The following is a 72,089-nucleotide window of genomic DNA, read 5'->3' as shown; positions in this document are numbered from 1 at the left end:
ACTTTGACTATTTGATTAAAGATTCAGCCTTTATCGTTTTGGTTTGATTCCTATGGCATTATTTGATGTTTTTGAGTTGTTTTTGTTTTGATTCGAGTCGTTCGGAGGTCGATTCGTATGGGATGGAATTTTAGAGTATTGTTTTGGCTTGCCTGAGGTAAGTATCTGTAAGGCCCCGTGAAAGTTTTCCTAAACACCAGGGTTCCGTGATGTCGGGTAGACGTAGAGGTTAAAGGAAACTATTTGGCAGAAATAGGCATTTCTGTGGCCTATTATGCGGCCGCATAATAACTCTGCGGGCCGCAGAATGACCGCAGAGTGAAGCAATTGTTTGGGCTATTTTTGATGTCAATTTCGCGGCCAGTTATGCGATCGCACAACCATTTCGCGGGCCACACTTTGATCGCATAATCAACATTAAAATTTTTGTGGAGGGAGGTTATGCGGCGCATTATGCGACCGCAGAACAGGTCTGCGTGCCGCATAACGGTCGCAGACCCAGACATATTTTTTCCAGTTTTTGGCACCAAATTGTGGGGCCGATTTGCAGACCGCATATCCATTCTACGATCGCATATGCGACCGCAGATCCTGTCTCGGGTCTTCATTTTTGGGGTTTTTAAAGCCGACCCTATTTCGTTAAAACATATGCCATAGTCCATTTTGAGCAAAATTTCTGATACTTTTAGAGTGAGAAAGAGTGCTTAGAGTGGGGGAGTAACCTTCAACCTATTATCCATCAATTCTTGCTCAATCATTGAAGATTAACAAGGAAAGTGTTTTTCCTAAAGGTAGGAGTCTATGCCCTAGCTCTTAATTTCGAAAATCTACTAAAAGGGGAGTAATTAGCAAGGAAATTTTTGGGTGTGGGAGTTGTTATCTTTCAAGAATGTATTCTTGAAGTATGTGGGAAGGTTGTGAGCTAAAGATGGTAGAGAATGGGTTGGGGGAAATGATGGAATCTTTCGTAAAAAGGGCCTTAAAAACCTTGATGCGCACCTAGTGCTTGATAATATGCTCAAATGAGCTATAATCCTTATCATCTTCCTAATTTTGGTTCAACTTGTTATATTTCTAAAATAGAATGAAGTTGCTAAGAATTCCGGAATGTTTTAAAATTTTAAGGATGCTCAATTGAGGTATGTTGGCTAAACCCCTTCTTCTTAGAATCGAATCCCACGGCATTCATATAATTGGTGTAAGTCCCAAATTAATCATTATAGAATTGGCTATTCCTAATGTGTTTGTGCTGAAGGATGTACGTTCAATATTTATTCTAAATGCTTCATCATTTCATCTTTCCATTTGAGGATGTGTTCAAAATGTGGAATATGTGTTAGAAATGTTAAGACTTCATGTCAAGATCGAATAAAGGTTGTTATGCCAACTTGTATGAAAAGCCTCTATGTGCCTAAGATTCCCAAATTGCTCGTATGTGAATTTAATATCTTTAATGGAAAGCCTTATTGTGTTGATAATGATAATGATGTTTGAATATGGAAAAAGGGAACCGGAATTATGAAATACGGCCAAGTGCCAAGAATGACTTTATAATTGGGCCACTAGTGCAAATAAATCGAAAGGATATGAAAGAAGTATGATGTGAGATGATTGACTGAAAAAGGTAATGTCATGGGTGAGATGGCCTAGCCGATCATCTCAGGGCAGTTTTGCAGACTCTTCATCAGCACCAATTGTACGTGAAATTTTCAAACTGTGAATTTTGGCTCGTTGTCTCCAGAGAAGGAATTAAGGTTGACCCTCAAAAGATTGCAGCGGTGAAGAATTGGCCTAGACCAACAACACCAACCGAGATTCATAGTTTCTTGGGTTTAGCAGGGTATTACAGTAAGTTTGTGGAGGGGTTCTCTACTCTTGCCTCTCCATCGACTAAATTGACTCAGAAAGCGGTTAAGTTCCAATGGTCCGATGCTTGTGAAAGGAGCTTCCAGGAGTTGAAATCAAGATTGATTACGGTGCCTGTGTTTACCCTGCCAAGGGGTACAGATGAGTTTGTGGTATATTGCTATGCTTCAAGGATCGAGCTTGCGTGTGCATTAATGCAACATGTCAAGGTTATAGCTTATGCTTCTAGGCAACTCAAGAATCATGAAAAAAACTACCCAACCTATGACTTAGAACTTGCGGGGTGGTTTTTGCATTAACGATTTGGCGTCATTATTTGTATGCGGTCCATGTAGATGTATTCACAGACCACAAGAGTCTTCAATATATTTTCAAACAAAAGGAGCTGAATCTGAGGCAGAAAAGATGGCTTGAATTACTCAAGGATTACGATATCGATATTCTGTATCACCGGGGGAAAGCTAATGTGGTGGCGGATGCTCTTAGCTGGAAATCTATGGGTAGTTTGGCTCACTTAGAGGTATGTCAGAGGCTGTTGGCCAGGGAGGTTCACCAGTTATCTAGCTTGGGAGTTCGTCTTGCGAACTCCATTGAAGGAAGGTAATTGTGCAAAATAGGGTTGAATCATTGCTTGTCGTGGAAGTCAATGAGAAGTAGTACGACGATCCATTGTTGGTACAACTGAAGGAGGGGATTCATAAAAATAAAATTATGGCTTTTACTCTTGGCATGGATGATGGTACACTAAGGTACCAAGGGCGGCTATGTGTTCCAAATGTAGATGGTCTCCGGGAAAGTATCATGCCCGAGGCTCACACTTCTAGGTATTCCGTGCACCCAGGTTCTACGAAAATGTATCATGATCTCAAGGAAGTCTATTGGTGGAATGACATGAAAAGGAATGTGGCGGACTTTGTGGCAAGGTGTCCGAATTGTCAACAAGTGAACGCTAAACACCAATGGCCCGGTGGGTTGGCACAGAACATAGAAATTCTAATGTGGAAGTGGGAAATGATTAATATGGATTTTGTGGTAGGATTACCACGCATTTCGCGCAAGTTTGACTCAATTTGGGTGATTGTGGATCGACTCACAAAATCAGCACATTTGTTGCCAGTTAAATCTACCGACACAGTGGAACAGTATGCTCAGTTTTATATCAAGGAAATAGTAAGGCTGCATTGCACTGCAGTTTCTATCATTTCTGATCGAGGGTCTCAGTTCACGGTAAACTTTTGGAAGAAATTTCAACAAAGTTTGGGTACTCAAGTGAATCTTAGTACATCCTTTCATCCACAGACCGACGGGCAGGTAGAGCGGACTATTCAAACACTTAAGGATATGTTGCATGCTTGTGTTCTTGACTTCAAGGGCAGATGGGATGATCATTTGCCACTCATAGAGTTTGCTTATAACAACAGCTTTCATGCTAGTATTCAATGGCACCATTTGAGGCATTGTATGGTAGGAGATGTAGATCTCCAATTGGGTGGTTCGAAATTGGGGAGGCTGAGTTGATAGGACCAGACCTCGTGTATCGGGCTATGGAAAAAGTTATGATCATTAAGGAGCGGTTGAAGACTGTTCAGAGTAATCAGAAGTCCTATTTGGATGTTCGTCATAGGGATTTGGAGTTCAAAAAAGATGATTGGGTTTTTAAAGCCGACCCTATTTCGTTAAAACATATGCCATAGTCCATTTTGAGCAAAATTTCTGATACTTTTAGAGTGAGAAAGAGTGCTTAGAGTGGGGGAGTAACCTTCAACCTATTATCCATCAATTCTTGCTCAATCATTGAAGATTAACAAGGAAAGTCTTTTTCCTAAAAGTAGGAGTCTATGCCCTAGCTCTTAATTTCGAAAATCTACTAAAAGGGGAGTAATTAGCAAGGAAATTTTTGGGTGTGGGAGTTGTTATGTTGCAAGCATGTATTCTTGAAGTATGTGGGAATGTTATGAGCTAAAGATGGTAGAGAATGGGTTGGGGGAAATGATGGAATCTTTCGTAAAAAGGGCCTTAAAAACCTTGATGCGCACCTAGTGGTTGATAATATGCTCAAATGAGCTATAATCCTTATCATCTTCCTAATTTTGGTTCAACTTGTTATATTTCTAAAATAGAATGAAGTTGCTAAGAATTCTGGAATGTTTTAAAATTTTAAGGAAGCTCAATTGAGGTATGTTGGCTAAACCCCTTCTTCTTAGAATCGAATCCCACGGCATTCATATAATTGGTGTAAGTCCCAAATTGATCATTATAGAATTGGCTATTCCTAATGTGTTTGTGCTGAAGGATGTATGTTCAATATTTATTCTAAATGCTTCATCATTTCATCTTTCCATTTGAGGATGTGTTCAAAATGTAGAATATGTGTTAGAAATGTTAAGACTTCATGTCAAGATCGAATAAAGGTTGTTATGTCAACTTGTATGAAAAGCCTCTATGTGCCTAAGATTTCCAAATTGCTCGTATGTGAATTTAATATCTTGAATGGAAAGCCTTATTGTGTTGATAATGATAATGATGTTTGAATATAGAAAAAGGGAACCGAAATTATGAAATACGGCCAAGTGTCAAGAATGACTTTATAATTGGGCTACTAGTGCAAATGAATCGAAAGGATATGAAAGAAGTATGATGTGAGATGATTGACTGAAAAAGGTAATGTCCTGGGTGAGACGGCCTAGCCGATCATCTTAGGGCAGTTTTGCAGACTCTTCATCAGCACCAATTGTACGTGAAATTTTCAAAATGTGAATTTTGGCTCGTTGTCTCCAGAGAAGGAATTAAGGTTGACCCTCAAAAGATTGCAGCGGTGAAGAATTGGCCTAGACCAACAACACCAACCGAGATTCACAATTTCTTGGGTTTAGCAGGGTATTACAGTAAGTTTGTGGAGGGGTTCTCTACTCTTGCCTCTCCATCGACTAAATTGACTCAGAAAGCGGTTAAGTTCCAATGGTCCGATGCTTGTGAAAGGAGCTTCCAGGAGTTGAAATCAAGATTGATTACGGTGCCTGTGTTGAACCTTCCAAGGGGTACTGATGAGTTTGTGGTATATTACGATGCTTCAAGGATCGGGCTTGGGTGTGTATTAATGCAACACGTCAAGGTTATAGCTTATGCTTCTAGGCAACTCAAGAATCGTGAAATGAAATACCCAACCTATGACTTAGAACTTGCGGGGTGGTTTTTGCATTAACGATTTGGCATCATTATTTGTATGCGGTCCATGTAGATGTATTCACGGACCACAAGAGTCTTCAATATATTTTCAAACAAAAGGAGCTGAATCTGAGGCAGAGAAGATGGCTTGAATTACTCAAGGATTACGATATAGATATTCTGTATCACCCGGGGAAAGCCAATGTGGTGGCGGATGCTCTAAGCTGGATATCTATGGGTAGTTTGGCTCACTTAGAGGTATGTCAGAGGCCGTTGGCCAGGGAGGTTCACCAGTTAGCTAGCTTGGGAGGTCGTCTTGCGAACTCCATTGAAGGAGGGTAATTGTGCAAAATAGGGTTGAATCATTGCTTGTCGTGGAAGTCAATGAGAAGTAGTACGACGATCCATTGTTGGTACAACTGAAGGAGGGGATTCATAAAAATAAAAGTATGGCTTTTACTCTTGGCATGGATGATGGTGCACTAAGGTACCAAGGGCGGCTATGTGTTCCAAATGTAGATGGTCTCCGGGAAAGTATCATGCCCGAGGCTCACACTTCTAGGTATTCCGTGCACCCAGGTTCTACGAAAATGTATCATGATCTCAAGGAAGTCTATTGGTGGAATGACATGAAAAGGAATGTGGCGGACTTTGTGGCAAGGTGTCCGAATTGTCAACAAGTGAACGCTAAACACCAATGGCCCGGTGGGTTGGCACAGAACATAGAAATTCTAATGTGGAAGTGGGAAATGATTAATATGGATTTTGTGGTAGGATTACCACGCATTTCGCGCAAGTTTGACTCAATTTGGGTGATTGTGGATCGACTCACAAAATCAGCGCATTTGTTGCCAGTTAAATCTACCGACACAGTGGAACAGTATGCTCAGTTTTATATCAAGGAAATAGTAAGGATGCATTGCACTCCAGTTTCTATCATTTCCGATCGAGGGGCTCAGTTCACGGTAAATTTTTGGAAGAAATTTCAACAAAGTTTGGGTACTCAAGTGAATCTTAGTACATCATTTCATCCACAGATCGACGGGCAGGTAGAGCGGACTATTCAAACACTTAAGGATATGTTGCGTGCTTGTGTTCTTGACTTCAAGGGTAGCTGGGATGATCATTTGCCACTCATAGAGTTTGCTTATAACAACAGCTTTCATGCTAGTATTCAATGGCACAATTTGAGGCATTGTATGGTAGGAGATGTAGATCTCCAATTGGGTGGTTCAAAATTGGGGAGGCTGAGTTGATAGGACCAGACCTCGTGTATCCGGGTATGGAAAAAGTTAAGATCATTAAGGAGCGGTTAAAGACTGTTCAGAGTCATTAGAAGTCCTATTTGGATGTTCGTCATAGGGATTTGGAGTTCAAAAAAGATGATTGGGTATTCTTGAAATTTTCCCCCATGAAAGGTGTAATGCGATTTGGTAAGAAAGGGAAATTGAGTCTGAGGTATGTCGGACCCTACAGAATCATTCAGGGGACCGGTGAGGTAGCGTACAAGCTTGATCTACCACTTGAGATGTCATTAGTGCACCAGGTGTTTCACGTGTCTATGTTGAAGAAAGTAGTTGGAGATCGGACACTCATTGTTCCGGTTGAGGCTAATGAGGCTAATGAGGAATTGACGTATAAAGAGATTCCAGTTTCTATTATTGATCGACAAGTCCGAAAATTGAGAAATAAAGAAATTGCATCCGTGAAAGTGCTATGGCGAAACCAACAGGTTGAAGAGGCTACTTGGGAAGCCGGGGAAGAAATGAAGAAAAAGTATCCTTATTTGTTTGAATAGCCATGTATTTTTAAAGTTGTGTTCTATGAAAATTCTAAGAGTTACTTTCTATGAATTATGTATCATTTGTACAGTTGATCTTAAGGGTGTTCCTTTTCTGGTAATATATTGCTTGTGAGGCCACAACTGGTATTGTTATGAGTTATGTTAAGTCATTGGTTTATGTATATGTTTAAAGGATGTGTTTCTAGGTCTCTTTGACAGGTGGATTTTCCTAGTTATAGGGGAAACTCTGGCAAAATTTTTGGGAATTTAGGGAGTTAGTCAAATTTGGGGCTGATGGTGTGTGGTATGAAAATTGAGTTGCATAAGATGCTAATAGTGAACCTTGACCCTCATTCGAAGACGAATATTCTTAAGTGGGGGAGGATGTAAGGCCCCGTGAAATCTTTCCTAAAAACCAGGGTTTCGTGACGTCGGCAGGCGTAAAGGTTAATAATAGTAGAAACTTGCAGCAGTTCAGACTTTTGGATTGAACAGTGCGCTGGGGAGTTGAAGGAAAATATTTGGCAGAAATAGGCATCTCTACAGCCCAACCTTGGGAAGCGCGACCGGCGCTCAACCGAGTGAACCCGGTCGAGCAAGCCAGATAAATACTTTCTACCCAACTCACCCATAATCAAGAAAAGTAGACATGATTTCATTAATTAGATAGTGGGAAGTTCATACATACAATACTAAACCGTTTCATTAGCTATTTCGCCTTTAAGTCTCAAAATACACATATTCTTATAGTCTAAGTGGAACAAGTGATCAAATACAACATAACTTGTTTAACATTCCCAACACCCATATACAACCCATATAGTGTCTACGGAGCCTCTAAAAGATACAAAAGAGTCTATGATAGTGTCGGCGACAAGGCCCCGGCTATACCTTGAAATGTGATAATAATATAATCAAAAGATACAATACTTGACCCCGGGATGAAGTGGGTCTCACCAAGTCTGCTGGGAAGAGGATGTGCCACTAATGCTGATCAACACTGCCTGCTATGTAACCACCTGCATCAATTTAAAGATACAGTGCCCCCGGCAAAAGGGACGTTAGTACCATCGAATAGCACTAGTATGTATAGCTAAACACCATCTCAATAGAATGAATAATAATACAAGGGAAACAGTCAACGATTCAATACGAGCTTCAAATAACATTAAAACATCAAGTTAAAGATCACATATGTTTTCAAGTCAATTTCCATATTATTAGGTTGGGTGATATTTAGTGCCGATATTCCACAATTCACAATACCTCTGTATTCTCACACGGAGTCCATCTCGACCCGATCGACTAGGTAGTCTCATTTGAGACATCAGCCATAACCATAATTTCATTATAATTTCCAGCATAGTTACCACCATATGTGCGGCATGGCGTCCGATCACGACCAGATCGGCTAGGCCGTCTCACCCGAGACATTACCTTTTTCAGTCAATCATCTCACATCATACTTCTTTCATATACTTTCGATTCATTGACACTAGTGATCACAATTACAAAGTCCTTCTTGGCACTTGGCCATATTTCATAGTTCCAGACCCCTTTTTCACATTCAAATATCATTATCATTATCAACACAATAAGGCTTTCCATTCAAGACATTAAATTCACATACGAGCAATTTGGGAATCTTAGGCACATAGAGTCTTTTCATACAAGTTGGCATAACAACCTTTATTCGATCTTGACATGAAGTCTTAACACATTCCACATTTTGAACACATCCTCAAATGGAAAGATGACATGATGAAGCACTTAGAATAAATATTGAACATACATCCTTCAACACAAACACATTAGGAATAGCCAATTGTATAATGATCAGTTTGGGACTTACACCAATTACATGAATGCTGTGGGATTCAATTCTAAGGAAAAAAGGGTTTAGCCAACATACCTCAATTGAGCTTCTCAAACTCTAAAATGATCCATAATTCTTAGCAACTTCAATCTATTTTAGAAATATAACAAGTTGAACCAGAATTAGGAAGATGATCATGGTTTTAGCTCATTTGAGCATATTATCAAACACTAGGTGTGCATCAATGTTTTAAGGCCCTTTTTGAGCAGTATTCCACCTTTCCCCAACCAATTCTCTACCATTTTTATCTCACAACTTTCCCACATACTTCAAGGATACATGCATGCAAGACAACAACCCTCACACCCAATATCTGTCTCTCTAATTAACCCATTTTTGTAAAATTTTGAAATTGAGAGCTAGGACATAGATTCTAACCTTTAGGGTGAAGACTTCCTTTGTTCATCCTCAATGGTTGAGCAAGATTTTATGGATAATAGGTTGAAGGTTTCTCCCTCACTCTAAGAACTCTCTCTCTCTCACTCTAGAATATCATAAATGTGCTCAAAATGAGCTATGGTACATGTTTTAACGAAGAAGGGTCGGGTTTAAAAACCCCAAAAATGAAGATCCGGAATAGGATATGCGGTCGCATATGCGACTGCAGAATGGTTATACGGTCCGTATATCGGCCGCATAATCTAGGTTCCAAAAAATGGAAGGGAACTGACTGGGTCTGTGGTCACTATGCAGCCCGCAGAACTGTTCTGCGGTCGCATAGTGCACCGTAGAACCTCCCTCCGAGAAATCCCAAAGTTGGGTATGCGACAAAAGTGCGGCCCGCGAAGTGGTTATGGGGTCGCATAATGGCCGCAAAATTGACAATAAAATGACCCAGAAAACTGACTCACTCTGCGACCATTCTGCGGTCCGCAAAGGGATTCTGCGGTCGCAGAATAGGCCGCAGAAATGCCTACTTCTGCCCAACATTTTCTTCAACTCCCCAGAGCAATGTTCAATCCAAAAAGTCTGAACCACAGCAAGCTTGCGAGCCGCGAAGAATTTCTACTATTATTAACCTCTACGCCTGTCGTGGCATCACAGAACCCCGACTTTTAGGAAACATTTTCACGAGGCCTTACACATACAGGTTAATCTCCTGATTGAACCTGATAATTGCTACTTAATTTCTTGGTTTGAGCTATAGTAGCACACTTCGCACATGCATACACATTAGCATGCCACTTACACCAGTCCATAAGTATGAAATTTTATATTCATTGTTCTTGTATATATATTCTTGCGTATCTACTTTCTATGTGATAAGGGTTGGACTGGTAGCACCTGAACACGCCATGCGGTTGATATTTATGGCATGTGAACATGACGTGCGGTTGATATTTTTGGCACGTGAGTTGTCCGTGCAATTGTGACTATTGGCACATGAGTTGTCCGTATGGGATTATTATTATTGGCATGTGAGTTATCCGTGCAGCACATGATTTTTCTGTGCGGTTGATATATGATATCACGTGATTTGTCCGTGCGGATCTGCGTTATTATTTGGCACGTGAGTTATCCGTGCAGCACATGAGTTTTCCGCGCGGTTGATATTATTAGTAGGTGATTTGTTCGTACAGCGTGTGGATAAGGATCCATCCCCCTAGGTTCACCCTCTCATGTTTCTCTCTTGATGGTGTACACGCGGTATAAAGAAAGATGATCAGTGGTTTGATTCGGTTATTGTATTCTTGAGTAAAATTGGACACTGTGTGTTTTTGTTGTTGAATTTCTTCTCTACTTGCAATTTCCTTGGATGTATGCATAATTTTGGTTGCATCTCTTCTCTATTTGCTAGCTCCATAATGTATACATGATTTTATGCATATCTTTCTTATATGCCACCTTACTTGATGAGATGAGACACGGTGCATACGTTCTCTATATGTGAATGCATGTGACTTGACTTGTTTAATCACGCATATCTTCTCTATATGCAAGTTTGATGATTTGCGGACATTAGACACATACTTTCTCTATATGTTGGATTGTTAACTTGAAAATGGCATGTTACGTTATCTTTGGGCACCGAAGAGTCTTTATCTGTGGTTTATGACTTGGTAGCATTTTTGTTGTGTACTTGTGAGATATACGAATTGTGTAGGTTATTTGGCAAGTACCATTTATAATTCTTGCCACTATTACCTCGCCGAGGTTAGTTATGATACTTGCTGACTACATGGGGTCGGTTGTACTCATACAACACTTCTGCACCTTGCGTACAGATCTTGGAGCTGAGATGTTGTGGATGACGGGATCTAGCATTGAAGATGTACTTGCTTTTCGTATATAGCTACCACTTGTCCTTGGTAGTTTCAGATTTTTACTCTGTTTATATATATTCCAAATAGATGTTGTATTTATTTTTGTACCAGCTTTGTAAATCTAAGTCTTTATGGCTCATGACTAGTACTACCAATTCTTGGGACATTTTATGAAAACTTAGTTATTTTATTTATTGATTATTTATGATCTTCATTAGACTTTTGTTAGCTGCTATTTGGCTTACCTAGCGGGTTGGGTTATGTGCCATCACAACTAGGTGAATTTTGGATGGTGACAGAGAAATAAAAAATATTTGTCCTCCATTTGACTTTGGTACCAAATATGTCATTGTCATGAGTGGACTAACTCATATTTTACCCTCAAAACAAATGGACTTCCAACTCTTTATTTTACCCGTTTAAAACATATTTATTATTAAGATGGAGTAACACCTTAAAAAGCAATAATTCTAACCCCAAAACTTTCTTGTAAAATAATTTAAACTAGAAAAATTACACATACCCAAAATGGTTAAAAGAGCTGAAAATATATAATTTCTCATTATATTCGTGTCTTTCCCCTTTAATAACTGTTAAACAGAACACCAATTCTAGAAACCAATCATTTTTATTGAAAATAAATCTTCAAGGACCCAAATACAAATTATAATTCTTAAATCAGTAAAAATAAATGAAGAAAGTGTAAGGAGTTATTTTGTACACTTAACAATATGTTTTGATCTTGCTGAAGAAATTGCGGTTGTTGTCATGCAGAAAGAATAAAATTCATAAAAATTAATTTTATTTTTTCTAAGATAAATTTATGTATATAATTGCAATTGTATTGACATGAAAGTATAGTTCTTCACAAAGATAGAAATTGAAAGAGAGAAGACTTATTAGTTATCTTTTTGTAACGTCTCGATCGGTCGCTTTGAGCTTTAGCATTTCGTTCGATTATTTGAGACTTTGAGTAGCTTTATATGATGTATTATGACTTGCGTGTATGGTCGGTTTTATTTTTCAAGTGGTCCGGGATTGATTTGAAATAATGACTCTCGATTTGGAAACTTTAAGTTGGAAGAGTTAACCAAGGATTAACTTTTGGATAAATAGACTCAAAATCGAGTTTTTATGATTTCGATAGGCTCGTATGATGATTTTGGACTTGTACATATGTTCGGATTTATAACGACCCAACCAGTCATTTTGGGCATTTGAATTTTCATTCGGTGGATTGAGAGCATGAGTAGCTTCGTATGATGTATTATGAATTGTTTGTATCGTCGATTTTGATTTTCGAGTGATTCAGGATTGATTTGTAGGAGTGATTCTCAACTAGTAAGCTTTAAGTTGAAAGAGTTGACCAAGTTTGACTTGTGTGAATTTTAACCTGGATAGGAGTTTTGATAGTTCTGTTAGCTCCGGATGGTAATTTTGAACATAGACGTATGCCCGAATTTGCATTTGGAGGCTTCTTTAAGGTTTTGACCATATTTGGTGAAAATTGGCAATTTAAAAGTTTGGAAAGTTCATAGGTTTGACCAGGAGTTGACTTTGATGATATCGGGTTCAGATTGTGGTTCTAGGAGTTGGAATAGGTTTGTTGTGTCATTTGGAACTTGTGTGCAAAATTTGAGGTCATTCCGAGTTTATTTGATGTGGTTCGACTGAGTTTTGGTAGTTGAAAGTTCAAAAATTTATTAAGTTTGATTTGAGGTGCGATTCGTGGTTTTGATGTTGTTAAGGGTAATTTGAGGCCTCGAGTAGATTCGTGTTATGTTTTGGGACTTGTTGGTAGGTTCTAATGGGGTCTCGAGGGGCTCGGGTGAGTTTCGGGGTGGTTTCGGACCATTTCAGAGTTGCATGCATTGCTGGTGTTCTGCTGATTTCTGGTGTTTCAATTCTTCTTCGCGATCGCGACGATGAGTCCATGATCGCATAGTGTATTGGGAGCTGGAAATTTTCTTCATCGCATTCGCGACTAGATGATCGTGTTCGCATAGCTTTGTGAGGCCTGGGGCATTGCGTTTGCAATGTTTTGTTGCATTCGTGTATCAGCGAGGGAGCTGGAGGCTTTATTCATCGCGTTCGCCCAGGGGGCGACGCGTTCGGGAAGGTCTAGCAGTAGTGTTCATTGTATTTGCGAGGGTAGTGCCACGAACGCGTAGAGTTATTTTGTGGTTGTGCATTTTTGTTCATCGCGAATGCGAGGATTCTTCCATGTTTGTGAAGGGTATCCCTGGAGCAGATCCATAAGTACTCTATTTTGGACCCTCGAGTTATTTTATCACATTTTGAGTTATAGAGCTCGGATTTGGGCAATTTTGGAGATAATTTTCACCACATGGATTGGGGTAAGTATTGTTTACTTGGTTTTGATATATTGCATGATTCCATATTCAATTTTGGAATTTGATTGATGATTTTAAAAAAGAAATTGGGGGGGGGGGTGTCTAATCCATCCTAAAGTGACTAATTGAGTTTTGACCCTCGATTCGGGATCGTATTTGAGTAAAATTAGTATGGTTGGACTCATAATTGAATGGTTTGCCAAAATTGGTGAGTTTTGTAGAGCTCCGAGGTGCGGGCCTGGATTGACTTTTTGGTTGACTTTGAGTTTTTGATTAAAGATTCGACCTTTATCGCTTGGGTTTGTTTCCTATAGCATTATTTGATTTGCTTTTGGCTAGTTCCGAGCCGTTCAGAGGTCGATTTGCGCGGCATGGTCTTTCTAGAGTATTGTTTGGCTTGCTCGGTATTTGATTTGGCTTGCTTGAGGAAAGAATCTTATCTAAACTTGGTTGAGGCACTAGTTGCCTAAGTTATTTGTGATAGCTTCGAGCGAAGGGTGCGCATATGTGTGGGGACTGAGCCCATGTGAGAGCACCGGGGTATTTTATCCATGCTCGGGGTAGTGCTTAGGCTATGACATGCCTTGAATCGATAGTTAAGCTTTATGTTGTGATGTTCTTATATTTGCAACCCTGTTGTGAGCTATTTGAACAATGTTTTGAGGTTACATAGAGGCTAAATTCATGATTGACAGCTATTTGATCAATATTTTTGTGATGAAACTGCCGATTTGAGCTATGATAGCACACTTTGCACGTGCATACACTTTAGCATGTCATTTATGTCAGTTTGGTAGCATGAAATCGTATATTCATTGATCATATACATGTGTTCATGTATATTTGCTTCTGTGTGATACGATTTGGACTGGATGCATGTGACCACGCCGGGAAGATTATGTTGTTATGCCTTTGACCATGGCGTGGGGGTTGTGTTGTTATGCATGTGACCACGCCGGGCGGATTGTGTTGTTATGCATGTGACCACGCCGAGAGGATTATGTTGTTATGCTTGTGACCACACTCGGCAGACCTTGTTATATTTGTGACCACGCTAGGTGGATTGTGTTATTATGCATGTGACCACTCAAGGAGGATTGTGTTATTGAGCATGTGACCATACCAGGAAAATTGTGATATAGGCATGTAAGTTGTCCGTGCGAATCCAGATACTAATATTATAGTACGTGAGTTATCTGTGCAGCATGTGAGTTGTTCGTGCAGCACGTTGAATTGTTCGTGCAGCGTGTGGATACGGATCCATTCCCCTAGGGTCACCCTCTCATGTTACTCTCTTGATGGTGGTCACATGGATTGTGAGAAACCGACAGGTTTCTGGTTGTCGTGAGCTCTGGAAGAGTTGGTTACTGGTTTGGTTTGGTTTGATTTGGTTACTGAGATTCTGATGTGGGCCTAAGAGTCGTGATGTGATTTCCATTTGGATCGGGTTGCGCGTTGCAAAGGATTGATATTTGGTTAATGCAATTCTTCTTTACTTGCAATTTCATTGACTATTTACCTGATTTACTTGAATATCTTCTTTATATACTGGATTGTTGACTGAGCAAAACACTTTAAAAAGAATCGTGAGCATCGAGGTGGTTTTATATGTGATTTTCCTGATTTGATTATATTTTTATGCTATACTTGTTGGAATTTATGAACTGTATAGGTGATAGCAAGTATCATTTATAACTCTTGCTTCTATTACCTCGCCGAGGTTAGTTATAATACTTATTGAGTACATGGGGTCGGTTGTACTCATACTACACTTCTGCACCTTGCGTGCAGATTTGGGTGCTGATGTTGTTGTGTATGGAGGGAACTGGAATTGAAGATGTACCTACCTTTTGGATATAATGTCACGCCCCAAACCTGGGGAGGTGTGGGAGGCACCCAGTGCCATACTTGACCCGAGCGTACCACTCTGTAACTATGAACTCTGGAGGGGTAGCCCTTAACCTAGGATGGCGAGGCCTACTTGCAAGCTGACAGTACCAGTCAAGACTGATGAGGCCATATTCTGAATCAACTGAAAATAATGCCTACAAACAACAATACCAAACTGAACATCTACATAGTGCTGGCAAGGCCACAATACTGATACAAAAATGTACAGAACTCGTCTACAAGCCTCTAGAGATAACTGAATTGTATCATGGTCGGGACAGGGCCTTGACCAACCCATCAAACTTGTATATATAAAATAGACTCCAAGGTCTAGACCTGGTAACTCCGGGGAAATGGAGCTTACCAACCAAGCTGATGTTGGGCTCTGTATACTGGGAAGGTCTATCCAGCTGTTTATCAGGACCTGCATGCATGAAATGCAGCGTCCCCAGCAAAAGGGATGTCTGTACAAAATAATGTACCAAGTATGTAAGGCAACAGAATAACTGAAAGCTGAAACTGAACTAATAATATAATAACTGAAAGTAACTAAGAGTCAAAAAGGATCTGAAAATATGTTTACACGCTGATACTGACTCAACTCTCTCAATATAGTAAGTAAAATAGATGTCCGGCCTTATAAAGCTCAGTACACATAACTACTCTGTCGTAGTAGGCTCGCTTGTAGGCGTTGAGCCATAGTAGGCTCGGTATATAACATACCATCTGATCAGAGGTTGCCTAATAGGGGCCTGCCCACCGATTATAGCTCGATGGTGGTGAATATACTGTAATACTGCCCAATAGGGGCATGCCCACCGATTATAGCTCGATGGTGGTGAAAATACTATATATATATATATATATATATATATAGCTCTCTTGACTGGAAGAAGATAATACTTTACTGAATATAAATTCCCGATAAGGGAGAATACGATAACTTATGAGACTAGGATAATGTACGTAAATTAAAGAATACGAACTTCTCTTTGTGTCTCGTTATCAAACACATGCAGTTACAGGATCATGCCAAAATGAAGGAAAGGTTTAACCTTAACATACCTTAACCCCATTGATTCCTTAATACCTTCCAAGTAACGCTTCAAACAACTCAACTCAATCTACCATAGAATAAGGAGATTCAAAACTAGTGTTGAGTAAAGGCTAAGTCTGTTACTTAAGCTATTATCTCGTTGACGTAAATTCGGAAGCATTTCCCCTGTAACAAGGGACTCCTCCAATACCACATACCAACAGTGACAACCAGAGAAATCCAGCAACATATAAATATCAATAACAAGATACCATATAACAACAACAAGTCACAACTACTTCACGACGAGCGGCAAGTTCCGATTGGAATCAGTATAACCCATATCACCCCTTATAGACTTCTTACATTAACTTAACAGTATCATTAACATGATAATGAAGTCATTCGTCAATGATTCCATCTGTATGCCATATATTTATAACAGAGGAAATAATCCACAACTCCAACTATCCTTAATTAGCAACTTTATTCACTAGTTCATGTATAGTCCATCCATTTAGCTTAATCAACATCAAGATAACCTTAAGCACATGCAAGAACACAATACACATACCTCCTACAGTAGCTTCAAGTAGAAATCCAAGTTACATTTAGCTTACAACAACCCTCAATGGCAATACAACACCACAGAAGTGACTTAAGCTAATCTTCACTTCCAATCTAAAGTTTCATATGTTTCTATCACCAATTCACTTGATAAACATATAGACATTCATAACAACAAAAACCATATCATAATCAAGTTATTTTCCCCATTTTTTAGACATAACAACATGTATATATATATATATATAGGGGGAAATGGGGAAAATAACTTGATTATGATATGGTTTTTGTTGTTATGAATGTCTATATGTTTATCAAGTGAATTGGTGATAGAAACAACCCAACAAAAGATAACAACATCTCTTCCCCTTTCAAGTGATATCTTGTAATCTTTCACTCCAACACCACAGCAAACATGTAAATAACCTTAAAAACCATCAAACGGATGTTAAACATACCTTAGGCAGTAGATAAAATTTGAAGCCTAAGCTTAACTTATCTCACCATCATCCTTATTCACATCACAACACCATAGAGGGGTTATTCCTTACCTTTGGCTAACTTTGATGTTGGATTACAGTGTATTTTTTTGAAATTTGTTTGGAGCCTTGGAGGAACTGTTTGGGAGGGTTTGTAGAGTGTGATGATGGAAGGAGGTCGAAAAATGAGCAAATCTCATCCCAAAAACGAGAAAAAAAAACAAGTGAAGGTCGGCCACCGACCAAGTGGGTCCCCTAGGGGCTTCCTACGCAGTCTCACAAAAACGTGAATATCTCTCTACTCCGATGTCATGTTGACAAATGGTTTAATGTGTTAGAAACTAGACTCATATATATTCAATTTGATATGTGGATAATTCTGTAATTTCAAGAATATTAAAAGAAAATCTCAGCTACATTTGACCTAATATTTAGCACATTTATGAATGTAACTTGTGATGACCTTTGCCAACTTTTGTTCCACAACTCGCTTGACTTCAAAAAATGACACACGACTATCATACGACTAACAGAACTCATAACATAATCTCCTTGTCATGTTAAGCACGTTAGTCTCATCCCAAAAGTACATGTTCTAACATTCCCAACTTGTCGACTTTCAACGAAACTTATTTTCTTCAATTCGTTTAGCTTCTAAGACTTGCAACCCTCTTGGTAATTGTTATTCATGATCTTAAATATTTGTAACCTCTATGTTAACATGATTAACTTACTTTATGTACTTTCAAAGATTATCTCATTTCTGAGCTAACATCAATTGACTTACGACGTACTCTCACGTAAGAAAATATGGGGTGTAACATATAAATACCATTTGTCCTTGGTAGTTTTAGATTTGAAATTCTATTTATGTATATTCCAAACAGATGTTGTATTATTTCATACTAGCTTTGTGAATCTAAGTCTTAGTGGCTCGTGACTTATACTACTAGTCCTTGAGTTATTGTATAAGAATTCAGTTATCTCATCATTTATTTCCTAGTAATATCATTTGGATTGTGTTTGTTGTTAATTAGCTTACCTAGCGGGTTGGGTTAGGTGCCATCACGGCTTGTTGAATTTTGGATTGTGAAAAGTTGGTATCAGAGCTCTAGATTCATAGGTTCTACGAGTCATGAGCTAGTGTCTAGTAGAGTCTTGCGGATCAATATGATAACGTCCATACCTATCTTCGAGAGGCTACAGGGCATCTAGGATAAACTTCGAATATTTTTTTCCTTATCGTGCGACATTGATTCAGCTTGAAGCGTATCTCTTTGAGTTTCTTCCACTCACGCGTATGTTATGTTGAGAACCCAGTATCAGTTATGCATTGACGGCTTGTGATTCCAAGGATGAGATGAGAGATTTGTTTTTTATGTTATGGTGATGGGAAATCTAAGGGACTTGAGGCCAGGTTTAGACCACAACTTGGGCTCAGTGGTTTCGGTTGTGTGAGTATGTGTTTTTTGACTTATAGGTCTGGTACTACCCCTAGGAGTGGGGTTGATGATTCAATGAGTGGTTGGATAGCTATATGATGAGTATTGCCTGACTGCAAGATGTGTTTAGATGGTTGGGATGTGACGAGAAGAATTTTTGGTTACGGGTTCTTGATTTATGTCTTGATATGTTGCACAATTTTGAGGTATGATCATGTTGAGGGGTCTTTCATATTGTTCATTTGCGGAATGAAGTGGATTATTATATCTTGTTGATGAGTTCAAACTCGGGATGATTAAGTGATTGCATTGTGGTTATGACCATGATAGGGCGTAGAGAGATGCCAGTTTGAGGCTAAGCAAGTGGGTTATCTCCTAAGGGATTTTCTGAGGTTGTGTGATCCTTATGATATTATATGAAGGGTTCCTTTCTATCAGTGGGTTATACGTGTTGCAATTTATGTTGGGACCGCTTGAGTAAGTTGGCTTGACTGTCACGAGGTGAATGTGAGCTTAGCGGATAATTTCAGGCATTTTATGATTTATGTTACATGAGCCTATGAAGGATTTAGTTGAATTACAGTGCGGGGTTATGCCAGTAATGGATTAAAGGTATTGTGGGTTATCGGATGTTGTATTTTATGAATTTGAGACAAGTGGAGGAGTCTGTTATCGACGATCTGATTGCATGGTTATGTGTTATACTAGTTTCGGTCTGAGGAATATTTGTAGAATAGTTATGACTTGACGAGGTTGATTTCGAGGATGACTCAAATATGAAAATTTCTAGATGCATGATGTATTACACTTTATGGATATATGGAAATCTTAAAATAATTCGGGTGACTATTAGTGATGGATATAATGTGCTAAGAAGAGGAGTTCACTCGGTTGCGTTAAGATGGGGTTACTTACTTGAGTATCAGCGTGCTAATGGGGCACAAGTTATTCGGCTCCTTTGGGTGGTACATTGGAGAGTATAGCAGACTAGATAACTCTTGAGAAGGTTCTAACGAGTCCATGATTCATATGTGGTAATAAAGGACTTCCCCGAATTTATGTATTGCTAAGGTCTAAAATTTGCATTTGGTTGGTGTTGCGACTTGCAGTATTTCTATATCACTAGTGATTCTACATTTCAGTATCATAGAAGTTAAAGAAACAACTTTAGATTTGCAGAAGATCTCTTTAGCGTAGGCATTTTGGTTGTGGTACTATCGGGTGCTTAAGAGGAAATGCAATAGCTTATGGGGTTTAGGACAACGTGGTTTCATGCTAACATCTCTTGTGGTGAGATTTGGGTTGAGTATCATGGTGTGATGTCAAATAGAAGTGTTCACTTGAAGGCAATTCGAAAGGAACTCCAAGAAATAGGACAGTTTTGTAGTAATTTGGATCAGCATGGTATTGGATATGATCGGTTCCTTTGGTTTGGTGAGGCTTTATAGGTGTTTTGTGGTAATACTACTGGGCTTGGTGACCTGCATGACTTGGTTGAGTTAGAGGAATTTAATTCTGATGGCTTGGTTATGTGCAAATGGGTTTCGAAGAGTTCTTGATGATTTCTACCATGGCTTGAGATGGATGTCCTCTACAAGCATGGGGAGTTTGTTACGTGTTGTGATTTTCTCTTGGATGGGATCAAGTGGGAGATTTCTGACTGATTGAGGATGTATCCTGCTTGTGACTTAGAGTTGATAATGGAATTCTCGTACTTTCATATAATGGTATGATAGAGGCGGTGCGTTGTGTGGGATTGAGATTTGCTTGTGCAAGTTTGTGCTTCAGTTTCAAAGGAAAGGTCATGAGTTCTAGACAGTATGGAAAATTTTTGATGTTTAGAATAATTCTAGCACTATCTGGTATCCCCTGAGAAGAGCACCCATTTCAGAAGGGCCTTGTATTTTGACTTACGAATGCCTCATTGGTATTGTGGTACTCGTATGGTTGATCGACTGCTGATGTTTAGATTCTGCTATGTGTCACGGGAGAACTATGGAAGTACTTCTCATAGAATGATGGTGTATGAAGGATGTGTCAGTCAATTGAGTGATCGAGTCAGGATCGGATATGGAGATTTTTGTATTTTTATGATTTGGAGACCGGGAGTCCCAAAGGTGGACTATTCCTTGGTTACGGATATTGAAGGTGTGCTAAGAGGTTGGCGGCGGGTGGTATACATTATGGTTAGGTTATTGTGGACTTTTGGAGGATTATTTATCTATTTTTGGATGACCAGAATTGATTTGGGGGCACATTGGTAGGCCTAATGAGGACGTGTATTCTATATCGGGTCGGATTTGCTGACTCACCATTGCTATTGTTGAGGGGTGTGTCATTCAGTTAGAGTTGAGCTTGTTTGTTCTCTAATATGTTTTATGTGTTGCTCTTCTATGCTACGATTGGTTGTGATCAGTTGGTTATTTGCACACATGATGCATTTTTATTTGGGCCTTGTGGCAAAATTCGAGCGAGGTGGTTCTTGGGGTGTGGAACGGTTAATTGCACCTTGGTTATGGTATTTCCTATTTATGGTATATTGTGCTATACATTTATCCATGGTTATGGTCATACACTTCATGTGTTTGTAGTTGATTTGCGTATGGTTGTTGATTTTGAGCATTATGGCTCGAGGTAATTCATGTGGACCGGTGTTTGGATTGGGTCACGCATCGCAGCGGAGTTTATGTTGGGATATGATCTTTTGTATTGATTTCATGTGTTTTGGTTCTCCCTGTGTGATGGGTTTATAGTATTGCGCTTGTGGTAGTACCTGTTTAGCTTATGGGAAGGTTCTCTCATTTGAGTCATTTTCCATTTTTGGGGTACATTTGAATTGTTGCTTATTGGTGCATGGATTACACGGTTTGTGGTTATAGGTTGTATTGGTGTGGTGTTAGTAGAGTAGCTGTATTTGATAAGATGAGGTCATTATACCTAGAATGGGTGCTATTAGATTTGATTACGGTATATTTGGAAGAATAATGTCACTAGCTAGCTCAGAATTTGGCAATGGTTTTTATCGGGAGTGAGAGATCCACGACTTGTTGATCTAATGAGTGTTTATGAGTTTCTACGTGTTTCTTTCATCAACGGTAGTGTACGAAGGTGCAGAACAAGGTTTCAATTGAAATGAGGTTTGTAACCGGCATTGGGTTTGCTATTGGGCAGCTACAGTGATCGGAAATTATTGCTATGAGTATGTGGGTTACGTGGTATATCAAGAAATTACATCTTGGGTTATGGTTATGGATCGATACGACTTTTTCATGCTTGTACGTTGTGTAGATGCGAGAATCGGGTCTTATAACAAATTTCGGATGTTGGAATTGGGTTCCAAGGTTTATGGACTAAGGTTGAAGGAAGAATCTTCGGTTATAATGAGTTGACGGACTTATATGGATTGGGGTGACATGGGATCACCCCCGAGTATGTGCATGTTGAGTTTACATAGTGATTTGATGGTTTTGGGATGACTCTTGGCACGTTCGAGAATGAACATATGTTTAAATGGGAGAGAATGTAACGACCTAACAGTCGTTTTGAGCAGTTGCATTTTTCCTCAGTGGTTTGAAGGCATGAGTATCTTCGTATGATGTATTATGACTTGTGTGTATCATCGGTTTTGGTTTTCGGGTGATTCGGGATTGATTTGGAGGAATAATTCTCAACTGGGAAGCTTTAAGTTGGAAGGACCAAGTTTGACTTTTGTGAATTTGACCCCGGATAGGAGTTTTGATGGTTCCGATGCGTTCGCGAAGAAGAGAGGCAGGCTGGGGGGACCTCGCGCGTTGGTCTACGCATTCGCGTCGCGAAGCCTAGGATATTTTGGTCACCGCATTCGCGAGTGGGTCCTCGCGTTCGCGTAAGAGAAAACTTGGGCATTAGGATTTTTTGCTTCGCGAACGTGAGACAATTTCTGCGTTCCGAAGAAGGAATCGCTGGGCAGCTGACTTAAGTTCAAAATCGAGGGTTTATTTCATATTTCACAATTTGGACTTAGAGAGCTCTGTTTGAGGCGAAACTTCGAGGGATTTTCAAAGGGATTGTTGGGGAATGAGTTCTTAACTCGATTTTGATTAAATTATGCTAATCTATTATTGATTATATCATGTAATTAGGGATTTGGGGTGGGAAAATTGGGGGAAAATGTAGAAGTTCTTAAACTAAATTTTTGAGTTTTGAAAGACGAAATGAGGTCAGATTTGAATAATTCTTGTATGGTTGGACTCGATATCGAATGGGTGTTCGAATTTTATAATTTTGCTCGGGTTTCGAGACGCGGGCCTGGGTCGACTTTTTGGGGCAATTTTTCAATTCTTTGCTAAGATCATAATTTCATAATTTAAATTATTTTTCTATAGTTATATTTATAGTATGAAATTATTTTGGCTAGATTCGAGCCATTCAGAGTTGGAAAATCGAGGGAAAGGTCTTCTAGTTGATTGATTTAGCGTAGTTTGAGGTAAGTGACTTGTCTAACCTTGTGTGGGGAAAATTCCCTTTAAGATTTGGTATTGTTGTGATAATTGTGATATGTGGATGTCGTGTACGTAAGGTGACGAGTGCGTACATGGGCTAAATGTTGAGATATCGGTCTTAGCTACGTAGTTTCCTCTTCATGCTTTAATTGAGTTACTTTATCATGTTATAGTCACCATGTTTAGTCTAATTTCACATGTCTACTTGTCTTATCTCTTATTTGCAACTTGTACTACCTATTTAGTTGAATTACTTGCTTTCTTAATTTCGTATTCATTATTTAACTATGGGATTCTTTACTTGAAATTAGTTATCCTTGAAATATCTTGTTGTTGAGTTTGGTATTGAGTTGCAGAGGCCGTGGTTTTTATTGAGGCAAAGTGTAAGTTGTGAAACATTATTTTATTGAGTTGTAATGTTTTGGCATTTGTGTTATTGTTGAGAGGATTGTTTGGTTGTTTGTACGAGGTTTCTGCCGTTTTGTTGTTACTAGTTGCACGAGATTTCTGCCGTGTTGTTGTTACTATTGATAGGCATGTGGTGGTATAAGGTCTGGGTGTTAAAACGCATACGGTGAGATAAGGTGTGCTTGATACGTATGGCTAGTAGGGGAACTACTAAAAGCCATGCGGTGTGATAAGGTGGGCTAAAACGCGAGATGCTATTTCGGGAAAAATAATTTTCAAAACTAAATGCAAAGGCCCCTGCGGTGATATAAGGAAAGACTCTGATGTATTTTTATGATTTGGGACTACGAGGCGGTACCTCGGGAGTGCCCCTGTTGATCCTTCCCTATTTGCTGAATTTTGTTTGGTTGTTATTTTCCTTAACATGTAAAATCCTTGTTTTCCTTTCGTGTTGTATTAGCTGCCTTGATTCCGTGTTGTTATCTTTCCATAAATTCTTTATTGTTTCACTTCCTTGTAATTACCATTATATCATTGTATCTTCTGTCTTGTTTCTTATTATCTCTAGTAGGGTCTTGACCTGACCTCGTCACTACTCTACCGAGGTTAGGCTTGGCACTTACTAGGTACTGTTGTGGTGTACTCATACTACGCTTCTGCACATATTTTTGTGCAGATCCAAGTACATCTTATCAGTCCCGGTATTAGCGTGCTGAGTTGCTTCGTTTGGAGACTTCAAGGTATACCTGCCCGCGTCCGCAGGCCTTGGAGTCCCCTTCTACCTTGTTCTTCCTTATTTCTTTACATTTTTATAAACATTGATGTATAGGATTGTTCGGCATTGTATCTAGAGCTTGTGACTTATATCTCACCGGGTTTTGGGAATTACACGTATTGGGTTTACATTTTATTTATGATATTGTTGGAGTTTTGAAATTCTAATCTTTTATTTACTATTTTCGCATGTTGTTTAGGCTGACCTAGTCTTAGAGACTAGGTATCGTCATGACATCCTACGGAGGGAAATTGGGATCGTGACACTTCTATTTAGTGGAATGCATATCTTGTCATTTCAGAGCATTTGAGGAAGCTCGCTTGACTGTCACAAGGACGAGTATGCATTTGGCAGAGTCCTTGGAGTGTTTAATGACTAGTGTTACATAATTTTATGAAGTATCCCGCTGACTAACAGTGTGGGACCGGGGCAACTATGAAGGAAGGGTATTGTGGGTTACCGACGATGTGTTCTAAGGCTTCGAGCCAAGTGGGGGAGTCTGTATCAATGATCGGATTGTAGGATCAAGTGTTATATCAGTTTCTGGACTAAGGGATTCTTGTGGATTAGCTATGACTTAAAAAGGATGACTTCGGGAATGATTATAGCTTGTTATTCGTCGTGGATATAGTGTGCAAGGAAAAGGAATCACTTGGATGCTTCTTTGTATATTCATGTGCTGGTGAAGCGCAGGTTATTCAGTGCATATTTATTGTGTATTGGAGATTAAAGCAAGGTAAATGGCTATCGAGGAGGTGCCGATAAGTTCAAGATTTATATATGGTATTTAAGGATTTTTGGATTTGTGTATGGCTAGGGCTTGAGATCGGTAGTGGATGGTGTCCGGGTTTGCGGTAATGCATTGGAGAGATGCAATAAACGGCTTCGGGTTCGGAGAAGGTCCTTTCAGAGCGAATATTTTGGGTTGAGTTACCTTTGGGTTTGGCAGTCTGCATGATTCGGTTGAGTTAGAAGAAATTAGTCCTGATGATTTGATTATGTACTAATGGGTTTAGAATAATTCATGGTGGTTATGGATATTGTTCGGTGTTGATGTCTTCTACGGGTATAGGAGGTCTGTTGCGTTGTGATGTTCTCCCGGATTAGGTTAAGTAGAAAGTTTCTGGTCGATGAGGTGTTTATCCTACTGGTGGTTCAGAGTTGTTTATGAGATTTTTGCATTTTCACTAGTTGGCATTGATAGTTACGGTGAACCGTGCAGGATTGAGATTTGCATAGACAAGATTGCGGTTTAGTTTCTAAGAGAAGGTCATGAATTCTTGAAGGCATGGACGATTTTAGGTGTTTGATAGAATGCTAGCACTATTTGATGTCGCCAGAGTAGAGTGTGCAATATAGGAGGCGCATTGTATTTTGACTTGCGGATGCTTGACTAGTGTTACGGTGATCGCCTGGTTTTGGGCTGCTGAGGTTCAGGTTTTGCTACGTGACGCAGAAGACCTATGTGAGTGTTTTCTATAAGATGATTATGTATGAGTGATGTATCAGTCATTTGAGTAGTGGAGTTGGGATTAGATATGGAGATTCCAGTATTCTTGAGTTTTGAGACTAAATGTTCATGTAGGTAGACTATTTCTTGATTGCGGACTGTAAAAATATGATAAGAATTGGATAGGTGATGGTATGTGTTATAGATAGGTTGCTATAAACTTTTGGAAGGTTTCTTACATGTTTGGGGATGATCGGAATTGGTTTGGGGGCTATTTGTAGGCCTAATGAGACTAAGTATTCTATATCATGTCGGGTTTTCTTACTCTTACGCAACTGTTACTATAGGTATATCATCGGGCCGAATGGATGTTATCCATGCCCTGATCTATGTTATATGATTCTATCTTATACTATGACGGGTTGTGAGGCTACTTAAATATTGCACGCATATTGTAATCCCGTTTAGGCCTTGTGGGGATATGTGAGCGAAATGGATCTTATGATATTGATTTGCTTATTGCACCCTAGTTGTGCTGCCCTTTTTCCGTATTGTATTATGCCTACTCAGCTCCCCACAGTTATACTTGTGCACTCTATCGTGTTTGATTTTTACGCACATGTGCTTAGTGAGCATGAGCATTATGGCTCAATAGGTATCTCTATGTGGATTGATATGTTTGGGATCGGGTTGCGCGTCGCAACGGAGTTACATGGGATACCCTTACTTGTGTTTATTTAGTGTGTTTTGTTTTCCCTTTTTGGGATGAGTTCATGAAACTATGCTTTTGTTGTTATATCAGTTGTACTCGTTGGATAATCCCCGTACCTTGTTTTCTTTCCATTTTCTGATATATCTAAGTTATTGATTATTTGGTGTACGGACCACATTGTGTGAGTTCTATGTGGCTTTTAGTGTGACTTGTTCGTTGGGCTGCTTGTATTGGTTGAGATGATATTTTTGGACTTGGGATTTGCACTATTGTATTGGGGTAAGGAATGTTTGGAAGAATAATACCATATTTTCGCTCAGAATTTGGCAATGGTCCTTGTCGGACGAGAGAACTCCGTAACTTATTAATTGGGTGAGTGGTAATGAGTTTCTACATGTTTCTTTCATCATTGGTAGAGTACGAAGGTTTGAAACAAGGTTTTATTTGATATGAGGTTTGTTACCGGTAGTGTGTTTGGTAATGGTCAGCTATTGTGGTCAGAAATATTGCTATGGGCATATAAGCGATGGGCTACATTGTGTGGTTATATCTTGTGAATATATTTATGATTTGTTGCAGCTGGTTGAGATCAATATAGTGTGTGTATGAGAGAATCGCTTCTTAGAAGGAGTCCTGGATGTTGAAATTTGGTTCTAAGGCTTATCAGTTAAGGTTAAAAGAAGAATCTTCAGTCGAGATTATGTCGATGGGCTTTTATGGATTGAGGTAACGTGGAATCACCCATGAGTATTTGTATGGAGGGTTTATACAGTAATTTGATGGCTTCGAAATTACTCTTGGCACGTTCGAGGATGAACGTATGTTTAAGCGGGGAAGAATGTAACGACCCAATCGATCGTTTTAAGCTTTAGTGTTTCGTTCGTTGGTTTGAGACTTTGAGTAGCTTCATATGATGTATTATGACTTGCGTGTATGGTCGGTTTAAGTTTTCGAGTGGTTCGGGATTGATTTGGAAGAATGACTCTTGATTTGGAGCTTTAAGTTGGAAGAGTTGACCAAGATTTGACTTTTGGGTAAACAGACTCATAATCGAGTTTTTATGATTCCGGTAGGTTCATATGATGATTTTGAACTTGTACATATGTTCGGATTCGGTTTTGGAGGTTCCTAGAAGGATTCGACACTATTTATCGAAAGTTGGCAATTTAAACAACTTAAGAGTTCATAAGTTTGACCAAGAGTTGACGGACTCTAATTGGTGTTCTGAGACTTTGTATAGGTCTATATAGTTAAATTGAACTTGTGTGTAAAGTTTGAAAGTAATCCGAAGTGTGTAAGTGTGATTCAGACACTCTTTTGAAGGAATGAAGATTTAAAAACTTGAGAAATTCTATTCAGTTTGAGCCTCGATTCTTTATTGTGATGTTCTCGTGGTTGTTTTGATACCTTGGATAAGTTTGTATAATGCATTTGTACTTGTTGGTATGATTGGATGAGGTCTCGAGGAGCTCGGATGTGTTTTGGATTATTGGTTGAGAGACTAGTTAAGTTAAGTATTTGGAGTTTAACCACGGTCAATATTATGTCAAGACAATGTCTTTTCCATATTTTGAGTGGGAGAACAGGTTCATAGCCTGTTTTATGATTGAAATGCATATATGGTTTGTGTCCGGGACGTTCCAAATGAGTTTTGGGTACTAAAACGAAGTTTTTGTCGTTGCTGATTTTTCTGGAGTAAACAATTCCGACAATACCGATTATGTCCCTAAAATTTTCAGACTTCCTTTAAAATTTCAAAACATCATATCTCCCTCATTTAAGGCCAAATTGAGTAATTCAAAAGGCTATCTTGGGTGTAATCTTGCAAGAATTATGTTGGGCTTATCAAATATGCGTTTCGCGGTCATTCTGATTCGAGTTGGAACAGCTGCCGCATTTTTTTTACTTGTTCTGAAATTTAGTCACTTTTTCTCACAAGTTTTTGGAGCTCGAATTTGGGCAATGTTAGAGGATATTTTTACTATTTAGATTGGGGTAAGTATTTTTTACTCGCATTTATTTATATATCATGATTCCAACCTTGAATTTAACGATTGTTTGATGAATCAAATTGAAAAATTAGGAATTTTAGTTAAGAAAATTCTAAAATATAAATTGATGATTTGAGGGTCGATTTGAGATCGACTTTGGATATAACACATATATTTGGACTCGTATTGGAATGAGTGTTCGGAATTTGTGAGTTTTGTCGGGTTTCGAGGGTGAGCTCGGGGTTGACTTTTTTATTTTAGTTAAATAACAAAACTTTATTATTCGGAATCGTTTCTTATGGATTTTATTTATAATATTAAGTTATTTTTGCTAGATTTGATCCATCAGGAGGTTGTTGCACTGGAAGGTCTTCTTAGAGTGTTGATTTAGCTTATTTAAGGTAATTGTCTTGCCTAGATTTGTTGGAGGAACTTTTTCTACTAAATGATATTGTTTGCTATATGCGGGGGTGATGCATATACGAGGTGACGGGCGTATAGGCATGTGCCGGGGTTTCCATGCTCGGAAGAGAGAATTATATGCTTCTTTGTGCTTCGTTGAACTTGGTGATCCCTTGACTTATGCTTTATTTAGTTTTATGACTAATAAACTCAATTATCTGCGTTAGAAATCATGCTAGAATATATGACATCTTAAAAGGATTTAAATATATTATTTTTTAGACTGCTTACATACTTGAATGATTGTAGGATCATGAACACTCATTTATACCTATTATTTTCATGTTACTTGAGCTTCTTTATCCATAATAGGAGATGATGATTGGGGCATTAGGGCTATGTTTGGCACAATGGGTATTTCTTTGCGGTTGATATGATGTTGGCTGATGAGTATTGTTGTGCAGTGTGAAATAAGATTGGCCGATTCGTTGTTATCATGTGAGAGGAATGGCAGTTGGAATCTTATTATGATTACTCGTTCGTTAAACACTTACATGCCCTCTACTTTGGTTTCCATTAATGTTTTGTTGTTTTGTATGTTACTTTCCCGTTTGTGATCCTTATGTTGTTACCTATATGTGTTCCTATTTGGCATGTTACTATTATATCTATGTTTCTACCTTGCCTATTACTGTTACTTCTATGCTTGTACTTGACTTACTTTTGTTACATGTCCTTTCGAATTCATGCCTTTACTTGTTATTAGCCCAAACATGTTACATGCCTCCACTTGTTACATGATTTTATTTTTTACATACCTCTACTTGATGCTTGTTTTGACTTGACGTACATCTTCCCCCGTTTCATGTTCTACACTTCTTTGCTTAGCCGAATTGGGTAACTTTTGGATTGGTTATGTATTTGTACTTTGTGAAAGCTTTGTCTTTATATGTGGGAAACTAGCTCTGGGATGTTGTGTTGCTCATCTTACTTTGTTGAGTTTGTATTCCTAGTTGAATTTCACGTGTTAGTTTTCTTGGTATTACGTTGTTAATTTCCCGTGTTTGGTTGTTGTAGAATAGTTATGTATGAGTTTATTATATATGGGGTCGGGTTGCACATCGTAATGGTATTGATATGAGATATGGGATCGGGTTGCATGCCGCAATAGTATTGATAGTATATGTGAGATCAGGTTGCACGCTACAACGGTATTAATAATATATATATGAGATCGGGTTGCACACCACAACGGTATTGATATTATATGTGAGATCGGGTTGCACGTCGCAATGGAAAAAAATTTATATATGAAATCGGGTTGCACGTCGCAACGAAGAAAATTTATTATGGTTATTCTTCTCTATTGATTTTTGTTATCATATTGTGTTGTGAAACTGAGATGTGATGATATTCTGGGGCCCTCTGTCAGTAGTATTCTTGTTTCATCTATACGCGATTATTTCGTGTCTCTTTCTCATATTGCTCTCTCTGGTTATCATCTGCACACGTAAAATATTGAGTAAGTATCTTTTAACTTAAAATATCGTCACTACTTCATGGAGGTTAGTCAAGATACTTATTGAGTACATGGGTCGTTATACTCATACTACACTTCTGCATCTTGTGTGCAGATCTTGGAGCTGCGTAGTTGTGGAAGACGAAGCCTAGCATTGAAGACGCACTCGCATTCCAGATTCAAGCTACCTTTTGTTCATGGTAGTTTAGAATTTTAAATTCTGTTTATGTAAACTTTAAATAGATATTGTATTTATTCTTCATACTAGTTTGTAAATCTAAATCATAGTAGCTCATGACTTGTACTACTAGTCCTTGAAAAGTTGTATAGAATTCAGTTATTATCATTCTTCTTATTTTGATCTTTCACTTGGGTTATCTATTTTTATGTTAGGCTTACATAGCACTGGGTTAGGTGCCATCACGACTAGGTGAATTTTGGGTCGTGACACCTTTAAGGAAAACAAAATGTTATGTGAATCTCTACTTTTGATGTGTATTTCTAAAAAAAGATACATATTCTTTTTCTTTTATTTTTTTTCTTTTTTCTTTTTGTTCTTCCTCTCGTTGTTTTAGAAATAGAAAGTCGGATTTTTTTCCCTAAAAATAAAAGGACTGATCGAACAAAAATGAATTTTGTTAATTTTTTGGGACAAATATGAGCTAGTCCACTCATGATAATGGCACATCTGGGACCAAATACAAATGGAGAGCACATTTGTTCTATTTTCTATAGTTGAGGGATAAATCTGAATCAATCCACTAATGATAAGGTTATGTTTGGGACCAAATTCAAATTAGGGGTAAATACTCTATTTTCCATAGTTGTAGGACATGTTTTGCCCTTTTCCGTTTCCTAAATCTTGGCACTCATGGCCTTATCATATCATTTTCTAATAACATAACCGTTTGATCATGTCATAAAATTCATATTTGAGGTCATACATAAACTATGGTTTCATAATATCCACACCCATATCATGACATTAGTTTTTCAAATCATTGAAATATCTTGTAAAAATCTTAAAGTTATGTGTTATCCTCATGCAGGGGCAGATTCATATATAGAAATTGAATGCTCGAACATCCATTAATTTCGACTCGGAGTATGTATAGTTATATAGAAATTTAAAAACTGTGATATAGAAAAACAGCAAGCACCCAAATAACAAGGGTCTGGTGGGTGCTTTGGTTTATGATAAGTGTTGAATAGCTACGAATGTCAAAGGGTGAGAGATCGTATCTCACTCCTAGCCAGCTTTTTTCCATTTTTTCTTATATTATCAAGCACTTTCGGTTTTCACTAGCGACTTTTTTTAGCCAATGCTACTACTTTTAATCTTTTGCTTCTGAATATGTTTTACCTTCCTTTTTTTTTTTTTTTTTTCTTTGTTTATTTTATCTAATTCACTTTATATATAAATAGTTATACACCTATACGATGTGATTGATAGTAACTTTACATCAAAAAAGTTAATCACACATGAATCCAAAATTCTGAATCCGCAATTGTGCTCTTGTCATAATGCACAAGGCATAAATCAGTGAAAACATATCAATTCATATACAAGATAGCACAACCATGCAATCTATTGGCATCCTCTCTCGCTACAACGAACATGTATTCACATTTCAAATTCCATAAATAAACGTTTGAAGATATAAAATTTGAGGAAATAAACTAAAAAAAGATAGATCTTCAAGTACCTCAACCCTAGCCTTTTAAGCAATCCCAATGAGCTTATTCCCTCAATAATTATTAATCTACATAAATATAACTCAGCCATATCATTTTTACGCTCAAAATAATTCATTTAGGTCTTGGTTATTGACTCCAAACCACCCAAACCTTTAATTCAATATCTAAGGTGAAATCTTGATTTACCATTACATTCTCATTCATTTAATAGGTTATAAATGCTACTTGGGTTCTTACAAGGTCCATTTAATACTTTCGACCACTCCCTCCGTTCACTTTTACTTGGCACGTTTTAACTTTTCATGTCCCTTAAAAAATAATAAATGAAGTGCATAATTTACCATGATACCCATATTAATTGATGCATATTTTATTGGATTTGAAAAAATAATTTGAAATGAATAATAAATATTGTGAGTATAACAGGAAAAAAAATTATCTCCTCTTGATATGCGTTAAGTGACAAGTAAAAATAAAAATTTATTTTTAATATACATACCAAGTAAAAGTGAACGGAGGGAGTATTATTCATCATCTTTTTCAACCACCCAATCACCACTATTAATGACCCATCCTAAGGCTAACATCAAACTTCAATTCAACTCATAAATACACGGCTTATACTCATCAATGCATAATAAATGAAGTTCAAGTTGTGAAATTACCTCTTAGAGTCAAATCATAAAAATACCATTCTTGAAATTTTGATAATCAAGACAATTTCAATGGTTTTTGGTGTTAGAGCTAATATTGATATCAATCCCAAAACATCATAATGATGGCGGTGACGATGATACTTGAGGATTGTGGTGGTCGCCGGTGATGGTTGAGTATGGAGGTAGTGGGTGGTGGGTGCATGGTGGTAGTTGATAATGGTGGACAGTGACGATAATTAAATGTGAATATGAATAATAACATCTTAATGAAATTAAGTATCTGTTATGGATCTTCATCATTCAGACTCATTAAGTGATTGTGAAATTTAAAAAACAAACACACTTAACGATTAGATTCAGATTCAGACTTAAAAAATAAATGTGATTTGAATGATTAAGATTCAGATCTCCATTAAATGCAAATAAACGAGGCTCTGTCGTGAGGCTATCACGAGACCTGTATCTGCAGAGGAACCTTTCTTGCGATGGTCATGTAGTCATCCGCTTACACAGTTTATATAATTATAGTATAACTAACATATGTCATTTATATTAGTAGTAATATATCACATATATTATTTATATAGGTATAATATATACTTTTCATATACCATTATACTTATATACGTTATAAATACCAATAAATGGTATAAAACTAGTATAATATACCTATATAAATAGATTATGACACGTATGTTGATTATTTTAACATATACCATTAATATACTAGGACTCTAGGAATATCTGGAAGTGAAAACGAGGAGAAATCTTGAAACATTTGAGGATTTGGCATAACACCATTGAATAAACTGTGAGTATTATTTTGATTGCAGTTGTCTTAAATCACTTTTGCCATTTGAGTCGCTCTGAAAACCAGTATCTCTGGAACCAAAGAAGAATAACGTTTGTTTGGGGTGGGGGAAGGAGCAAAAGAAATTGGGAGGAAAATATTTCTCGAAAAATAGTTTATACTCACCAACTAAACACTGAAAATAAATAAGAAAACCACATTCTTCAATTAAAACATTTTCCTTCATGCCAGACTCTCGGGGAAACCAAATTTTCAACTTGAGCCTGCTAAAGTTTATTCTGTTTGCAGGAAAGAATGTCATGAAGTGTGAATTTAAGAAAGGGTGCCAGTATAAACAAATATGACAATTTTCTTTTTTATTTTCTTTTTAGATAATGTTAGAAAGGTAGATAAAATCATTGTGGTCTCCGTACAAAAGTTCAAAGTCCTTTGAGCTCTGATTCTTTTTCCATTTCAGATGAAAAATGAGATGCAATTTCCTGTAAGTTCCCTATCCAAAAACTTGGCATCCCTCCTGTAATCAGCAGGAACAAGAATTCTTAAGCATGAAAGGAACTAGTGGTCAAGTCAACAACCCCTCTCTACATTAGATCAAGATGTATGTAGGTACCTTCTTCATAAATGAGTTTAAACAACGAATTGCACAACAAATATGACTGAGCAAATTTATTTCATTAAATTTTGACGTGCCAGGTATATATTCATACAGGTTACAATACTATTTTACTGGAAGAAGAAAAAAAAACCTGAACAATAACAGACGGAAAATTACAAAGGCACAACGTGTGGCTTTAAATGGAATAAAAACCTAAAATTGCCTAATCAATGGCGCACAATTTTACATTGACGTAAATGCACTAAAGATAGGTCCCGGCTTACCCACGAGTGATAAAGAGGCAAAAAGGAGATATCCGTCTCCTCTAAACAGTAAAACTACTAAGGTGTTGATAAAAATTACACACAAAAGCTGCTCAGCTCCATTCAGAGGGTAACCTCAGCTGACTCGGGTGTCGATGACTGCAAAGGTTCCTGCAATGCAGGATTAATTGGGAACAGCATACACTGTGCATAATGAGCCATTAACTGATCCACAAGCGCCAGGGCTACCATTGCTTCAACCATAGGAACAGCTGTGGCATCACAACATCAAAACTATTGTCATTTTTCAGGGAAAAAGGAATGAAGGACAGCAGATGTCCTTTCTGGGTATGTTATCAATAAGTTATAAAGCTAACGCATTTCAGCTTGTGCCTAATAGAGGATAAGGAAAACTTGCCCTGATTCTCAGGCAAGTCTCAATGGCTTCTAAAGACTAGACAAGGTTATAGTAGAGAATGCAGAGAGGCTATCAAAACAAGGAATAGCAGGCAACTATAAATTCAGAGACAGACCTCGGGGAACTACACAAGGATCATGGCGACCCCTAGCAATGAGTTCTGTGTCATGTTTATCTCTCGTCACAGTTTGCTGCTTCCTCTGCAAGAGAATTGAAATAAGATAATTAAACTGATTTACATATAGTCCTGAAATAAATAATTGACCTAGTCAAATAATAGAATATCAACTTATGAATAACTACTATTTCTTGTGAGAAAATGACAAACAAGAAGCTCAGCTTGACAAAAACATATAGTAGTTCACTCCAAATAAACAACGAAGCCAAGGTGCTGGAGCAGTATAACAACATCATCCTACACCAGGAAGGACGAAAAAGAAATAAATGGATGGAAGACACAGAGTCGGAGTACTCACAGCAATAGTTGAAGTTGGCTTGAAAGCTATTTTCATATTGATAACTTCTCCATTTGATATACCGCCCTGCAAATTAAAAGACATAATTAAAATAATTGCTCCTCTAAATACACATACCAAAACAATACTGCACAAAGTGTACCTGGATACCACCAGATCTGTTGGTTCTTGTCCTGATTCGGCCATGCTCATCCATATAGAATTCATCATTATGCTCGCTACCAGTCATGAATGTGCCTTTAATTTTCACCAGAAGCAAATTTATACTTATATATCCATCAGAGAAAGTAGCATCTAAGAACGTTTGTAACAACATACCCAGTGAAATCCCACAAGTGGGATCTGGGGAGGGCAATGTGTATACCTTAGAAAGGTAGAGAGTTTTTTTCCAATAGACCCTCGACTCATGAATAGTGGGAAAAAAGCAATATATAGACAGTAGCAACAAGGTAATAGGACAATGGAAACAAATGGCCCAGTGTGCATTAACAATGATCTAGGAATGCGAAAGTACAAGAATAGTACCAATACTACCGGTAAGAAAGATACACCGTGTAATAACAAGGGCTAGGACTAGGAAAATACAAGACTAGTACTAATACTACTGGTAGAACTAGAAGAAACTCTCGACTACTTGTCAACCCACAACCTTAACTCTCGACTTCCACAACTTCCTATCGAGGGTCATGTCCTCGGTAAGCTGAAGTCGTTCCATGTCCTGCATAACCACCTCTCTCCAGTACTTCTTAGGCCTCCCTCTACCCTTCTCTGGCCCACCATGGTCAACCTATCACACCTCCTAGCTAGGTTATCGGTGTCATTCATCTTCATATGTCCGAACTATCTCAGCCTAGATTCCCGCAATTTGTCCTCCACGCCACGCCCACCTTGTCCCTAATAACTTCATTCCTAATCTAATCCTTCCTGGTATGCCCACACATCCATCTCAACATCCTCATTTCTACTACTTTCATCTTTTAGACATGAGATTTCTTGACTGGCTAACACTCGGCTCCATACAACATAGTCAGTCTAACTACCACTCTGTAAAACTTACCCTTATTGTAAGTTATTGAAATAGGTCAGAAGTACTCAAAACTATGGTTTAGAACTGATATGCCAACCTCAAACGCTAGCCCCACCAACTCACAGCTTGAGTCACTTGATAGTGAATAAAATAGGAAATGTTAGTAAAACCTTTATCTGCCTCCTCATATGGTCAAAGCAGCAACCAACACTCTCTGCGCAGCTTAGACCTAACTTGACTCCAACATGGTTTAAGGGCCCAAAACACTGTTTAAAGTCCCCATCACCTGCTTCAAGCATCACCCTTCCTTTTCTTGTTGACAATCATAGAAGCCTCATATTACACCATCATCTAACCATCATTCAGAGCCAGAAGTCCTTAAAGAAGCTTGTCTGCATCTTTTATCAAATGACATCTTAAGCTACATTTTAGCGGACAGTTTCTTCTGAATTTCTACAGAGGTCAGTGCCCCATATAATACTCAGAGAAGATGCCATTCAGAGTACATGCCATGGCAAAGGTCCATTATTTGACGTTTCCCCCGGGGCTTTGGTCTAGTTGTAAGAGCGCAGCACGTGATGTTAGGCGTACCTCACGGGATCAAACCCTTCTGCAGACAAAAGTCTAGTAATTGACTGGAGAAGGGTAGGACGGTTTTATTATCCAACGAGTTTCAAACCATGCGCCATTAGCCCTCGGGGATTTCTCGGTTATCAAAACAATTATTTGACGTTTTGACAGAACAGCTAAATGATTAGTACTGTGCTTCTAGTATTATAATAATTCTTGAAGGTGTTTGGAAAAGTTGCAAAATTCACCCATTTTAAGAAAGTTTTGAGGAATCTATATATGCTTAGGACTCATGGAGAATCCTTTGACTAAACATACCCAAGGGTTTCAGTGAAAAAGTTAAACTACATCTTGCAGAAACAGGGAAGTAAAGATGCTGTACCTCCGAAGCCACTTCCAAACTCAAAACCCTTTGTTGCAGGTAATGACATGCAAGCTTTAGCTAGCTCAGCTTCAAGTTTATCGAAGACTGGCGTACCAAGACCCTAGTAAACATTAATAAACTCTCAGGCACCTCTTTTAAAATTAGAGACGAAATTTTGTGTGGAAGTTACCAAAGAGGTGCAAATATACATATTACACTTAAAAATAAAAGGAGAGATAGCTTACTCGTGGGACATTTCTAACAATGCAAGTTACAACTCCACCAACAGAGTCCCCTCTCACTCGTACAGCATCAATAGCAGCAATCATCTTCTCTGCATATTCTGGATCCGGGCATCGGACAATATTGCTTTCTATCTGGTATAAAATAGATAATTACCAGAAACAGTTACTAGCTTGATCAGCATGAAAAACATCAAACAATTAACTCGAAAGCTCATAAAATGACTATTATTGGTGAGCAAGGAAGCCATAAATAAAAGCACAAAAAGTCTCCAATTTGTTGCCTAAAAAGCCAGAAACATAGTGGCCTTCATGTGCTACAGCGGTCTGTATCATCTAAAAGGGTTAGTGTCCATCATTGCATGCACAAACCTATACCAATACCCTAAGTAGCATTAGCAGCTGCTACAATCTCACGTCAGTTACTGACTGGATGAGGAATCATTTATTTTCTTGTATCTAGCTTTAATGTAGCCTTGAGCGACAAAAAGGGTTCGAAGACAAACTTTGACAAAAGAAAGTCCCACTAGACAAACCCACTTGAGTCTCTACAAACTCATGAGATTAAACAAAACCTCGTCAAATTAGCTGAGCCATATGCCCTTTCACTGGACTAGTAGTAGAGTCTCCTCCTCTTTCTTTACCCCAAGGATTGGTCAAACAGAGGGAAACGAGACCAGATCCTATGGAAGAAACCTTTCCCTCTTCCCCAAAGAAAGGTCTTTGATGAAATGGAGATGATTAGGAGCTAATTTTACATTGGACTCCGATATAGTGACAAAGCTAAACTGGCAAGGTGAATTGAGTGTCGGGCACAAAAATAACACAATGATCAGTGTTACCCGTCGCGTCTAATTGGTGAACGCATCCAACTTGACTTTCACTATAGAAAGCAAGTTATTGGTTGCAACACTATTGCCTAACCAAGGATATGTTTGATTGCACTCAAGGATCATTTTCCTTTATATTAGGTCATAACATGAATTAGACTGGTCATTATCCTATAATACCAACAGCTTTGACTTTGTTGGTACACCAATAGCATAATTTCAAGAGAAAGACATGGATGCTTCAAGTGCATCCTTCTTAGTACTGGATGATCCTCCCACTCTATGGTGGAAAGGCGAGCTGGTTAAGGTTGAACACCGGAGACCGAAGGACTTTTACAGCCAGTTCAAATACCATAATGGAAGTGGGACGAGATAGCCATGGACTGTCTCTTGATTGCGGAAGAGTGTGAGGCAACATGTCACCATTTGGTTCAAAAGCTTTAGCAAAAGGCAAAAACGTACCTGATCAATAAACATGGCTCGTATTAGCAGCCAACTATATTTATAATTCCATCCAAACATTCCCTAATTGCCCTCTTCAATATATAGGATTCCAAATAAGCTTTCAATCACTGTTATCCAAAACATCCATCTAACGGCTTTGTACTTTGAGGTAATAATTCTCATCTCCTCTTCCTAGAAGCTACTTAAACAAAGGGTTGAGCAAGACTTCAAGGAACTTAATGAAGCTTAATCTGACATCAGGGTTATCTTGCAATTTCTTGAGGAAGATGAATCAATTTCTCTGATTAGATGAGTTCACCAGAAGAAAGGTTAGTGAATATGGTGATTAAAGCACACAACCAATGCCTTTTTCAAGCTATTGTCAACTCTTTCCAATATCCTGAAAAAAGCAAGTGATATGACTATCTGTACAATAAGAATTTTTAATTTTGCTCTTCTTCTTCTTGAGAGAGAAACCGAGAAGTTAGCAACAAAGGAAAACTATATTGCTAAGTGAACAAGAGATCCGTCCTAGAATACCTTTCAGCTGGCAGCTTGAGGCTAGCTTCCTGAGCTTTTTTGTAATGAAACTATTTCTAAGTGCAATATTACCACTAAAAGACCTTAAATCAGGAGCTCGTCCACTCAACATTTCAGTTCAAAGTTTGATGAAGTGAAATTCTTTTCACTTGTCAAATAAAATGACACCCAACAGGCAAGTTCATCCTTTCCTCACAACCAACAAAGAAGCAAGCATCTTTAGATCTTTGACTCCCAAATAAGTAAGCAAAAAAGGGAAGAGCTAAAGAAAACCAAAGGACATTCATATGGGATGATAATAGTTGGAAAGAATTCCTCAGATGAAAAAAGAACTGTAGCAAGAGATGTTATCAAAAGTTAATGCCTTTGGAATTCTGACAGTGAGAAACTTACTTGCACCTTTGGGCTCAGCAGAATGGACCATGTTAGTCAGAAAATTACCATTCAGAACACTTATTCACAAGTATTAAACAGTAAATTCATCTTAACGTTACTGATAAGTTTGTGTAAATGTAATATGTACTAAGCTTAGGAGGCAAAACAAATTTTCCTTTAGTGAATTGATTGAACACTTTTTGTTTGTTGAATTACTAACTTATATATTGCAATCAGAAGATTGCCTTGCTGTTCTCCAAAGTCTCTTCAAACATCTATGTAAAATCTCTACCCTTAGAAATACTACACTAATTAAGTATCATTTAAGAGACAACATTTTCATGTATACCACATCCAGAGTTAAAAATGAAAAAAGATGGAGGAATGTCATATATTAAATTAATTTCTTCCAAAGCCTAACAAGATTCGCAGCTGAAATCAATTGTTACGAGATAGTCCCATCACTATTCTAAAACCTGCTGCATGAATCAATTCTTCATCTTTCTTATTTCCAATAGAACACTTAAACTTTGCAAGGGAGTCCTATGACCCCCCTATCTTGTTCGAGCTAGAATTATTACCCTTTTTATGCTTATGTGGCACGAGAATATTTTGCACTTCCATGTAGCGCATGAGAGGACAAAATAAGCCAAAAATCGCTGTATTTTTTCCTTTCTTTAGAATTAAAATATACTTTTTACTTTATTTTATTTCTTTCTTTTTCTTTTCTCTTTCTTCCTTTTTGCTTCTCCCACGTGCAAAAGCCACCTTCATGTCCTGCATTACCATCGTCACTTCCTTAGCTTTTGGATTAACTATCAGTCATTTTCTTTCTTCTTTTTTGTTTTACTTTTCCTTATGGTTAATTAGTATTTTACCTTTCATAACATTGCAGTTTCTGATCTTGATCTTCGGACTGGCCATAGAGGAATTCCTTCTCCTGCTTCGATTTCTTGAAGCCCAAGAAGAAGACGCAAAAATTGGGGACTAATTTGAGTATCAAAATCGGAGATTGAGGCTTCGAGTTGGAGTCGAATGAAAACTTTACTAAAACTGATGAATTGGGATGTGATTTGGTGATGGGTTTAGTTGGAGAACAAGGAGAAAGGTTTTTTTTTTTTTTGAGGGGGGGGGGGAGGGGAGGAGGATTGCTGGAGGAGGAGGAGGTTGCAGGAGGAGGGGTGGTGGCTACGGCAATGCAATGGCGGAAGCAGTTTGATAGAGGTTGTAGGAGAAGAAGAAAGGAGAAAAAAGAAAAGAAATCTGACAAAAAAGAAAGAAAAGGAAAATAAAGGTAAAATGAAAAAAATAGTGAACAAAAAGAAAATAAAAATAGTATTAAAAAGGAAAGTGACGTGGGCATCACGTGATTGGTGCGTGTGTTACACATATCTTTGTGAAACTTGTGCTGGTTGATAAAGGGGGTATTTACACCACTTTAAACTGGTGCTGGTTGATAAAGGGGGTATTTACACCACTTTAAACGATTATAGGGGGTCATAGGACCCCCACAAAGCTCGAGCATTTTATTGGAAAAGCAGGCCAAATTCAAGGGGACATATGTATTATCCCAATATTAAATTGGAAACATTTCTGATGTGAGGTATACCTGCTCTAGAGTCACAGTCTGATGATCAATCCAATCCTCAGGAAGTACAACTTGGTGAACTTGAGAAACATAAGCAAGAACCTGCAGTATGGAATATAAGATCAATAGGTTCTTCCCAGTAAAGGAGACATTGTCAGATATTAATGGGTTATTAATCCCAAAAGTTAACTAAAGGTCTGAATCTTTTGTTCAGAAGAAAAAGGGTGTGGGGGATGATTGAATGGATTGAAAAGCGTTTCATATCACCACTATATATCCCAAATGAGCGCTAGAGGGAGTTTTTGCACATTGCTCCGATACAATAGTATATACGGCTTTTTTATATAGGATCTTAAACCAACAGAGTAACATACCTCAGTTCCAGAATAAAGTTTGAGAATTTTCTTAGCAACGGCTCCAGCAGCAACTCTCCCAATGGTTTCTCTTGCTGATGATCTACCACCCCCCTAAATGAAGTTGCCAGTAGTAAGAATTTAAAAGATAATAAGAGCTAGGACTAAGTAAACTAAACATATTAGGATCTATAAAGATATTTTATAATTAGATTTATCTGGTAATTACCTGTACGGATCTTACTCCATACTTGAAGTCATAAGTAGCATCTGCATGAGATGGCCTATAAGCCTGGGACATTTCACTGTAGTCCTGGTAATTCAGCAAAAATTAATGTATCCAATAAGTACAGGAGAACAGAAAATTTGGCAGCAATTTGCTGAAGCACCAACACAATGAACATACTAAATGTCCTATCTCAGAGCAGGCTGAAAATTTGCCTTTTTTCTCCTTCAAGTTTTCTTGGATTTATCAGGATATTGTGCGTAATCTATATACTTCAGGTTTTAACTTGAAAATATTTATAATTTTTTAATAATCCCCAGATGGCATTTTCATATCCTTTAAACTCTCATTTGTACACAAACTCCACCACTGAATGCAGGCAACAGGCACTTGACTTATCACCACGATGCTCTGCACCGTGCCCGTTAAAAATGAATTAGTCAAGTCAAGAGTAGGAATAACTCATCCCTTAACATATTCAGCTATATGAATTGCCAAGCAAGATAAGCATAAGCATAACATAGATACTTGCTATGTTGCTCGGACTCTCTAAAAGTGTTGCCGCACCCGTGTCGGATCCTCCAAAAATGCACTAAATTTGGAGGATCCGACACATACCCAACAACAATTTTGAAGAGTCCGAGTACCATAGGATACTTGTGTTCACCCTAATGAAATAATGCATGCCACAGCAACAAAGTGACAATGAGTTAAAAGCAGAGTACTGTAATCTACTATCATTTAAAAACTAAATCTCCTATTTCACTTTCCTGTTGTATTTGATACAGAGAAAGTGTCAAGAAGGTAAAGACCATACTCACATTTCCTCTCTGATCAGTGTTAGGTACTTCAACCTTGATTGGGGATCCAGTAGTCAGCCCTGCAGTTAATGCATGCACAAGACTGAGTTCAAAAGAATTATAAACACAGATGGCTTAGTCCATGAGAGGTAAGTGGTAGAAGACATAGGTTGCAAGAAATTTGAACAGAAAACCAACCATCGGCAATGCCTGATGATATTTTGCAAGTGTCAGTCTCTTTCCTAGGTGTGGTAATTCGGCTTTGACCTGGCCTCCTGGATAACAAAGTTTTGTAAGCAATCTAAAACAAGCCATAAAATAATGAAACCTTAGTTATCCCAAAGACTACTTGTTGAGCCTTTTTCTAGATTAGGGTACCAAAAGTGTCAAAGTTTATCCTGGTATTTAATATAGCTATCATGCTGATGTTGGTCACATTAATCCCACAGAAATTTAGCTGGAGACAAGGAAGGAAATACCTCCTGTCAAGTTCAACCTGCATATCAGATTCAGAAAGTGGGAGACGAGGGGGACATCCATCAATAACACAACCAACTCCACCACCATGTGATTCTCCGAAAGTTGTAACACGGAAGTAATTTCCATATGTATTACCAGCAGCCTGTATTTCTGTGGGTACACAAGCAGAGAGAATAAGTTTCCAACTAACTTTTACCATTTAACAGCAAGCCCGTGAAGGACGGCAAAGGGTTTTATAGTTTGTATTTCCACATGACAAAGGACAACACAACCAAAGAATGGTAGTTCTACCAGTGTTTCGAGATGCACCTTATCAACTTGCAGTTACAAGAATATAATATTCTCTAGAGAATATAGACAAATATTAGCAAATAATGCCTTAGTCAGGTAATAGACATACTTATAGGCCTCTTTATGGTCATTCAAGTGCAAGTCTTGGACACTATGGGATTAAATCCTGAGTTATTGCGAAGTAAAAAACCGATGAGATTATGGAAGAACATATTCTTGTACTTATTGCTACTGCACTATTTATTCCAGTTCCTACCGCTTTTCTACTTAATAATTACATAAAAACAGTCAGTCACAATGATTAATTATTAACTAATTTGAATGAAACTTAACTTCTGAGTTCTTAGCAAAAATTGACGAAACAAAATGAAAAAGATTCCAATTTCATGTCCAATATAAACAGAGAGAACTTTTCTCATGAATCCTATCATTTTTTACTTTACCTTCTCTTTGCATGACTAAATTGAATAAATGAGACAAGCAGGCATGGTGCCAAATTAGGCACAGCACAACTGCTAGCCAGACCAGGAACGTGACAAATCTTTCAACAAGATGGTGAGAGTATAAGTACCCATACAATTATATGTGAAATAATCTACTTCAGATAGCATGAACCAGAGCTTTTAAGTTGGCACCCAGACGACCTTACCACTTCACGTAGTCAATTGGCAAATAAAGGTCTAGATATATGTATGTCTATTAAAGCACTATGATACTAGCCCGAGTCAGGGATTCGCTTCTGTTGAATCCACCAACTAAAGGTTAAAAGACCACAAAGTAGGGTCAACCGTATCCAAGGGCAGACAATTATTAGAATCAAAATCCTTCTCCTTAGAGTTTTATTTTGTGTCAAACTTAATCAAACAAACATTTTCGGCCTCATAACTAAGATTATAAAAGTCAATTTAGACTGTAAAATCATTAAATAAACCGAACCAAAACTGCAACATAACTAATAGTATACACATAAATCAAGTTTATTGCTCTCGATGATAAACAGCAACAGAGAGCTTAATCAGTCAAATTAAACAAATGTATTAAGCTCAATAAAGAATAATAAATCTATAATTAAAAGGAATCCTAAATATTTGTTCAATTTGAAAAGGAATTCTAAATTTTTATACCTAACCGTTTGGGGTGTGACGGACGAGATAGTATATGAAGATTGGAAGATGAGAGCTTAGAAGGTAGCTGAAGAGATCCAAGGCGGTAGGATCCGACATCGGAGGAAGACGGAGCTCCGAGAAATTGTTTGGTAGGTACAAAAGACGCCATTTTCCGTCGTCGTCGCTTTGACCTACGTCGGCTTGCTTTCTTTTCAAAATTTGGTGGCTGAAATTTGTTAGGTTTAGATTATATATATAAATTTGTAGCCTCCCATATATATATATGGGGGATTGCTGCTAGGCAATATTTGGAGAGTTTGACTGTTTGGGTAGGTGAGAGAGCAATGGTGGTGTTGGGTGATGTGGAGTCTACGTAGTCGTTGTTACCTACCAATCACCCTTTGCAAATTGTGGTGCTAGTGTGCTCCTGCGAAACAACTCAATTTTTCCTTAATTTCTTTTTTGTTATAAAATAAACACGATAAAGTAAAAAACAGTTATAGAGAAAAACTGATATATTATTTAATTTTAAAATAATGTACATAATGAACTGAAAACTACTCTATTTATAAAAGAAAGTAAGTTGTTATGTAAGCTGCTACTGTAAGCTGCTGTGTAAAATGTTTGTAAGTTGCTATTGTACCAAATATAGATAATCTTCTATCGGGGTAATATTTATCCATAACAGAGTACCGAAAGGATAAGCTCATTGTACCAGATATAGATAATCTTCTACCGGAGATAATATTTATCCATAACGGAGTACCGAACTTATTTCCAATAGAGTACTAAATAGATAAACATATTTACGGCGGAGTCCCATATGGATAAGCTTCTTCAGGAAGCTTCTTTATAACGGAGTACTAAATGAACATCCATAATATAATATATTCATAACACTCCCCCTTGGATGTTCATTAAAAGATAATGTGTCTTATTAAAATCTTACTAGGAAAAATTCCGTGGGAAAAATATCCTAGTGAAGGAAAAAGAGTACATATATTTAGTAATACGCATAACTAGTTGTCTCATTAAAAACCTTATAAGGAAAATCTTGTGGAAAAAAACCTTAGTAAGGGAAAAAGAGTATAGCGCATATTTTACTCCCCCTAATAAAAAAACTTGTTTCAGATATTTGAGTCTCTGCATTCCAATCTTGTATACCATCTTCTCAAAAGTTGAAGTTGGCAAAGATTTAGTGAATAAATCCGCCAGATTGTCACTTGAACGGATTTGTTGCACATCAATGTCACAATTTTTCTGAAGATCATGTGTGTAGAATAATTTTGGTGAAATGTGCTTCGTTCTATCTCCTTTTATAAATCCTCCATTTAATTGAGTTATGCATGCAACATTGTCTTCGTATAAAATTGTGGATCTTTTATCACATTCCAAACCATATTTTTCTTGAATAAAATGAATCATTAATCTCAACCATACGCATTCCCTACTTGTTTCATGAATAGCTATTATCTCAGCATGATTTGAAGAAGTAACAACAATAGATTGCTTTGTGGAGCGCCATGATATGATAGTACCTCCACATGTAAACACGTACCCGGTTTGAGATCGAGTTTTGTGGGAATCAGATAAATAACTTGCATATGCATAACCAACAAGATCTGCACTACCTTTGTTAGCATAAAACGAGCTCATATCAAGAGTTTCCTTTAAATATCGCAAAATATGCTTAATCATATTTCAATGTCTCTGTGTAGGAGAAGAGTTATATCTTGTTAGTAAATTAACAAAAAATGATATGTCATGCCTTGTAGCATTAGCAAGATACATAAGTGCACCAATTGCACTGAGATAGGGTGTTTTAGGACCAAGGAGTTCCTCATCCTCTTCTGGAGGTCGTAACGGATCCTTATTCACTTCAAGTGATCGAACAACCATTGGTGTACTCAATGGGTGCGCGTTGTCCATGTAAAAGTGTTTTAAGACCCTTTCTGTATAGGCAGATTAATGTATAAATACCTCGTCTGGTAAATGTTCAATTTGCAAACCAAGACAAAGTTTTGTATTTCCAAGATTTTTTATCTCAAATTCTTTCTTAAGATATTCAATTGCCTTTTGGAGCTCTTCTAGAGTTCCAACAAGATTTATATCATCAACATAAACAGCAAGTATAACAATTTCTGATGATATTTTCTTTATAAAAATACATGGACAAATAACATCATTTATGTAACCCTCTTTCAACAAATATTCACTAAGGCGATTATACCACATGCGTCCAGATTGCTTTAAATCGTACAAAGATCTTTATAATCTGATTGAATACATTTTTTGAGATTTTGAATTTTCTTCGGGCATTTTAAATCCTTAAGGGATTTTCATGTAAATCTCATTATCAAGTGACCCGTACAGATAAGTTGTAACCATATCCATCAGATGTATTTCAAGCCTTTCATATAAGGCTAAACTGATGAGATATAGTAATATTATGGCATCCATAACGGGTGAATATGTTTTTTCATAATCGACTCCAGGTCGTTGTGAGAATCTTTGTGCAACAAGGCAAACCTTGTATCTTTCAACTTCATTTTTGTCATTCCTTTTTCGCAAAAAAAACCCATTTATGACCAATTGATTTTATACCAACATGTGTTTGGACTACTAGTCCAAAGACCTCTCTTTTAGCAAGTGTGTTCAATTCTGATTGAATTTCCCCTTGCCATTTTGGCCAATCAGATCTTTGTCGATATTCTTCGATAGAGAGAGGTTCAAAATCCTCACTATCTTGCATAATATTAAGTGCAATATTATATGCAAAAATATTATCCACCACTATTTCAGATCCATTTAAATTAATCTCATCACTAGTAGAACTTATTAAAAGTTCCCCGCTCATTTGAATCTCGAGGTTCATTATTTTATTCAGGAATCTGAGAACTAATCAGATCTTGGGTCTCTTCAAGAGATCCCTTTATAGTATCATTTGTCGATCGATCCTTAGAACCCAAAGGCATGTAACGACCCGACCGGTCGTTTTGAGCTCTAACGCGTCGTTCAGCAGTTTGAGGCCTTGAGTAGCTTCAATTCAGGTATAATGACTTGTGCGTGTGGTCGAAATTTAATTTCGGAAAGTACGAAATTAATATGGAAAGAAAATTCTAATTTCAAAAGCTTTAAGTTGGGAAATTTGGCTAAGGTTTGACTTTTTGTGTAAACGACCTCGGAATCGGGATTTGAAGATTCCAACAGGTTCGTATGATGATTTTGATCTTAGTAACGTGTCCGGATGTTGATTTGGATGTCCCTAGGTTATTTCGACGTCAAATTGGAGAAAGTTGGAAAATTATATGATTTTTGGGAAGTTTGACCGAGAGTGGACTTTTTGATTTCGGGGTCGAATTACGTGGGAGTAGGTCTGTAATGTCAATTATGACTTGTGTGCAAAATATGAGGTCAATCGGACTTGATTTGATAGGTTTCGGCGTTGAATATAGAAGTTTGAAGCTCTAAAGTTCATTAAGCTTGAATTGGGGTGTGATTCATGGTATTAGCGTTGTTTGATGTGATTTGAAGACTCGACTAAGTTCGTATTGTGTTTTAGGACTGGTTGGTATATTTGGTTGAGGTCCTGGGGGTCTCGGGTGGATTCCGGATGGTTAACAGATTGAATTTGGCCTTATGAAAAGGCTGGTGGCAGCATATTTGGTGTAACCGCACCTACGAGGTTTTGGCCGCAGGTGCGGAGCCGCATAAGCGACACTGTGGCCGCAGAAGCAACCTTTGGACTAAGTTGGGTGACCGTAGATGCGAGTGTATTTCCGCATCTGCGAGTCCGCAGATGCGAAGGGAACTCCGCAGAAGCGGAAAATGAGAGGGACAACTAGGTCTCAAAAGCAGAGGGGTATCCGCACATGCGAGAGCGCAGAAGCGTGTGGTGGACCGCAAAAGCAGTCATGCAAAAGCATAAAATGGTTCGCAGAAGCGGATTTTGCCTGGCTTGGAGGGAAAAGTCAGGGTTTTCCGTAGGTGTGGCTGGTGTTCCGTAGGTGCGAAAAGTCGGCTGGCAGATTGTTTTAAAATCAAGGTTTTGCTTATTTCCCTCATTTTCTCACTTGGTTGGGGCGATTTTGGAGAGCTTCAAGGGAATTGTTTCATCAAGCAACATAAGGCAAGTGATTCCTACCTATTACAAGTTAAATACATGGTTTTTATGTGGATTAGGGCATAAAAATTAGTAGAAATTGTGAGATTTTGGTAGAAAACCTAGAATTTACATTTTTTTGGATTTTGACCACGAAATTGGACATGGAATTAAGAATAAATTATATATTTGAGTTCATGGTATTATGGATAAGGTTTATCTTCAAGAAATGTTGGAATCCAGGCACGTGGGCCCGAGGATTTATTTTATAGACCTTTCGAGCGGAGTTGGGAATTGCTTAAATTGATTAATTATGGGTGTTAGAGTATCTTTTGATTGGTTTGCACATTGTTTGGATAATTTTTCGATCGACAAGCTTTGGATTGAGGTGTTAGAGAGACCTTCGAGCCGATTTTGGAACTTCGGAATGAGGTAAGTCTCTTGTCTAACTTTGTGAGGGGGAAACTACCCCTTGGTGATGTATTTGTTATGTGTTACTTATTGCGGGGGCTACATGCGTACAAGGTGATGAGAGTCCGTGCGTAGCTAGATTCATGCTATGTCCGGGTAGACTTAGGTTCATACCATGTTATGACTGTACTATTTGAGTTGTCTCTTGCATATCAAAATCCTTTATTTTACATTACGACTTGAGACTAGACTTGCGTAGAGTGATAGACTTACTATTGTAGAGATTTTACGGGATTCATGATAAGTCGCGAATTAATTGTCCTCTCCTACAAATTCTCCCACGTTATACGTTCTCATCGAAAAGTTCTCTTAAAAATCTATAACTCACATGGTTGTTCGTGAGTGGGGTCGAGAACCCGACAAAGCATCTTATTCTAATAGGATCAGACCGTTCACCTCGGCAGGATAGATACATCTATGGTTCGTGTAGTTCGACCCTCGGTAGGATTTATGTACCACACACTAATGGGATCGGGCCGTACGCCACAACAGGATTTATGTACCACACTCTCATGGGAGGGGGCCGTTCGCCTCGGTAATAAAATAGATGTATCTATGGTTTGGCAATGTTATGATGTATCGGGTCGTACGACTCGGCATTTCTATGAAATGCTCTTCGAAATCGTGCACAATAATTGGCAAGAAGCCAGTATATATGTGAGTTTCCCCTGATTTAATATGATGACCTATCTGATAAGGTCCATATTATATATACTACGATTGAGGAGGTGACTACTAGCTGAGAGCTTGAGATATTTTTTGAGAAGAGAGCTGCACCACGTATCTACACCGGTTATTTTCGTTTATTTATGCTGATTCACACATGTTTACTCTTACTGTATATGTCTTATTGGACCTCTAGTAAGTGTCAATGTCGACTCCTCGCCAGTACTTCTCTTGGGTTAGGCTAGATACTTACTGGGTACGCGTTAATTTACATACTCATGCTACACTTGTTGCACTCTTGTGCATGTACTTATATGTCTGATGGTCTTTTGGGCGCAACGACGCGACTATTGCAGGGACTTTACCGTGAGTTGCATTCCATGTTACGCTCCGCAAACTACAGATTCTCTATCAGAGTTATTTATATTTTTCCTGTCTAATTTATATTCTAGACAGATGTTGTATTTTATTATATTTCCTAGTTGATGCTCATGCACTTGTGGCACCGAGTTTTGGGGGTTTCTACTGTTGTTTGTCATTACAGATCACGTAGTTATTAACATATTTTCCCTGTATATTCCATTTTATACTATTTGATTAAGGAAAATTATGATTTTAAAATACTAAAATGAGTGGTTAAATTGGTGAATCACCGTTGGCTTACCTGACGGCAATGTTAGGCGCCATCACAACCTTTAGTGGATTTTGGGTCGTGACAGCTTGATATCAGACCTCTGGGTTCACTTAGGTCTCACGAGGCATGAGCAAGTCTAGTAGAGTCTTGCGGATCGGTACGGAGATGTCTGTATTTATCTTCGAGAGGTTACAGGGCTGTTAGTAGCACTCCCTTCTTGATTTCCTCCTTGTGTAGTTTGATTCCATTGAGGCTTGTGCCTTTATTTACTTCCTACTCAATCTTATGCGACGCGAAGCACTTGTTATCAGTTGGGAGTCGAGGAGTTGTAGTGGTACTACAAACGTGGCGCAGGATGTTTTTTCCCTGCGTGTCCGGGCAGACTATTATCGTCGCCTTGCGGAAGGATGTTCTTTTGTTCCAACTCAGTATCTGTATTTTCTATGATTTCGAGACTGTGCATGGATTTCTACGATGTCTATGCGTTGTTATCGCACAATGTTGGCGTAATGGTAAGGTGCTCATTTATGTGATTGAGGCAGTGAATAGCTGGAAGGGGTTTTTCTCAGTGCATGATTTAGGGGTTCAATATTTAATTCTAGCGGAGAAAAGGCAATCTGACTATAGATGTCCATGTTTGGTTGATAAGGTAACTAGACTTGATATTTTCGAGCGTGGTGGAATTTTCATTGTGATGCAGTGTCACAGTCCTTGTTTGAACACATTACGGTTCGTGTTACGATTTTTTTGGATTTTGCCTTTGGGGCAGGGTGTGGTGAAATGGTGCCTGAGGGGCAGTTGTTAGAGGTAGCGGTCTGCAGCAGTTCGGAATCGAATTAGTATTTCTGATATTGATGGCTCGATAGAGATGATCTTCAAAGAGGTTTAAAGTCGGTAACAATTTATTGGTTCGGGTGCTACAGAGATGGATTTTCGATTTGATGCAATATTTGAGTAGTGAAGTATGATGGAAGACATGTCGGGAAGTGTTTCACGGTGGTTGAGTACTAGCAGGTCAAGTATGAGAAGCAGACGTTGAGAAGTTATTTATAGGAGATGGTTTAACCGAAGTAAGAGTGGCAGATTAACATATGGATTTTGTGGTAGGATAGCCACATACCTTGAGAAAGTGCTGAACGGTTTGGGAATCATGATGAAAGGTGATTTGGTCTACGTATTGTTATTTGGAATAATGGTCATTGTATGGAGAAAGATTGAATATGGCAGGAAGGAGTTTGATTGAAATGAAGAGGGGTGTGAAGAATTGATTATCGTTCAGATGCAAAATGACTTGAGTTCGGATGATATTGTTGAACTCTCAGTTGATGTCAATAGGGAATGAATGGGCTTATACAGTTGATGGACGAGCATGGGCTCAGGGGGTTACTAAATGCGCGGTAGTTGCACCTAGTGCAGCGTCGTTGGAAGATGTCGGCATGGAATACCACATGTGGGCTATCCCCTGTGGGCAGGTCAGCAGGTGTGTGATTTGATGAAGTTTCTCCTAAGAGTTCTACGTACTACAAAGCGAAAGGTCGAGTATATGATTATGGCTGATAATTCGGGATGTTCATGAAAATTTTAATAAGAAACTACAAGGAATTTGGCGGGTTAACAGTGCGGGATCATGGTAAATGAGAAGGGGGAATCGTTGTGGGCTCTATATTATGTGATGGTAGCTTAAAGCTAAGTGGGGGAGCCCCACCGTCTACGATTGGATCACGTGGTTGTCGGCTTGTGCAGCTTCTGGTTATCGATGTATTGGTGGATTATTTGTGACTAAGAAAAAGGAAACATCAGGGGTAATTCGAGCAGAGAAATTGATAAATGTGTGCTATATTCCACCTTATCGATTGAGGTGCAGGATTTGGGAAGACTTCGAGTTTATACTTCGAGTTTATGCTTCTTATGGGTGTAATGTATAAGGAAAAGAATTTAGCCGGTTATATTCTTTAAGAGTGTGTTCGTGTGCTAGCAGAGTGTTGAAGTTGGTGATATTCGGGATCAGGTCAGAGTGGGTGACTCTCAACAACAGTTCTAGTGGGATCAAGAATTAAGGTGCAATGCCTAAGGATTTCGGGTCCGTTGTGTGGTTAAGGATCGAGTTTTTGGATTACGAACGGGACTTGGAATTTTCTATGTTATCACTGGGTATGCGGTGCAGTGTTAGAGTAAAGGAAGAAATAGTTGCGGATTTGTGTGAGGTCTTGCAGAATGGGTATACTAGTTGGGGATGCTATTGTGATCATAAGGAGAGTATGAGATAGTCCAGGAGTATTGAGATGGGGTGGTCTTGTGATGCTTGGTCACTCAGGATGAGTGCGAACTTTGTTCATTACATTTTTGAATGGAGCTATTATTATTTATAAGGCAAATCCAGAGTAATTGAAAGAAGTTGGGTTGGTTAGTAATGGTTGACTCAGCATGATTGTGGCAATGATTAGTTCATTCGGCTTGTGAAGTTATACATATAGTTTGTGGATATACGTGTAGGCTTGCCAGCCACCGTGACCTGATTGATTTGAGAAATATTTGATTTCGACGGCTTGTTGTGTAAATGGATTCTGGGAGAGTTATGATGGTTTAGATCACGGCTCGAGATTGTATGTTATGCGGTTTGAGAATTCAGTAAGTGTTGCAGTGGTCCTTCTGAAATGAGCTAAGTGAAAGGTTTCTAGCCAATGAAGTGGTTACTCTACTAGTAGTTCAAGGGTTATGGTGAATGCGTGTATTATCACGTAGCGGCATGATAGGTGCAGTGAGCGGCATGGGAATTGGAAGTTGAGGATCATGGTTGTGAGTCGGTATTGATAAGAATGTCACGAGCTCAGATGAGTAGGGAATAATTCAGATGGTTAGAGTGAGCTGGTGTTATCTTAGTGTCGCCTGAGAATGGTGATCTGTGGAAGAGGCATTGTGTATTGATTTACGGATTGTGATTCGCTTTACAGAATTAGTACGGTTTGTGGTATGGATATGCGGACTTGGCTACCTGAGCGGAAGGTCATGAGAGCGTACCCCACGGGGAAATTGTATGAGTGTGACATGCTAGTCACTTGATGATTAAATATCGAAACCAAATACGGAGATTTTTGGTACTATCGTTAATGTGAGGGTTGATGCCTGGAGGGCGCTCTATTCCTTTGGTTGTAAGTTGTGGGGGTTGTGCCGGATTGAGATGGCTTGATTATTCGCACATGTATTGGGGTCCAGTGTAGATTGTGGTGTCATATGAGCAAGATGGCTCTCAAGATCCAGGTCATTTATCGCACCTTGGTCGTGCTTGGGTTTTGTGACGTATTGCGCTATCCGTCTCCCCAGAGTTGTATTTTTGCCATGCTTATGGCCGATATTCGGCATTTTGTAGGTAGAAGCATTATGGCTTGGTGAGTATGTCCTTATTTATTATTATGAGTGGATCGGGTGGCACGCTGCCACGGGTACGTTATTTGGATTAGGTTGCACACCGCAACGGTATCATGTTTGGATCGGGTTGCACGCCGTAATAGTGTTATGTGGAGTACGATTCCCTATATCTGTTCATGCATATTTTGTTTCTCATCCTCTGAGGAGGGTTCATAACATCTGTTCGACCGTTTTATTCGTTACGCGGGCTGGGTAATTCTTTTCCAGGGTTTGTTCCTTCTTAGGTGTCATATTCGAGTTGTAGCTTGTCGACGCATTGATGGCGTCATATGAGATCTGAGTTAGTATTTGAAGTGGCTTATTGCCTGAGCAAATTGTACTGGGTGAGATGAGATTTTTGGACCTGAAATTTGTGCAATCAGATCTATTTAAGGTGTAGTAAATGAAAAATATCGTTATTTAGTTCGAAATGAGGTAATGGTTCTTGTCAGGAAGGGAGACTCCATGAATTGTTGATTCGGTAGGTGGTTATGAGTTTCTACATGTCTCTTTCGTTGTGGAAGTATTGCGAGAATTGAAACAGGACTTATATGTGTCCTGCGGTGTATTGCGGGCATCAGATTCGTGAAATTATAACTATTATGGTCGGAGGATGTTATTATGGGCAACTGACTTATGTGGTTCATGGTGTGATTTCGGCATATGTGTATGATCATGTTGTGGTACATTGCGTGGTGATTGGTACGGTGTTCGTATGTTAGAATCAGGTCTTGTAAAGAAATTCAGAAGTTGGAAATTGGTTCTAAACCTTGTTAGCTAAGGTTATAGGGAGGATTTTTAGTCTTGCTCGAGCTAATGTGTTCAACTAGAATGTGGTGGCACGGGTAGGTGCACGAGGTATTAAACTGTGATTTTGGGCAATTTCGGAGCAGCCCTTAGCACGTTCGAGGACGAACGTATGTTTAAGTGGGGGAGAATGTAACGACCTGACCGGTCGTTTTGAGCTCTAGCACATCGCTCAGCGGTTTGAGTAGCTTCACTTCAGGTATTATGACTTGTGTGTGTGGTCGGAATTTAATTTCGGAAAATTCGGGATTGATATGGAAAGAATATTCTAATTTTGAAAGCTTTAATTTGGGAAAATTGGCTCTAAGGTATGACTTTTTGAGTAAACGACCTCGGAATCGGGATTTGAAGGTTCCAACAGGTTCAAATAATGATTTTGGTCTTAGTAGAGTGTCTGGATGTTGATTTGGAGGTCCGTATGTTATTTCGGTGTCAAATTGGCAAAAAGTTGGAAAATTGGATGATTTTTGGGAAGTTTGACCGGAGTGAACATTTTGATTTTAGAGTCGAATTTCGATTCCGGAAGTGGGAGTAGGTCCGTAATGTCAATTATGACTTGTGTATAAAATTTGAGGTCAATCGGACTTGATTTGATAGGTTTCGGCGTCAAATTTAGAAGTTTGAAGTTCTAAAATTCATTAAGCTTGAATTGGGGTGCGATTCGTGGTTTTAGCATTGTTTGATGTGATTTGAAGGCTCAACTAAGTTCGTATTGTGTTTTAGGACTGATTGGTATATTTGGTCGAGGTCCTGGGGGCCTCGGGTGGATTTCGGATGGTTAACAGATTGAATTTGGCCATATGAAAAGGCTGGTAGCAGCAGATCTGGTGTAACCGCACCTGCAAGGTTATGGTCGCAGGTGCGGAGCCGCAGAAGTGGCACTGTGGCCGTAGAAGCGGCCTTTGGACTAAGTTGGGTGACCACAAATGCGAGTGTATTTCCGCAGATGCGAAGGGAACTCCACAGAAGCGGAAAATGAGAGGGGCAGCTGGGTCGCAGAAGCAGAGGGGTATTCGCACATGCGGGAGCGCAGAAGCGTGTGATGGACCGCAGAAGCGGGTTGCGCAGAAGAGTAAAATGGTCCGCAGAAGCAGATTCCACCTGGCATAGAGGGAACCGCACCTGCGATGGATTTTCTGTAGGTGCGGAGCCACAAGTGTGGCTGGTGTTCCGCAAGTAGGGAAAACCGGTTGGCAGATTGTTTTAAAATCGGGGTTTTGCTCATTTCCCTCATTTTCTCACTTGGTTGGGGCGATTTTGGAGCGCTTCAAGGGAAGATTTTCATCAAGCAATATAAGGTAAGTGATCCCCACCTATTACAAGTTAAATACATGGTTTTTATGTGGATTAGGGCATGAGAATTAGTAGAAATTGTGAGTTTTTGGTAGAAAACCTAGAATTTACATTTTTTTTGGATTTTGACCACGAAATTGGACATGGAATTAAGAATAAATTATATATTTGAGTTTGTGGTATTATGGATAAGGTTTATCTTCAAGAAATTTCGGAATCCAGGCATGTGGGCCCGAGGATTTATTTTATAGACCTTTCGAGCGGAGTTTGGAATTGCTTAAATTTATTAATTATGGGTGTTAGAGTATTTTTTGATTGGTTTGCACATTGTTTGAATAGTTTTTGGATCGACAGGCTTTGGATTGAGGTGTTAGAGATGCCTTCGAGCCGGTTTTGGAACTTTAGAGCGAGGTAAGTCTCCTGTCTAACTGTGTGAGGGGGAAACTACCCCTAGGTGATGTATTTGTTATGTGTTACTTATTGCGGGGGCTATGTACGCACAAGGTGATGAGAGTCCGTGCGTAGCTAAATTCATGCTATATCTGGGTAGACTTAGGTTCATACCATGTTATGACTGTACTATTTGAGTTGTGTCTTGCCTATCAAATTCCTTTATTTTACATTACGACTTGATACTAGACTTGCGTAGAGTGATAGACTTACTATTGTTGAGATTTTACGGGCTTCATGATAAGCCGCAGATTAATTGTAATCTCCTTACAAATTCTCCCACATTTTGCGTTTGCATCAAAACATTCTCTTAAAAGTCTATAACTCATACGACTATTCGTGAGTGGGGTCGAGGACCCGACAAAGCTTCTTATTCTAATGGTATCGGGCCGTTCGCCTCGGCGGGATAGATACATCTATGGTTCGTGCCGTTCGCCCCTCGGCAGTACGCACACTAATGGTATCGGATTGTACGCCACGATAGGATTTATGTACCACACACTAATGGGATCGGGCCGTACGCCACAACAGGATTTATGTACCACGCTCTTATGGGAGCAGGTCGTTCGCCTCGGTTATAAAATAGATGTATCTATGGTTTGGAAATGTTATGATGGATCATGTCGTATGCCTCGACATTTCTATAAAATACTCTTCGAAATCGTGCACAATAATTGGCAAGAAGCTAGTATATTTGTGAGTTTCCCCTGATTTAACTATGACGACCTATCTCGTAAGGTCCATATTATATATACTCCGATTGAGGAGGTGACTCCTAGCTGAGAGTTTGAGATATTATTTTGAGAAGAGAGCCGCACCACGTATCTACACCGGTTATTTTTGTTTATTTATGTTGATTCATACCTGTTTACTCTTACTGTATCTGTCTTATTGGACCTCTAGTAAGTATCGATATCGACCCCTCGTCACTACTTCTCTTGGGTTAGGCTAGATACTTAATGGGTACGCGTTGATTTACGTACTCATGCTACACTTGCTGCACTCTTGTGCAGGTACTTATATGTTTGATGTTATTTTAGGTGCAACAGCGCGGCTATTGCGGGGATTTTACCGTGAGTTGCATTCCATGTTACGCTCCGCAGCCTACAGAGTTTCCATTAGAGTTATTTATATTTTTCCTGTCTAATTTATTTTCTAGACAGATGTTGTATTTTATTATATTTCCTAGTTGATACTCATGCATTTGTGGCACCGGATTTCGGGGGTTTCTTGTCACGATCCAATTTCCCCTTCGTATGACTTCAACTAGGTAAGCCTAACATTTTTGCAGAATAGTGAAATAAAATATAAATTTAACCAACTATTCAAAAATAAACAGCAAATTCCAAAACCCGGAACATCGTGAATCACAAACTACAGAAGGAAAAATCTAGTGTCTCTATACATAAGAATCTAGCAAGGAGAATACAGAAGATAATGCACATGAGAAAGAGTAGAAGGGGACTTCAAGGTCTGCGGATGCGACAGATATACCTTGAAGTCTCCAAAGCTGTCCCGGCTCACTGATAGTGCGGCTGATAAGGTGCACCTAGATCTGCACATAAAAAACATGTGCAGATAGTAGCATGAGTATACCACAATCGGTACCTAGTAAGTGTCAAGCCTAACCTCGGTCGAGTAGTGACGAGGTCAGGTCAGGGCCCTACTGATAAATATATAATAAAAACAATATAGAGTGTAATACCGCAATAAAATAAAGGCTAAAATTTAACAACAATCAATTCATAGAAGGTAACAGCTCAGTACACAGAAATCACAACAGGGGATCTCCCGAGATACCGTCTCATAGTCCCAAACATAAATGTGCAGTACAGGAGGATCTCCCGGAATACCGTTTCGTAGTCCCAAAGTAAATATGTAGTACATGGGGATCTCCCGGAATAACGTTCCGTAGTCCCAAAGTAAATATGCAGTACAAAGGGATCTCCCGGAATACCGTTCTGTAGTCCCAAAGTAAATATCCAGCATGAATGATAGAAATACAACTACATCACGAAATTCTTACAATTTAGACTAAGTACCAGACATGGAAGAAGCAGGAAATTCACTAAGCATGCTGCACGGAATTCACATAAACAATTAAAACATGTAGACATGTTGTATTAGACTAAACATGATAGCTACACATATCAGAATAACTCAATTAAGAATGAAAATAGATTAGTACTCATTAAAATGGTATAACTCAAAATAACAGGAAAACATGTTGCTGCTCGGTAAGAAATTGGGTTTTACCACAACTAGCCCGTGTACGTACTCGTCACCTCACGTACACGGTGCTCACATATCACAATAGTTCCAAATCTTAAGGGAATTTCCCCCACACAAAGTTAGGCAAACCACTTACCTCGAACCAAGCTCAATCAATCGGTCACAATGCCTTTCCCACGAATATCCGGCTCCGAGTGGCCCAAATCTAGCCAAAAGCAATTACATATCATAAATACAACCATAATAGACTCATCTAATTAATGAATTCAACACTTTAAAAAAAATTCTGAAATTAACTCAAAAATTGCCTGTGGGGCCCACGTCTCGGAATCAGGTAAAAGTCACAAAATATGAACACCCATTCACTCACGAGTCTAACCATATAAAAATTACTCAAACCTGACCACAAATCTCCTTTCAAAACTCGAAATTTTTGTTGAAAAAGTTCTTCCAAATTGTTTCCAATTTCAACCCCAAAATCCGAAATTAAATGATGAAATCAACCATATATTAGTGGAATATAACCATAAAGGAGTTAGGAATCATTACCCAAAAACTTCTTCCGAAAATCTCTCCAAATTCCGCCTTCTACCGAGTCCTCAATCAAATATTTGTGTTATGAACTCAACCCTCGTTTTTTAACCTTAAATTCTACCCAGGTGCGTTCTTCTTCGCGAACACGACATCACGATCGCGAATGTGATGAACAATCTTCCACTGGCCCAAAATTCCTTCTTCGGGAACGCGAGGGGACTCTCGCGAACGCGTACCTTCCACTAACGTCCCTTCACGAACGCGGGAACCTCTTCGCGAACGCGTAGGCTTAATGCCCGAAGCCCATTCTGCCCCGTTCCTCTACGCGAACGCGAGGACCATATCGCGAATGCGTAGGCCTAAGGTCCCACACCTTCGCGAATGCGGGAAGAACATTGTGAATGCGGAGAACAACTTAGCTTCCTTTCCCAGATGCTCTACGCGATCGCGAGGCACCTCTCGCGAACGCGATGAAGGATATTTTCTGCAATAAAACACTAGAAATCTGCTAATTCTCTAAGTCCAAAAATATCCCGTTGAACATCCAAAACACACCCGAGGCCCTCGGGACCTCAACCAAATATACCAACAAGCCCTAAAATACCATACGAACTTAGTCGAATCCTCAAATCACATCAAACAATGCTAAAATCACAAATCATCCTCCGATTCTAACTTAAAGAACTTGAAACTTCCAAATTCGACAACCGATGCCGAAACTAACCAAACCACGTCTGATTGACCCCATATTTTGCACACAAGTCATATTCAACACTACAGACCTAGTCCAACTTCCGGAATCGGGTTCCGACCTCTATATCAAAATATTCACTACCGGTCCAAAACTCAAAAATTTTGACTTTCGCTATTTCAAGCCTAAATGAGCTACGGGCCCCCAAAACACATTCTGGACACGCCATTAAGACCAAAATCACCCAATAGAGCTAACGGAATTGACAGAATTCCATTCCAGAACCGTCTTCACACAGTTCTGACTACAGTTCAAATTCTAAGACTTAAGCTTTCATTTAGGGACTAAGTGTCCCAAAACACTCCGAAACTCAAAACCAATCATCCAGGCAAGTCGCAATAGCAGAAATAGATATGGGGAAAGCAGTTAATAAGGGTTCGGGGCTCTAACTCTCAAAATGACCGGCCGAGTCGTTACATTCCTACTATTGTTTGTCATTGCAGATCACGTAGTTATTAACATTTCTCCCATGTATATTCCACTTTATACTATTTAATTCATGAAAATTATGATTTCAAATTTCTAAAATGAGTTATTAAATTGGCGAATCACCATTGTCTTGCCTGATGGCAATGTTAAGCGTCATCACGACCTTTAGTGGATTTTGGGTCGTGACAGGGCGTACCACACTTTAGGTGTGCTTTAGGTTCACTAGCTCTCATGCTAGTAGATGGTCCTGCTGGGACATCAATTCGGATAGACATTTGATTTGCTGGGATATGTGACTTAGTTGTCCTCTTCAAATCACTAAATGTGTCTGGCATTTGATTTGCTATATTTTGTAAATGAATGATCTTCTGGACCTCCTGATTACATAAAGGGGGTATGTGGATCAAAATGAGATAATGATGAAACTTTTCACATAATTTCTCTTTTGATTTCCTTTTTCTCTCCTCCTAATTGTGGGAAATGTATTTCATCAAACCCACAATCTGCAAATCGAGAAGTAAATAAATCTCCTATCAATGGTTCAAGATAGAGAATAATATAGGGTGATTCAAACCCAATATATTCCTAACCTTATCTGTGGGCCCATCATACTGCGTTGTGGTGGTTATAGTGGCACATATACAACACATCCGAAAATTCATAGATGGGAAATATTTGGTTCATGACCAAAAACTAATTGTGACGGAGAATATTTATTATAATGTGTCGGTCTGAGTAAGTGATGTTGCATGCAAGATAGCATGACCCCAAACAGTAGTGGGTAATTTTGTTTTCATAAATAGTGGTCTTGCTATAAATTGCAGGCGTTTAATAAATGACTCTGCAAGACCATTTTAAGTATGAACATAAGCTACATGATGTTCAACTTTTATCCCAACTGATAAACAATAATCATCAAAAGCTTGAGATGAGAATTCTCCAGCATTATCAAAGTCGAATAGCCTTTATATAATAATCTGGGAATTGTGCCCTTAATCGAATTATTCGAGCTAATAGCTTTGCAAATGCCAGGTTGCGAGATGATAGTAGGCACACATGAGCTCATCTTGAAGATGCATCTATTAGGACCATAAAATATCTAAACAACCCACTTGGTGGGTGAATAGGTCCACATATATCCTCATGTATGCGTTCTAAAAAGGCAGGAGATTCAATGTCAATCTTCATTGGTGATGGTCTAGTGATCATTTTGCCTTGATAACAAGCATCACAAGAAAATTCATCATTTGTAAGAATCTTCAGGTTCTTTAATGGATGCCCGCTCGAATTTTCAGTAATTCGTCTCATCATTATTGATCCAAGATGGCCCAAACGGCCATGCCAAAGTACAAAAGTATTTGAATATGTAAACTTCTAGTTTACGATAGAGTGTGCTTTAACTGTACTAATCTTTGAATAGTATAAGCCAGGAGATAAAGTTGGTAACCTTTCTACAATGCACTTTTGGCTAGAAACATTCTTTGTAATAAAAAGATATTCCATATTCATTTCATCTATCGTCTCAACATGATACCCATTTCGGTGGATATCTATAAAACTCAACAAGTTTCTTCGGGACTTGGAGGAAAATAATGCATTGTCTATAATAAGTTTTGTTCTCTTAGACAGAAATATAGTGGCTCTTCCGGAGCCTTCAATCAAACTTATATTACCATAAATTATTGAAACATTTGCTTTTTTCTTATGCAAATAAGAAAAGTATTTCTGATCTTTGAATATGGCATGAGTTGTTCCACTATCAATTACACAAATATCTTCATGATTGGTCTTTGATCCAAACATAATCTTAGGATTATCCATATTCTTCAAAATGACATAGACAAAATATATTATAGTAAACATCATTATCAAAGCATAATTTTTTTATTTATGTACAACAATTACATAACCATACTATCTACTACAAACAACAAAAATAAAAATATTTATATTTCTACAGATTTATCACCGATCACATGACTTGTTTCTCCTTCTGGGAGTGCAAAGTAATCAGCTACATCCAAATTCATGAAGTCTAAATTATCTTCAGAAATAAAATTTGCTTCAACACTTTTCTCTGTCTTCTTCAGGTAGGCTTGATAAAGCTCAACCAGGTGCTTTGGTGTACGACAAGTACGTGACCAATGCCCTTTTCCTCCACATCTATAGCATGCATTTTCTGCATTTGTTGCTTGCACCGCTTCATGCTTTTGTTCCTTCCTTTTACACTACTAGCGGTGACGAGGGTTCTTTGGTGCATTATTATCATGATTAGAGTTTCTTCCCCGACCACGGCCATGACCACGACTGGGGCCACGACCTCTTCCACACGTAGCTTGGTGGAAGTTTGTCTCATTCACTTTAGGGAATGGATAAGAACCAATAGGTCGGCTTTCGTGGTTTTTCATTAATAGCCCATTATGTTGCTCGGCTATAAGAAGATGTGAGATAAGTTCAGAATATTTTTTGAATCCCATCTCTCGATATTGCTGCTGCAGGATCATATTCGAGGCATGAAAAGTGGTGAAAGTTTTCTCCAACATATCATAATCAGTAATATTATCACCACATAATGTTAATTGGGAAATAATTCTGAACATAGCAAAATTATACTCACTGATAGATTTAAAATCTTGTAGCCTTAGATGAGTCCAATCATAACGTGCCTATGGAAGAACGACCATCTTCAGGTGGTCATATTTATCTTTTAAATTATTTCACAGTATGACAGGATCTTTAACAGTGAGATGTTCCATTTTCAAGCTTTCATCAAGGTGATGGCGTAAGAATATCATTGCTTTGGCACGGTCTTGGTTCGATGCTTGATTTTTGTCCTTGATGGTGTCTGCCAGACCCATCGCATCAAGATGAATTTTAGCATCAAGCACTCAAGACATGTAGCTTTTGCCCGATATATCCAGGGCTACAAATTCAAGTTTAGAAATATTTGAAATTATTTAAAAAAGAAAGTTCGTACCTCTGATACTTTCAAAGTATTTGCTCGAGATGATAGAGTCTCGTGCTGGTAACGTGTTATAAAATAAAGATTGTAAAGTAAAGATAAGTATAGAGAGAAACTGATATATTATTCAACTTCAAACTGATGTACATAATGAACTGAAAACTCCTATATTTATAGAAGAAAGGAAGCAGTTGTGTAAGCTGCTACTGCAAGCTTCTTGTAAGTTGCTGTGTAAGCTGCTATTGTACCGGATATAGATAATCTTCTACCGGGGGTAATATTTATCCATAACGGAGTACCGAGAGGAAAATCTCATTGTACCGAATATAGATAATCTTCTACCGAGGGTAATATTTATCCATAACGGAGTACCGAAAGGATAAACGTCTTCATGAGGCTTATTTTTAATAGAGTACTAAATAGATAAATATATTTACGGCGGAGTCCCATATGGATAAGTTTTTTCAGGATGCTTCTTTATAACGGAGTACTAAATGAACATCCATAATATAATATATTCGTAACATTCTTTTTTTTAATTAAAACTCAAAACTAGAATGTATAACTTAAAATACTTGATTACACTTTTAACATAATAAAATATTCTTATATTATGAAGGTTAGTTTTACTATTTTAATATTTTTAATTCATGTATTATTAATATTTATATTCTTATTCAGCATATTATGTCGTGTAGAATAATCCATCAATTCTACCATAATTTATTGTCACGACCCCAAATTCCCTCAGTAGGATGTCGTGATGGCACCTAGTCTCTAAGACTAGGTAAGCTTATTAATGCAGAATAATAATAAATATCTGAAATAAATAAACTACAATTCAAACAATTTCAACTCCCAAAATCCGGTAGAAATAAGTCACAAGCTTCTAAGAATTTATTCTCTATGTCTTTATACATCAGAGTCTAAAGCAAATAAGGAAGATAACATAGTAAGAGAGACGGGGACTCCAGAGTCTGCGGACGCTGGCAGATATACCTCGAAGTCTCCTCGTACAACTAGTTTACTGATGCGTGGTCTGATAAGATGTACCTGGATCTTCACAAAAAGATGTGCAGAAGCGTAGTATGAGTACACCACAACGGTACCCAGTAAGTGTCAAGTCTAACCTCTGTAGAGTAGTGACGAGGTCAAGTCAGGCCCTACTAGAGAATAAATAATGGCATGGTAAAATGTTTAAATAATATTATAAGATAAAATGACAATGAAAATGAATCAAGTAGTATGTCACATTCAATTACATCAAATAAATACCACATGGAAACAGAACAGAATTCTTTTCAACTTTAAGAAAATCACAACATTAATCAAAGGCAACTGCGGCCATAAATCAATATCAACAAGGGCACTCCCGAGGTACCACCTCGTAGTCCCAAATCATAAACAAATTCACAATATCTCATTTTTTATCTCACCGCGAGAGCCTTCACAATTTATTTTAAAGAAAATATTTTTTTCGAAATAGCATCCCGCGTGTTAGCCATCCTTATCACATCGCATGACTTCTAGTAGTTCCCCCTACTAGCCACGCGTATCAAGCCACCCTTATCTCACCGCATGCGTTTCAATACCCACACCTTATACCACCGCATGCGTATCAATATCACAATATATCACAATTTGCACCTCAGGTGCTCAAATAATTTAACTTGCCAAAATAATTCAACAACAATATTTTTTCACAATAAAGAGCTCACGGCTCATGTCAAAATAATTCAACAATAATATTTTTTCACAATAAATAGCTCACGGATCATGTCAAAATAATTCAACAATAATATTTTTTCACAATAAAGAGCTCACTGCTCCATCACAATGAGTACAAAAATCTTACAAAAATATTCAGGAGTAAATAATTCAGGAAAATAATATTTCAAAATCTTTAATATGTTGCTTCAATATCAAGTTTAAAAATGTCAAATACTTTATATTAATAATATTTAATTTAAAGAAAATCAACCTTCAAATAATGCACAGAATAAAAGAAACCAAGTTCCAACTAAACAAATAAAACAATTAGCAGGAAAAGGTCAAGCAAATTTAAAATATAAATATTAAATCAATAATGAAGAATATAACAAAATGAAATAATTTAATTAATGCGCAACAGTGATCTACACAATTTAAAATATAATCTTTCATATTTAGCCCGTGTACACACTCGTCACCTCGTGTACACGACTTTCCACACATTAGAATTATCAATCCTAGGGGAAATTTCCCCTACACAAGGTTAGACAAGTCACTTACCTTGACTTGCTCCAATTTAACCAAGTATTATGCTTTTTTCTCGATTTTTTCCGACTCCGATCGACTCGTATCTAGTCATAATTAATTCGATACAGTCAACAAAAATTATAGTAATCAATTTCATAAGAAAATATTATATTTTTCAATAAAATCCGAAATTAGCTCTAAATTTGCCCGTGGAGACCACATCTCGGAATCCGGCGAAACTTATAAAATCCGACAATACATTCAATTACGAGTTCACCCATACCAATTTTACCAAATTCTGATAACAACTCAGCCTCCAAATATTAAAATTTTCGTTTTTGGAAGATTTTGCAAAAATCTTGATTTTTCTTCCATAATTTTACGGATTCATGATGTAAATGAGTATGGAATCATGAAATATAATCAATATAGGATAAGGAACACTTACCCCAATGTTTTTCAGTGAAAATCGCACAAAAATCTCCCAAGAACCGTGCTCCAAAAATCCAAAATGAAATGAAGGAAATGACCATTTTTGGTCCTTAAGTTTCTGCCCATCCGTCACTAAAAGTCCATTTTCCGTCACTAAAAGTTCACAAGAACTTGCTTGTACCAGCCTTCCTTCAATCGATCATAACCTTATGTACAAATATCCAAATGATTAATGGTTTAACTTTCTGAAAACTAGAATCAAACGACTACAACTTTCATGTTTTGAACATTTTCCGATTCCTTATGAATTGCGAGATATAAGCTTCCAAATTCGGCTCCACGCATCAGAAATTTCTGGCGAAACTGCTCTATTAGCCTTCATTCAATCCATCATAACTTTCTTTACAAATGTCCAAATAATGAATGGTTTAACTTTCTGGAAACTAGAATCAAACTAATACAACTTTCATGTTTTGAAAATTTTCTGATTCCTTATGAATGGCGAGATATAAGCTTTCAAAGTTGGCTCTACGCACTAGAAATATCTAGCGAAATTTCTGCAAATTTCCAGCAACCCTCTTTGTCCGAAATACATTCCGTTTACCTTCCCAAATCCACCCGAGGCCCTCAGAACCTTAACCAATTATTTCAACATATCCCAAAATACAATACGAACTTAGTCGAGGCTTCAAACCACATCAAACAACATCAAAACGATGAATCGCATCTCAAATCAAAATCTATGAACTTTGAACTTTTAAATTCTATATCTTATGCTGAAACACATCAAATCAATTCGGAATGACTTCAAATTTGCACACAAGTTATAAATTACATAACAAACCTATTCTAATTTCTAGAATCGGATTCTGACCTCGATATTAAAAAGTCACCCCCGGTCAAACTTCCCAAAAATTCAACTTTTGGCATTTCAAGCCTAATTTCACTACGGACTTCCAAATAAAATTCCGATCATGCTCCTAAGTCCAAAATTACCATACAGAGCTGTTGGAATCATCAAAATTCTATTCCGGGGTCATTTGCACATAATTTGACATCCGGTCTCTATTTGAACTTAAACTTTTAATTTTTTATCAAAATTCCATATCTCGGGCTAGGTACCTCGGAATTTGATTTTGGGCATACGACTAAGTCCCAAATCACGATACGGACCTACCGGAACTGTTAAAACACTGATCCGAGTCCGTTTGCTCAAAATGTTGAACAAAGTCAACTCAGTTGAGTTTTACAGCTCTAATTCACATTTTAATCCATTTTTCACCTGAAAACTTTTCGGAAAATTTTACAGACTATGCACGTAAGTCGAGGAATGATAAAATAGTGCTTTTCGAGGTCTTAGAATACAAAATTAATTATTAAATTTAAAGATGATATTTTGGGTCATCACATTCTCCACCTCTAAACTAAACGTCCATCCTCGAACGGAGTTAGAAAAAGTACCTGAGCTGGTGAATAAGTGTGGATAATAACTGCGCATATCATGCTCGGTCTCCCAAGTCACCTCTTCGACCGGATGACCCCTCCACTAAACCTTCACGAAAGCAATATTCTTTGACCTCAGCTTTCAAACCTGCCTATCCAAAATAGCCACTAGTTCCTCAACATAAGATAGATCCTTGTCCAACTGAACCGAACTGAAGTCTAACACATAAGACGGATCACCGTGATATTTCTAAAGCATGGAAACATGGAATACCGGATGAACCGCAGAGAGACGAGGTGGTAGTGCAAGTTTGTAAGCCACCTCTCCAACTCTCTCAAGAATCTCAAAAGGCCCAATATACCTAGGGCTCAACTTGCCCTTCTTTCCGAACCTCATCACACCCTTCATAGGCGAAACCCGGAGCAATACCCGCTCACCAACCATGAATGCAACATCACGAACCTTCCGATTTGCATAACTCTTCTGTCTAGATTGGGCTGTACGAAGTCAATCCTGAATCAACTTAACCTTTTCCAAGGCATCCTGAACCAAGTCTGTACCAAATAGCCTAGCCTCGCCCGGTTCGAACCAACCCCATGGGGACCGGCACCGCCTACCATACAAGGCCTCATACAGAGCCATCTGAATGCTTGATTGGAAATTGTTGTTGTAAGCAAACTCCGCAAGTGGTAAGAACAGATCCCAAGCACCCCCAAAATCTATCACACACACACGAAGTATATCCTCCAGTATCTGAATAGTGCGTTCGGACTGCCCGTTCGTCTGAGGGTGAAATATTGTAATCAACTCCACACGAGTACCCAACTCTCGATGTACAGCCCTCCAAAACCGTGAAGTAAACTGTGTACCCCAGTCAGAGATGATAGATACCGGTACACCATGAAGTCTGACAATCTCTCGAATATATACCTAAGCCAGCTGCTCTGAAGAGTAAGTAGTAATCACAGGAATGAAATGAGCTGACTTGGTCAATCTATCCACAATCACCCAAACTGCATCGAACTTCCTCCGAATCCATGGGAGCCGAAATCCATAGTGATCCGCTCCCATTTCCTTTCTGGAATTTCCAACTTCTGAAGCAATCCACCCGGTCGTTGATGCTCATATTTCACCAACTGACAATTTAGGCACCGAGCTACATATTCCACTATGTCTTTCTTCATCTACCTCCACCAATAGTGTTGTCTCAAGTCTTGATACACCTTTGCAGCACCCGGATGAATGGAGTACCGCGAACTGTGAGCCTCCTGGAAAATCAAGTCGCACAAACCATCTACATTTGGCACACATAGCCTGCCCTGCATCTGTAATATATCTTCATCTCCAATAGTGACTTCCTTGGCATCACCGTGTTGAACTGTGTCCTTAAGGACAAGCAGATGAGGGTCATCATACTGACGTTCCCTAATACGGTCATAAAGAGAAGACTAAGAAACCATACAAGCCAAAACTCGGTTCGGCTCGAAAACATCCAATATAACAAACTGGTTGGCCAAGGCCTGAACATCCAAGGCTAAAGGACTCTCTGCTACCGGTAAATATGTTATGCTGTCCAAACTCTCCACCTTATTACTCAAGGCATCGGCCACTACATTAGCCTTCCCAAAATGATAGAGAATGGTGATATCATAATCCTTAAGCAACTCCAACCATCTCCGTTGCCGCAAATTAAGATCCTTCTGTTTAAACAGATATTGTAGACTTTGGTGATCGGTGTAGACCTCACAATGGATACCGTACAAATAATGCCGCCAAATATTTAAGGCATGAACAATAGCTGCTAACTCAAGGTTGTGTACATGATAATTCTTCTCATGCACCTTTAACTGTCCGGACGCGTGTGATGACCTAAAAGGTCATCTTATATTTTAGAACTCGAATCGGCGCTCTTGAACCTTAAAAACCTCATTTTTACCCTCCTTGATTTGCGTGCACAGTCCGGGAAGTTTTCCGGAAAGCTTTTATGTTGAAAACTAACGAAAATAAGAATTTTTGCTTTAAAAGTTGATTTTAGTTGACTTCGGTCAACATTTTTGGTAAACGGGCCCGGATCCATGGTTTGATGGTCCTGATAGGTCCGTATCGAATTATGGGACCTGGGCGTATGCCCGGAATCGAATTTGGAGGTTCCTAGATTGAGTTATAAATTTTCGATGAAAATTAAAAGTTTGAAAATTATTTGTTTTTAAGAATTGATTGATATCTGGCATTGTTAGTATTGGGTCCGTATTTTTGTTTCGGAACTCGGTACATGTTCATTATGATATTTAAGACATGTCTGTGAAATTTGGTGAGAAACGGAGTTGATTTGACGTGATTCGGACGTCCAGTTGAGAAAATAAAATTTTAAAGTGTTCTTGAGAACTTCATTTGATTTTGTGCTAAATTTAGAGTTCTAGATGTTATTTTGGCGATTTGATCGTGTGATCAGGTCCGTATGATGTTTTTAGAATTGTGTGCATGTTTGGTTTAGAGCCCCGAGGGCTCCAGTGAGTTTTAGATAGGTCACAGGATGTTTTGGACTTTGGAAATCTGGTTTTTCTGTAGAGTCTGTGTTCTGGCATGTCCTTATTCGCGTTCGTGAAGGTACTCTCGCGAACGCGAAGAGTAAACCGGGAAGCTGAAGTTTTCTTCTTCGCGAACGCGAAGGCCTGGTCGCAAACGCGAAGTGATGGGGGATTTACCCTTCGCGAATGCGACTGTCTCAACGCGAACACGAAGCATGTGGGGACCAGGGGTGGTTGGTCGTTGCTTCATCGCGAACGCGACCCATGTCTAGCGAACACAAAGGCCAGGGGGGAGTGATCATCGTGAATGCAAGCTGGGTCTCGCAAATGCGAAGGCTTGGAAGCCATTACCCTTCGCGAACGCGATGAACACTGTCGCCCAACAATTAACAGAATCCAAAAACGGGATTTTAGCCCAAAACTCATTTTTCTCAAAAACCAAATGGTGAGATGCAGTTTTTCGAGAGTCATTTCTTTTCCAAATTGTTGGTAAGTGATTCTAAACCATTTTATTTCAATCACCCATTACATTTCTTGAAATTTCAGCCTAAAATCTAGAGTTTTTATGGTAGAATTAGGGGTTAGGGTAGAAACTAGGGATTTCAGAAATTTGAGGATTTAGACCCCAATTTGAGGTTGGATTCCAAAACTAATTACATATTCGGGCTCGGGGGTGAATGGGTAAAAGGATTTTGTTCCGAACCTCGAGTTTTGACCAAGCGGGCCCGGGGTCGATTTTTTGACTTTTTGGTGGAAAATTTGGGAAATTTAATTTATGCAATATAATTGATTCCTTTAGCAATATGTGATATTATTGAGTCATTTTTGAATAGATACGAGTGGTTTGGAGGTGAATTTCGAAGGAAAAGCTGTGATTGAGAATTAAGTGGCCTTCAGAGCGAGGTAAGTATTGTGTCTAACCCGGACTTGAGGGAATTAGGAACCGAAGATTACTTGCTAAGTGAAATCCATGTGAGCGGCGTATATGTGATGTGACGAGTACTTATGTGCCACCAATTTACCTATTTTTCATGTTTCTCTGTCTTTCTTATATTATCCTTTCCTATGTCAAATTGCTACGTGTTATGCTAGTGTTGTTCAATTTATCGTTCTTATCATGTTTACGAATTTTCTAGTGATAATTGTGTTTTTTATTTCAAAGTTGAGATTGATATTATGGAACCAAATATTGAAGTAAGGTTTGTACTTGTTATTCTACCTCCCTATTGTTATTTATGCATTGCCTTATGGTAAGGGAGAGTGTTAATGCATGAAGGGTGATGCCGTGGCATATTGTGAGTGTTAATGCACGAAGGGTGATGCCGTGCCATAATGTGAGTGTTAATGCACGAAGGGTGATGCCGTGCCACATTGTGAGTATTAATGCACGAAGGGTGATGCCGTGTCATGATATGAGAGTTAATACACGAAGGGTGATGCCGTGCCGTTTCTATTAATTTTATGGTGAGATTGAGAGTAAAAGCACGAAGGGTGATGCCGTGCATTTTTCCTTACAGTATTCACTATTCATGTTGATTCATGGTATAGTGATTGCTTCGGTGATTATTCTGTTGTAGTTCTTTATCTTGTATTCCCTTCAGTATGTTCCCCTCCTGACATATCCTGTTTAGTTTCTGTTATTTGTACATACATTGTTAAATGGTACAGGTTGATTTGTAGGTACCTTGCCTTAGCTTCGTCACTACTTCGTCGAGGTTAGGCTCTACACTTACCAGTACATGGGGTCGGTTATACTGATACTGCACTCTGCACTTCCTGTGCTGATTTTGATACCGGCTCAGGTTGATCGAGATTTTGCTATTGGTCCGGTGTTTGGAGACTCAAGGTAGATCTGTCGGCGTTCACAGACCTTGAAGTCCCCGTCTATATTTTATGACCTACTGTTTTATTTCATTCAGACAGTTGTATTTCTTTCATACTATTACTTATTGCAAATTCTAGAATGCTCGTGAATTGTAACTCTAGATCCGGGTGGTAGTAATTAATATAGTTTTAAAAAAAACATTTCGCACTTATTATATCTCACCTTAGTTAATTATTGTTATTTACTGAATGGAAATAAGGAATTGGTTTAATG

The 72,089-nt window shown here is 38.4% G+C and overlaps 1 protein-coding gene and 1 long non-coding RNA gene across 2 annotated transcripts; both read right to left on the bottom strand.

The window, feature by feature from the left end:
* Window positions 1-34,278: 34,278 nt before the first annotated feature.
* Window positions 34,279-44,881, bottom strand: LOC104113837 (chorismate synthase 1, chloroplastic). The gene is made up of 13 exons (XM_009624140.4): window positions 44,632-44,881; window positions 43,216-43,366; window positions 42,935-43,011; window positions 42,758-42,816; window positions 41,940-42,023; window positions 41,732-41,824; window positions 41,379-41,459; window positions 37,584-37,715; window positions 37,357-37,459; window positions 35,520-35,614; window positions 35,378-35,443; window positions 35,017-35,101; window positions 34,279-34,755 (listed from the first exon to the last, which is right to left on the bottom strand). Exons 1-13 carry the CDS (start codon window positions 44,780-44,782, stop codon window positions 34,607-34,609), a joined length of 1,326 nt encoding a protein of 441 aa, XP_009622435.1. The 5' UTR covers window positions 44,783-44,881; the 3' UTR covers window positions 34,279-34,606.
* Window positions 40,380-40,771, bottom strand: LOC108948140 (uncharacterized). The gene is made up of 2 exons (XR_001972798.3): window positions 40,648-40,771; window positions 40,380-40,546 (listed from the first exon to the last, which is right to left on the bottom strand). It is a non-coding gene; the product is annotated as an uncharacterized lncRNA (long non-coding RNA).
* Window positions 44,882-72,089: the final 27,208 nt, after the last annotated feature.

Source organism: Nicotiana tomentosiformis, chromosome 5 (assembly GCF_000390325.3).
Source record: "Nicotiana tomentosiformis chromosome 5, ASM39032v3, whole genome shotgun sequence".
Lineage (NCBI taxonomy): Eukaryota > Viridiplantae > Streptophyta > Magnoliopsida > Solanales > Solanaceae > Nicotiana > Nicotiana tomentosiformis.
The sequence above is the reverse complement of the archived record's forward strand: the minus strand, read 5'-3'. Positions and strand labels throughout refer to the sequence as shown.

Coding starts and splice junctions, on each gene's coding strand:
- LOC104113837 (XM_009624140.4), bottom strand. CDS start 44,782: ATGGCGTCTTTTGTACCTACCAAACAATTTCTCGGAGCTCCGTCTTCC. Junction 43,012..43,215: donor CAGGTTGAACTTGACAGGAG/GTATTTCCTTCC, acceptor TTTGTTATCCAG/GAGGCCAGGTCAAAGCCGAA. Junction 35,615..37,356: donor GTTTGGAAGTGGCTTCGGAG/GTACAGCATCTT, acceptor TGAAAATTAAAG/GCACATTCATGACTGGTAGC.